General features: G+C 47.0%; 1 protein-coding gene and 1 long non-coding RNA gene across 12 annotated transcripts in view; both read right to left on the reverse strand.

Moving 5' to 3' along the window:
* LOC309659534 overlaps nt 1–6,548 on the reverse strand; it is a 22,037-nt gene extending 15,489 nt beyond the window's left edge. Inside the window, exon 1 of the long non-coding RNA XR_014262870.1 lies at nt 1–6,548. This exon is cut by the window's left edge and continues 4,483 nt beyond it. This is a non-coding gene — a long non-coding RNA (uncharacterized lncRNA).
* A 12,407-nt stretch (nt 6,549–18,955) lies between these two features.
* TMEM44 (transmembrane protein 44) lies at nt 18,956–52,492 on the reverse strand. Of its 11 annotated transcripts, none has more exons than XM_082460689.1 (11): nt 52,073–52,489; nt 49,083–49,209; nt 47,275–47,368; nt 46,043–46,209; nt 45,760–45,846; nt 40,907–41,077; nt 38,161–38,289; nt 36,430–36,534; nt 31,383–31,541; nt 21,973–22,002; nt 18,956–19,365 (listed from the first exon to the last, which is right to left on the reverse strand). In XM_082460689.1, exons 1-11 carry the CDS (start codon nt 52,207–52,209, stop codon nt 19,255–19,257), a joined length of 1,317 nt encoding a protein of 438 aa, XP_082316815.1. In that variant the 5' UTR covers nt 52,210–52,489; the 3' UTR covers nt 18,956–19,254. The 11 variants fall into 11 exon arrangements, with proteins under 11 accessions (XP_082316815.1, XP_082316814.1, XP_082316813.1 ...); XM_082460688.1 differs by having other exon boundaries at nt 21,973–22,005; nt 52,073–52,488; XM_082460687.1 differs by having other exon boundaries at nt 38,149–38,289; nt 52,073–52,488.
* Nucleotides 52,493–60,948: the final 8,456 nt, after the last annotated feature.

A 60,948-nucleotide genomic window follows, 5' to 3' on the forward strand; every position in this document is an offset into this window, starting at 1 on the left:
GATGGGGAAGCCAGACAGGGCAAAGTGCTAAGCAGGGATGGAGGATGGCTAGTGAAATTGGATTTGGTGCTGATCCCTTGAGCATTTGTGACCTCTGCTCTGGCCCATGGGACAGGCCAGTCCAGGCACTCTCCTGGTCACCCAGGAACTGTGGGCAGAGGCCTGAGGGAGTGGGGAGAACGTTTATGATTTCACCAGGAGTCACTTCTCATCTGTGTTGATGTTTCTAACAACCCAGTAAGTAGGGTAGATGTTAATAATCTCATTTTACATCTGCGAAAACTAAGGATCAGGAAACTAATAAACATGTCCAAGGTCACATGACTAGTAAGCAGGGGATGGGTTAATGCAAATTCACTGCTGGATAAAAGTATTCTTAGGGTTGGAAGAGCCCTGGAATACCATCTGATCCATCTCTGGTCAGTGGTGCATCTTCCCGAAACATCTTAGAGGAGGGGTGATGGAGCTGTGTGGGATCACTCTAGTACCAGGGAGCTCCTGGCCACCACTGCAGCTGGGACAGGGCCAAAGGAAAGTTCTCCCTTGCACTGAGTTAAACTCCTTCTCTGTAGCATATACCCACTAGCTCAATCCTCTCCTGAAGACCAGCCTAAGGCTTGCTCCATTTTCACTCTGTCGGCTCTGCTCTACTGCCCCTGAGATGCCAAGGCCCACATCCTGGACTGAGTTGAGTCCCAGATTCCCCTCCCTTGTGGCATTCTGGCCCAGGGCCACCCGTGCTCGCTCAGCTGGGACACTGACTCACTCGGGACAGTGTGGGCGAGTCACTGCTTGCCTATGGGGATCTACTTCCCAGTTAAGGTATAACAAAGGGGTAACATTCGCTGCCACACTCTGCCTATTCAGGAGAAACTAGAGCATCTCAAAGCATCTCCATCCTGCTTCCTCAGAAGTTTGAAAGGTTTTACTCATACAACCTCAGAATAAAAACGTACTCAGAGCCTAAAAGATATTCAGGTGAGTTGGGCCTGAGGAGGGGGAAAGCTACAAAATGAATTGCTTCATGCCTAGGAAGTCATGATAATACTGATATCTCAACAGCCTTTGGGTTGAAAAACCCTTTCATGGTTTGTTTTTAGTTTTTGCAACCCATCAGTAAGGCAGGTAGGAGAGAAGTAGACATTTATTTTGTGAACAAGGAAAACAGAATCAGTCTCAGAGCTGGTGAGTAGTGGGATGAGGACTTGCCCCCAGGTCTTCTGGGTCTGAGGTCACTGACTTTGCCCCTTGTGCGGCAGGCCAGAGCGAGCCCTTGAGAGACCCCCTAGATGCTTGACAACACTAGGCACTCACGTGCTGCAACTCAGGCCCCACGCCAGCTGCTACCGCTGGTGACAGCACTTCTGAGTCTGGTGCTTTATTGCGTACTATCTTATCTCAATAGGAAAAGGCAATTCAAGGGAAGAATTTCCTTGTCATGGTGCTCCCAGCTTTCCATTGTCCAGCTTTCTCAGCCCCGGTTCATCCCCTGGGTCTGACCATTACTCATATCCACGGAGGTGCCTTATCAGGGCTGTCTAAGATACAGGGACTATTTTTTTCTCAGTACCAGACAAACTGGAATCTGTCTACCCTTTGTGGCCAGACATCATCCCACAATTAGCTGGCTCAGAAGCCAGCTGCATGGAGAAGCTACAGTCACCAGTAATCCAGCTGCTTCCTTCACAAAGCCCTAGGATTTCAGGGTCCTCTACCATCAAGGGTGATGGAGAGCGACCTCGTGATGAAGCTGACTGTGAGAGTCTTCACGCCTGTAATTCCTCCCTCAAATTTTACTCTGAAAAACTTCAAACCTACAGAAAAGTTGCAACAATAATACAATGAACGTGCTTATACTATTCACCTGGATTCATCAGTTGATCCCATTTTGTCATGTTTACTTCCTTCTCTCCATATACATAAATACCTGAAACATGTATATTTTTTTTGGTCTGAACATTTAAAAGTTGCCAAATCATGATGCTTCTCTCCTAAATAGTTGGCATATCTATCCTAAGAACAGGGCGTTCTCCTATACAAACATAATACTATTATCATTCTCAAGAAAATGAAATAATAATGTTAGCTAATATACTGTACATATTCCAATGTCCTCAATTGTCCCAATAATCCCATGTAGCTTCCCATCCCCCGCCTTTAGGCTCCTTTAAACCAGTACAGTTCTCTAGTCTTTTTCTTTGTTTTTTATAACATTGACATTAAAAAAAAATCCAAGGTAGTTGCTTTACAGAATGGCCCACAATTTGGATTTGTCTGATTATTTCCTCAAAAATGGATTTCCGATTAAAATATTTGGCAAGAATATTTCACAGGTGATGTTGTATCCTGATCAGGATATTACAACAGGAGGCACATGATGTCAGTTTGTCCCGTCTTGGTAATGTGAACTTGATGACTTGGTTATGGTGATATCCTCATATCACCCCCATGGTGAGATCCAGATTTCCCCATTGTAAACAAACCCATTTCCATTTGTAATTCATAAACTACTCTGCAGGGTGTGATGAAACAAAATTTATCTTTTAAGGCAGATCAAGAAAATTTAAACATAAAATCCTCTCTCTGCGTCCATTTGTGCCTCCTCCTTCTCTCCCTAATGTGCAGTGTGCATCTGCATTACACATTAACCAGAACTTCTCAAAGACGGGAGTGCCTTCACCATAAAGATAACGTTTTTCGGGACTTCCCTGGTGGCACAGTGGTCAAGAAGCCGCCTGCCAATGCAGGGGACATGGGTTCGAGCCCTGGTCCGGGAAGATCCCACATGCCATGGAGCAACTAAGCCCGTGCGCCACAACTACTGAGCCTGCTCTCTAGAGCCCGCGAGCGACAACTACTGAGCCCACGTGCCGCAACTACTGAAGCCGGTGAGCCTAGAGCCTGTGCTCCACAAGAGAAGTCACTGCAATGAGAAGCCCGCGCACCGCAACAAAAAGTAACCCCCGCTCGCCACAACTAGAGAAAGCCCACGCACAGCAACGAAGACCCAATGCAGCCAAAATATAAATAAATAAATAATAAGATTTAACAAATAAATACATAAATCCTGTTTAAAAAAAAACCAAGATAACTTTTTCCCCCTTTCTTCTGACACTAGTAATGTAACTTCTTTGAAGAACAGCATTCTTTCCAAACTCTGCAGGGGGCTGTGCTGACTTGCAGCCCACTTTGTATGTGCTTACCTGGACTAAGTAACCTTGGTGAATCTTATGTAAAATATCATTTGATGTATGATCCTTTGTCTTGAGAATGATATGACTGTGCCTTTGACTTCTAACAGGCAGAACAGTTCTCAGAGCTTTCTGAGAGTCTGTCTCCTGGGTTATAATCCTCAGTTTGGCTCAAATAAAATTCCCTTTTTTTTCTTCTTAGCTTGATTGTTAAATTGAATTTTCATCAACAGGTGGTACATTGAGACCCTGTGAGTATCCTACTCCCAATAACCTTTCACGTGTTTTTAGCAATTATTGAGGTCCTTGTCTGTCAACTATTATTATGGTGGATCACATTGTTTTTAACCTAGAAAAGAAATACTCATTATGGAAAAGGTATAGAATAATGAAAAGTATAATGGAAATATAATTGCTACATACACACAGAGAGCAAGATAAAAATACATTCACAATACACAGTATAGTTACTTATAAACTTCCCCTCTTCTAATGTTTCTGTGAATGTTATTTGGGGGACCATATATGTATTTATAACTTTCTTCAGTTTATTTTGTCTGATTATATAAGAGACCTATACTAATTGAAAAAGTTTATCATATTCTGTAACAACCTACATGGGAAAAGAATCTGAAAAGGAATGGATGGAGATATATATATAAATATACATATATATATATCTGATTCACTTTGCTGTACATCTGAAACGAACACAACATTGTAAGTCAACTATACTCCAATAAAAAAATTTTATAAAAAAAAAATTTTTATAAAGTTTATGAAGCACCAAAAAGTATTAAAAAGCATAACATTCATAAATATATCCATGACAAAGTTACTTATATAATACCTACTTTTTCATATGCCTCTTTTCTTATTCATACTAAGAACTCAAAAAAATTCTGTCTTTTTAATTTTCCTGCCTTGCTTTTAAATGGTAACTAGGTTGTTATATTTTCTCAGGGGCTCTCTCCTGCCTGTTTTCCCTAGTTTGGGAGTCGATGCTATCTGGTCTCCCTTTACCATTCTTTGGTCTTGGGGGATGTGATTGGCAATGAACTGGAACTACAACAGCTTCTTGGGCCAAGTGGTTTCCTTTGGAAACAAAGTTTTATGCTGCAAGCTTGAAAGGAAAGGGAATTTAGGGGGAACTATTTTTTAATTGGGGGATGTATTCAACTGCTTCCACAGTCAGAAACCACTAGTACAAGAATCCACATAATCCCCTGACTATGGAAAGTCTCATAATAAGACTCATCTGATATTGTCAGTACACAGTGTTTTGAAAATAATTGCTGATGGTGGCACACACTCTCTTGGATTCTACTTTATTACATGACATTGTCTTCTGCAGATTTTTCTTACCATGTTAGAACTGGGAATTCATGTTGTGAGAATGAGCAGGCCGCTCAGGCACTGAAGTAGATGATTTCAAGGTAATTCAAGTCTGTTCCTCAGTCTACGGGTCTGTAATCTTTTAGGTTTAATGCCAAAATAGCATTTCTTCATGAAACTATAATGTTTAATCTTTCCGAACAAGTGGAGTTTTCGGGCTTTATCACTTTTTTTCCCCCTATTCTAAATAATTTTATGAGAACATCTCATACAAATAGATCACTTTAAAAGTAACTTCCTGAGGGCAGTGCTCTCAAAGAATCACCTGAGGAGCTTGTCAAAGATTCCCGGACCCTGCCCAGATCTAGGAAACCCTGGGGTGGAGACTAAGAGCCTATATTTGAAGAGATATCACACACATCAGAGCTTTAGGACCTACATATTCCAAAGTGCAATTGCTGGTCAGAGGAAAGGCCTATGGGATAGCTCTTCTCACACGTGGTCAGGCTGCCCTTGGGAAAGATTGTGGCAGCTGCAGTGTATGAGAGCCCTTGTTCCAGCTGTGGGTTTAGAAAATTTCCCAGACTTGCACTGGAGACACCCCAAATACTAGGACACCTGCAGGAAAGACAAAAGGATGAAGGTCAAGGTCCAGTTCAGAGCAGAGGCATGGGACTTGACAGGTTGCTCTGAAAGCACATTCGAGTTGGTGCGGTCTGGACTCAGAAGCTGGAAACTAGCTCAGGGGTAACAGCATGGGGAAGGGGCCCTTGCATGAAGGATTCCACAGCAACCTGCAGGATGTGAAGACAGTTTTGACAAATGTTCTCAATACACTGGTGGTCCTGTCCTAGCTGCGGTGTCTCATTCGCCTGTACTTAATGGAAGTTGGAGGTAATCTACCGAAAACAAACAAACAAAAAAATACAGTATAATCTTAGAACCTTACAACTGGAAAGCATGTTTGATATCAAACCTAAAAGAGAAAACTGCTAGAACAAACAAAACAATTAAAAAACTGGTGGCCTAGGGTGTGACACGTGAACCATGGTTACCACTCTATGCTGCAAGCAGACGGCACGTCAATTAGCCCTGGAAACTGAACTGCCAGGAGAACCACCTGTTTTTTCTTTTTTCTTTGCAAGCCCAGGAAAGTTTATTGGTGTTGTTACCTTTTCAGAACATCGCCAATAATTAGCCTTATTAAATAACTCTCTGCGATATGGACTAGCATTCTGGGAAAGTTCAGAAAATTTCCTCAACGTTGCTGATTTGAAACAGCGTTACATTTAGTCTTCATGTCTCCATAGGCTCCTCTTGGCTGTGACAATTTCTCATATTTCCTCGTTTTTGATGACCTCGACAATGTTGAGGAGTACTGCCCTATTCTAAAGCCTCAGAGTCTTCTGCTTCAGTTGGCAGAAAGGGAAAGAGACAGTGGAGGAGCCACTTCAGATTCATAAAAACCCCAGCTTACAGGAGGTGCCTCTATAAACAAAATCAATGGATTGCTTTGCCCTCTGGCTTTCACTTGGGTTCAGCCAATGACAAGACAAGCAGCAATGAGAGACCAGAGGCAGAAGGCAGATAGATGAAATAAATTCCTCTCAAGAATTAACTCCAGAGAGGGACCTTCAAGATGACGGAGGAATAAGACGTGGAAATCACCTTCCTCCCCACAAATACATCAGAAAGACATCTACACGTGGAACAACTCCTACAGAACACCTATTGAACGCTGGCAGAAGACCTCAGACTCCCCAAAAGGGTGCGTGAGGGAAGGGGATTCAGAGCACCGCCTAGACGAGCTCCAGAGACAGGCGCAAGCCGCGTCTATGAGCAGACCCCAGAGACATGCATGAGACGCTAAGGCTGCTGCTGCTGCCACCAAGAAGCCTGTGTGCAAGCACAGGTCACTATCCACACCTCCCATCCCGGGAGGCTGTGCAGCCTGCCACTGCCAGGGTCCCGTGATCCAGGGACAACTTCCCCGGGAGAACGCATGGTGCGCCTCAGGCTGCTGTAACGTCACACCGGCCTCTGCCGCTGCAGGCTTGCCCGGCATTCCGTACCCCTCCCTCCCCCTGAGCTTGAGTGAGCCAGAGCCCCTGAATCAGCTGCTCCTTTAACCCCCTCCTGTCTGGGCGGGAACAGACGCCCTCAGGTGACCTACACGCAGAGGCGGGTCCAAATCCAAAGCTGAACCCCAGGAGCTGTGCGAACAAAGAAGAGAAAGGGAAATCTCTCCCAGCAGCCTCAGGAGCAGCGGATTAAATCTCCACAGTCAACTTGATGTACCCTGCATCTGTGGAATACCTGAATAGACAACGAATCATTCCAAAATTGAGGCACTGGATTTTGGGAGCAGCTGTAGACTTGGGGTTTGCTTTCTGCATCTAATTTGTTTCTGATTTTATGTTTATCTTAATTTAGTATTTAGAGCTTATTATCACTGGTAGATTTGTTTATTGATGTGGCTGCTCTCTTCGTTTTTTTATATACGTATATATATATATATATATTTTTTTTTTTTTCCTTTTTCTCTTTTTGTGAGTGTGTATGTGTATACTTCTTTGTGTGATTTTGTCTGTATAGCTTTGCTTTTACCATTTGTCCTAAGGATCTGCCTGGTATTTTTTTTGTTTGTATTTTTGTTTGTTTTTTTAGTATAGTTTTTAGCACTTGTTATCATTGGTGGATTTGTTTTTTGGTTTGGTTGCTCTCTTCTTCCTTTCGTTTTAAATTTCTTTACATTACTTTTTAGTTTTTTAATTTTTAATAATTTTTTTATTTTAATAACTTTATTTTATTTTTCTTTCTTTCTTTCTTTTTCTCCCTTTTCTTCTGAGCCGTGTGGCTGGCAGGGTATTGGTGCTCCAGCCGGGTGTCAGGCCTGAGCCTCTGAGGTTGGAGAGCCGAGTTCAGGACATTGGTCCACCAGAGACCTCCCGGCTCCACGTAATATCAAACGGCAAAAGCTCTCCCAGAGATCTCCATCTCAACGCTAAGACCTAGCTCCACTCAACAACCAGCAAGCTACAGTGCTGGACACCCTATGCCAAACAACTAGCAAGACAGGAACACAACCACACCCATTAGCAGAGAGGTTGCCTAATAATAAGGTCACAGACACCCCAAACCACACCACCGGACATGGTCCTGCCCACCAGAAAGACAAGATCCAGCCTCATCCACCAGAACACAGGCACCAGTCCCCTCCACCGGGAAGTCTACTCAACCCACTGAACCAGCCTTAGCCACTGGGGGCAGACACCAAAAACAACAGGAACTTCAAACCTGCAGCCTGCAAAAAGGAGACCCCAAACACAGTAAGTTAAGCAAAATGAGAAGACAGAGAAACACACAGCAGATGAAGGAGCAAGGTAAAAACCCACCAGAACAAACAAATGAAGAGGAAATAGGCAGTCTACCTGAAAAAGAATTCAAAGTAATGAGAGTAAAGATGATCCAAAATCTTGGACATAGAATGGAGAAAATACAAGCAGCATTTAACAAGGACCTAGAAGAGCTAAAGAGCAAACAAAAAATGATGAACAACACAATAAATGAAATTCTAAATTCTCTAGAAGGAATCAATAGCAGAATAACTGAGGCAGAAGAACAGATAAGTGACCTGCAGGATAAAATAGTGGAAATAATTACTGCAGAGCAGAATAAAGAAAAAAGAAAGAAAAGAATTGAGGACAGTCTCAGAGACCTCTGGAACAACATTAAACACACCAACATTTGAATTATAGGGGTCCCAGAAGACGAAGAGATAAAAAAGGGACTGAGAAAATACTTGAAGAGATTATAGTTGAAAACTTCCCTAATATAGGAAAGGAAATAGTCAATCAAGTCCAGGAAGTGCAGAGAGTCCCATACGGGATAAATCCAAGAAGAAACACAGCAAGACACATATTAATCAAATGATTAAAAATTAAGTACAAAGATAAAATATTAAAAGCAGCAAGGGAAAAACAACAAATAACATACAAGGGAATCCCCATAAGGTTAACAGCTGATCTTTCAGCAGAAACTCTGCAAGCCAGAAGAGAGTGGCAGGACATATTTAAAGTGATGAAAGGGAAAAACCTACAACCAAGATTACTCTCCCCAGCAAGGATCTCATTCAGATTCAACGGAGAAATTAAAACCTTTACAGACAAGCAAAAGCTAAGAGAATTCACACCACCAAACCAGCTTTACAACAAATGCTAAAAGAACTTCTCTAGGCAGGAAACACAAGAGGAGGAAAAGACCTACAATAACAAAACCCAAAACAATTAAGAAAATGGTAATAGGAACATACATATCGATAACTACCTCAAATGTAAATGAATTAAATGCTCCAACCAAAAGACATAGACTGGCTGAATGGATACAAAAACAAGACCTGTATATATGCTATCTACAAGAGACCCACTTCAGACCTAGGTACACATACAGACTGAAAGTGAGGGGATGGAAAAAGATATTCCATGTAGATGGAAATCAAAAGAAAGGTGGAATAGCAATTCTCATATCAGACAAAATAGAATTTAAAATAAAGACTATTACAAGAGACAAAGAAGGACACTACATACGAATCAAGGGATCGGTCATACCTGGTGGCGCAATGGTTGAGAATCTGCCTGCCAATGCAGGGGACACGGGTTCGAGCTCTGTCTGGGAAGATCCCACATGCCACAGAGCAGCTGGGCCCATGAGCCACAACTACTGAGCCTGCGCATCTGGAGCCTCTGCCCCACAACAAGAGAGGCTGCGACAGTGGAAGGCCCAAGCACCGCGATGAAGAGTGGCCCCCACTTGCTGCAACTAGAGAAATCCCTCACACAGAAACAAAGACCTAACACAGCCAAAAATAATAAATAAATAAGTAAGTAAGTAAATAAATAAATAAATAAATAAATAAACAAATAAAAGAAGTCTGGTAAGGGGAGAGGTATTTAAAAAAAGAAAAAGAATCGAGGAATCAATCCAAGAAGAAGATATAACAATTGTAAATATTTATGCACCCAAGATAGGAGCACCTCAACACATAAGGCAAATGCTAACAGCCATAAAAGGGGAAATCCACAGTAACACAATCATAGTAGGGGACTTTAACACCCCACTTGCACCAATGGACAGATCATCCAAACAAAATAAACAAGGAAACACAAGCTTTAAATGACACAATAGACCAGATAGATTTAATTGGTATTTATAGAACATTCCACCCAAAAGTGGCAGAATACACTTTTTTCTCAAGTGCACACAGAACATTCTCCAGGATAGATAATATCGTGGATCACACATCAAGCCTCAGAAAAGTTAATAAAATTGAAATCATATCAAGTATCTTTTCTTTTTTTTTTTTTTTTTTTTTTTAAATTTATTTATTTATTTATGGCTGTGTTGGGTGGTCGTTTCTGGGCGAGGGCTTTCTCTAGTTGCGGCAAGTGGGGGCCACTCTTCATCGCGGTGCGCAGGCCTCTCACTACTGTGGCCTCTCTTGTTGAGGAGCACAGGCTCCAAACGCGCAGGCTCAGCAATTGTGGCTCATGGGCCCAGTTGCTCGGCGGCATGTGGGATCTTCCCAGACCAGGGCACGAACCCGTGTCCCCAGCATTGGCAGGCAGATTCTCAACCACTGCGCCACCAGGGAAGCCCTCAAGTATCTTTTCTGACCACAATGCTATGAGACTAGATATGAATTACAGGAAAAAATCTGTAAAAAATACAAACACACGGAGGCTAAACAATACACTACTAAATAACCAAGAGATCACAGAAGAAATCAAAGAGGAAATAAAAAAATACCTAGAAACAAATGACAATAAAAACACAGCAATCCAAAACCTATGGGATGCAACAAAAGCAGTTCTAAGAGGGAAGTTTATAGCAATACAATCCTACCTCAACAAACAAGAAAAATCTCAAATAAACAAACTAAACTTACACCTAAAGCAATTAGAGAAAGAACAACCAAAAACCCCAAAGTTAGCAGAAGGAAAAAAATCAGAAAGCTCAAGTCAGAAATAAATGAAAAAGAAATGAAGGAAAAGATAGCAAAGATCAATAAAACTAAAAGCTGGTTCTTTGAGAAGATTAAAAAAATTGATAAACCATTAGCCAGACTCATCAAGAAAAAAAGGGAGAAGACTCAAATCAATAGAATTAGAAATGAAAAAGGAAAAGTAACAACTTACACTGCAGAAATACAAAGGATCATAAGAGATTACTACATGCAACTATATGCCAATAAAATGGACAACCTGGAAGAAATGGACAAATTCTTAGAAAAGCACAACCTTCTGAGACTGAACCAGGAAGAAACAGAAAATATAAACAGACCAATCACAAGTGCTGAAATTGAAACTGTGATTAAACATCTTCCAACAAACAAATGTACAGGACCAGATGGCTTCACAGACAAATTCTATCAAACATTTAGAGAAGAACTAACATCTATCTTTCTCAAACTCTTCCAAAATATAGCAGAGGGAGGAACACTCCCAAACTCATTCTACGAGGCTACCATCACCCTGATACCAAAACCAGACAAAGATATCACAAAGAAAGAAAACTGCAGGCCAATATCACTGATGAACATAGATGCAAAAATCCTCAACAAAATACTAGCAAACAGAATCCAACAGCACATTAAAAGGATCATACACCATGATCAAGTGGGGTTTATCCCAGGAATGCAAGGATTCTTCAATATATGCAAATCAATCAATGTGATAAACCATATTAACAAACTGAAGGATAAAAACTATATGATCATCTCAATAGATGCACAAAAAGCTTTCGACAAAATTCAGCACCCATTTATGATAAAAACCCTCCAGAAAGTAGGCATAGAGGGAACTTACCTCAACACAATAAAGGCCATATATGACAAACCCACAGCCAACATCGCTCTCAATGGTGAAAAACTGAAACCATTTCCTTTAAGATCAGGAACAAGACAAGGTTGTCCACTCTCACCAATATTATTCAACATAGTTTTGGAAGTTTTAGCCACAGCAATCAGAGAAGAAAAAGAAATAAAAGGAATCCAAATCAGAAAAGAAAAAGTAAAATAGTCACTCTTTGCAAATGACATGATACTATACATAGAGAATCCTAAAGAGGCTACCACAAAATTACTAGAGCTAATCAATGAATTTGGTAAAGTAGCAGGATACAAAATTAATGCACAGAAATCTCTTGCATTCCTCTACACTAATGATGAAAAATCTGAAAGAGAAATTAAGGAAACACTCCCATTTACCAGTGCAACAAAAAGAATAAAATACCTAGGAATAAACCTACCTAAGGAGACAAAAGACCTGTATGCAGAAAACTATAAGACACTGATGAAAGAAATTAAAGATGATACAAACAGATGGAGAGATATACCATGTTCTTGGATTGGAAGAATCAACATTGTGGGGCTTCCCTGGTGGCGCAGTGGTTGAGAATCTGCCTGCTAATGCAGGAGACACGGGTTCGAGCCCTGGTCTGGGAAGATCCCACATGCCGCGGAGCAACTAGGCCCGTGAGCCACAACTACTGAGCCTGCGCGTCTGGAGCCTGTGCTCCGCAACAAGAGATTCCATGACAGTGAAAGGCCCGCGCACCGCGATGAAGAGGGGCCCCCACTTGCCACAACTAGAGAAAGCCCTCGCACAGAAATGAAGACCCAACACAGCCATAAATAAATAAATTAAAAAAAAAAATAGTTCCAAAGAATCTACAAACAAATTATTGGAATTAATAGGTGAGCTGAGTCGGGCTTCTGGATATAAGATTAAAGAACAAAAATTAAAAAAAAAAAAAAAAAAAGAATCAACATTGTGAAAATGACTCTACTACCCAAAGCAATCTACAGATTCAATACAATCCCTACCAAACTACTAATGGCATTTTTCACAGAACTAGAACAAAAAATTTCACAATTTGTATGGAAACACAAAAGACCCTGAATAGCCAAAGCAATCTTGAGAAAGAAAAATGGAGCTGGAGGAATCAGGCTCCCAGACTTCAAACTATACTACAAAGCTACAGTAATCAAGACAGTATGGTACTGGCACAAAAACAGAAATATAGATCAATGGAACAGGATAGAGAGCCCAGAGATAAACCCACGCACATATGGTCAACTTATCTTTGATAAAGGAGGCAAGAATACACCATGCAGAAAAGACAGCCACTTCAATAAGTGGTGCTCGGAAAACTGGACAGCTACATGTAAAAGAATGAAATTAGAACACTCCCTAACACCACACACAAAAATAAACTCAAAATGGATTAAAGACCTAAATATAAGGCCAGACACGGTCAAACTCTTAGAGGGAAACATAGGCAGAACACTCTATGACATAAATCACAGCAAGATCCTTTTTGACCCACCTCCAAGAGAAATGGAAATAAAAACAAAAATAAACAAATGGGACCTCATGAAACTTAAAAGCTTTTGCACAGCAAAGGAAACCATAAACAAGATGAAAAGACAACCCAGAATGGGAGAAAATATTTGCCAACAAAGCAACTGACAAAGGATTAATCTCCCAAATTTACAGGCAGCTCATGCAGCTCAATACCAAAAAAACAAACAACCCAATCCAAAAATGGGCAGAAGACATAAATAGACATTTGTCCAATGAAGATATACAGATTGCCAACAAACACATGAAAGGATGCTCAATATCATTAATCATTAGAGAAATGCAAATGAAAACTACAATGAGGTATCGCCTCACACAGGTCAGAATGGCCATCCTCAAAAAATCTACAAACAATAAATGCTGGAGAGGGTGTGGACAAAAGGGAACCCTCTTGCCTGTTGGTGGGAATGTAAATTGATACAGCCACTATGGAGAACAGTATGGAAGCTCCTTAAAAAACTAAAAATAGAACTGCCATACCACCCAGCAATCCCACTACGGGGCATATACCCTGAGAAAACCATAATTCAAAAAGAGTCATGTACCACAATGTCCATTGCGGCCCTATTTACAATAGCCAGGACATGGAAGCAACCTAAGTGTCCATTGACAGATGAATGGATAAAGAAGATGTGGCACATATATACAATGGAATATCACTCAGCCATAAAAAGAAACAAAACTGAGTTATTTGTAGTGAGGTGGATGGACCTAGAGACTGTCACACAGAGTGAAGTAAGTCAGAAAGAGAAAAACAAACACCGTATGCTAACACATATATATGGAATCTAAAAAAAAAAAAAAAAGGTTCTGATGAACCTAGGGGCAGGACAGGAATAAAAACGCAGATGTAGAGAATGGACTTGAGGACACGGGGAGGGGGAAGGGTAAGCTGGGACGAAGTGAGAGAGTGGCATGGACATATATACACTACCAAATGTAAAATAGCTAGCTAGTGGGAAGCAGCCGCATAGCACAGGGAGATCAGCTCGGTGCTTTGTGACCACCTAGAGGGGTGGGATAGGGAGGGTGGGAGGGAGACGCAAGAAGGAGGAGATATGGGGATATACGTATACATATAGCTAATCCACTTTGTTTTACAGCAGAAAGTAACACACCACTGTAAAGCAATTATACTCCAATGAAGATGTTAAAAAAAAAAAAAGTGGGGCTTCCCTGGTGGCGCAGTGGTTGAGAGTCTGCCTGCTAATGCGGCGGACACGGGTTCGAGCCCTGGTCTGGGAGGATCCCACATGCCGCGGAGCAACTGGGCCCGTGAGCCACAACTACTGAGCCTGTGCATCTGGAGCCTGTGCTCCGCCATAAGAGAGGCCACGACAGTGAAAGGCCTGCGCACCGCGATGAAGAGTGGCCCCCACTTGCCACAACTAGAGAAAGCCCTCGCACAGAAATGAAGACCCAGCACAGCCATAAATAAATAAATTAAAAAAAAATTTTTTTTAAAAAATAAAAAAAAAAAAAAAAAAAAAAAAAAGTGGACGCACGAGAAGCAGGATCTTTGGGGTCGGAGGAGCAGGGCACTGCTGTTTTCCTTCATAAGCCTTTTGTTACAATCTGATTCTCTTTTTAAAAACTGTGTACCTGCACTATATTTCAAAAAACATTTTAAATGTATTTAAAACCAAATAGGATGTTTTACAGTACACCATAAAGGATGCTGAACGCTGTCAATACTTTGGGAACCATAATCTTGTTACCATCCCCTTACAAAACCAGCGGTGTGAAATGCACCGCAGGATCCGCCCTCTGCAGCTCCCCGGAGGCGGCGAAACAGGACCCCGCGCCGGTCTGGGGCCCCGGAGGCGGCGTGGGACGCGCCGGACTCGCGTGAGGCGGAGGCTGCTTAGTGCGCACTCGCTCGCGGGGCCGGGCATTTCTTCTCTTCCCGGAAGTCCCAGGGCAGTGGTTTGAATGGGAAGCAGGCCGCCGGGGTTAGGCCGCTTCTCTGAGGGAGAGGTAGCCAGTAGCAGGTCGGGATTCACTTCTGACGGTGCCAACAGTGGCCTCCTTCGCCGTCGCAGCTTGAGGAGACCACTTACTGCCCCGCCAGGACGGTCGTGGAGGAGCCCAGTGGAGGGTGAAGAGGGGGCGAGCGCCCCTGACCTACGACAGGGACTAAGCCCTCTTGCAAGCACAGCTGCAGGACCCCGAGGACCAGGAAGAGAAGAGCCTGGCCCTCTGCCGCCAATATCGACTGCCCGTGGAAGATTGCCAGTGGAATTGGGAGGGTATGCTGAGTTCTCTAGGCGACAGATTAACTGAGACACTGGAAGTTAACGCGCTGTTCAATGAAGTGTCCAGTCCAGAAGCAGCGGTGCTGGATGCCTGGTGCCTTGTTTGGCTTTCAGAGTTGGGTAAGGAAACAGCAAATCAGATGTGCTCTAAGTCACTTGATTTAGCACCATTCCCTGAACTCTAAGACTGTCTCTCTCACGTGATGATGACCTTTAGAATAATACTGGACAGGCACGTGTAAACTTCTTGAAGAGATGTTCGTCACCATTACACCAAATCTTGGGTTCATTCAAGGTAGAGCCTCCTCTGTCAAAACATCGACTTGAACGTCAGAAAAAAACAATGAAAAGTGGAAGAGAGTAGAGCAATGCCCTCATAGTTGGAAACTGTGGAGGGGGATGATCAAGAAGGGACAGCAAAAGAAGTGGAGAGAATCTTGGAAATGTTGCAAAATTAGTCTTGAAAGACTAAGACACTGCTCTTCTTTTTCTTAATGATCGATACAGAATTCTTTTTCTGTCACTGGAAAATATTATTCATATATCACATTTAAAAATTTTCAGTACTGGAAGGAAACTGCAAAAATTTTAAACATCAGATGCTGTGATCTCTTCTTGTTACAGCAAAGCCTGGGTTCTTCATAAAAGGGGATTTTTATCTTAAATGGATAGTAAAATCCAAACAGAGAGAAGTGTATATTATATAATGAAACCTATCTTTAAAATATATCTGAAATTTCTCTTGATATTGTCTCTTTCTTGAGAGTTTATGAAGATGTCAGTCTTCTGTAGGAAAAAAAAAATTCACTGGCATATTCATAAAAGGTTAAAAAAAAAAAAAAAGGAAAGAAATCTGTCCTTTCATTTTACAGATGAGGAAACTGTGACCAGAAAAGGAAATGACTTAACAAGGATCACATTGAATCAGACCTAGGAACTGGACCCCAGCCATGCTCCTTGGCCCAGTGACTCTCCTTGCTCTGGAGGAGCTCATACCCAATTGTAACAATCAGATGTGAGTGTGGCATCAGATGACTGCTCATAAATCTCTTCATCATACTGAAGTACTGGGGGAGATAAGCGAATTGGTTCTTCAGGATCTAGACAGGGTTTTAAGAAAATCTTAGGGATAGAGCTCTCCCTAAATCACACAGACTTCTTTCCTTGGGAGATTAAAATGGGTGAAATCCTTTTTTTTTTTTTTGAGTAGCTTATGAAGGGGTTGGGTAATCACTTATTGGGGTTGTTGTCAAGGCAATTCAATCCTCTGAAGTCCCTTCCATCTGTGGGTCTGATTCTTTGGTTACCAACTGGCTTGCAGGTCATATGTGGCCAGGAATTATAGGGAGGAAGGAAACTAATCCCTCTTCAGTGTCTACTTTGAGTCACGTAGTGTTATGCATTTCATATACGTTATTTAATCTTCACAACAAGCTTTCTAGATAGGTATGATTCTCAGTCTACCCCAGGAGTTCACAAAGGTTAGGTAACAAACTCCAAGCCATGCAGATAATAGGCAGCACAACTACAACTATTATAACATCTCTCATCTCCAGATGAGTGGGCAGGAGAGGATGACGACACAGTTGGTTCCCCAGCTTCTCCCTAGTGTAGGTGACCCCCTTGCACTGCTCAGTGGGTCTTCAGGGCAAGTAACTCCCGTTATCCTCCTGGTCTGACTAACGGCTAGGGATGAAGCTGCAGTGGAGGCCCAGGGTGGGAACAGTCCTGCTGGGAGGAAGGCATTTGGGTTGGCATCTCTTCCCAAAGGCTCCAGAGTTCCAGAGCTTTGCATAACAGGCAGATTCTCATCGAACAACGAGGCCAAACTTTGCTGCCAAAATTGTCAGTTTAAAAGTTCACTCTGAGGGGCTTCCCTGGTGGCGCAGTGGTTGAGAGTCTGCCTGCCAATGCAGGGGACACGGGTTCGAGCCCTGGTCTTGGAAGATCCCACATGCTGCGGAGCAACTGGGCCCGTGAGCCACAATTACTGAGCCTGCGCGTCTGGAGCCTGTGCTCCGCAACAAGAGAGGCCGCAACAGTGAGAGGCCCGCGCACCGCGATGAAGAGTGGCCCCCGCTCGCCGCAACTAGAAAAAGCCCTCGCACAGAAACGAAGACCCAACACAGCCAAAAATAAAAAAAAAAAAAATAAATTAAAAGTTCACTCTGAGATCCCATTTTGAGACCAGCTTGGACACGATAACAACTGGTTTGTGAAGGAAGAGGCAGGGACGATGGGATCTAGAGAGATGGTTAACATCTGGAGCTCAAGTAGTTCGTGCTGTTCAAAGCCAGTGAGAGCATTTGATGTTCTTGAGTGAATGGCCATTTCCATTAGGATCCAACCAATTTCTGGTGCCCCAGGGACATGAGCCAGCCTCCCGTCGGGAGGGGCGATGTGCTAAAGACAAACTCCAGGGATGTCATCCTATCCCCAGGCCTTCTGCCTTTCCAAAGATGAGCCCTCCTCCTGCCCTGCTGTTACTAATCAAATTCAACATGTTCCCCAAGTTGGTACTGTATCCATGACTGTACATTTCTGCTTCTTGAAAAGTTGTGGCTGCAGGGATGTAAAACTCACCAATCAGCTGGGGCCCACCTGAGGCATGTCAGTCAGCTTCCTACTCTGTATCTTGCAACAGCTACCAGTCAGCCAAAGAATTAAGCACCAACTCCCAGGTTCCTTTCCAGCCTCTTCACCCACCCCCTACACCCATTCTGGCCACATCAGAGTCCTCTTTCCTTAGCTAGATTCCCCCCTTCCCTGCTTCCAATCCTCTGTGTGCTTTCATCTGCTGGAATGTTCTCCCAACCTCCCCCTGTCCCCAGTTAAAAGTTTCATCTTCCCTCAAAGTACAGCTTCAGTGATTAAGATCACAGAGCAAAATTGACTTTAGCAAACTCCATTAAAAGACAACCAGGGTCCAAAGCAGTTGGATAAATAGGGTGGCTTTAGGTTCACTTCTAGTTCAGAGATCATGCAGGGGATTGGAATCTGTGCAGAGACATGTGGAACAACCTGCTTCCCTGAGGCACCCCCTCTTTCATGCTGCTGAGACTTGCACTACCCCTCAGGAGCAACTGGGCAGCTGCAGCTGAGTCACACAGGCTGCCAGGGGCCAGCTAGGAGCAGAGCTGTGTTTCTTGGCATTTCTCCCAGGTCCCCCGGTGGCCAACTTCTGTGGCTGTGCTGGGATTCAGATGTATCTCTGTGCTCCATGGTGAGATACTTCAGTTCACTCAATCAGGATTTATTCATTGCAGCGTTCCTCCCACCTTAGCTCCAAAATAATCCTGAGAGGGGATTTCGGTACCTGAATCGAGCCCCTCCCACCATGCCTCTTACCCTTTGCATGGTTTCAGTTACCTCCTGAAGCAGACGGTCCCCTTCACCTGCAGACCCTAGCCCAGCACACACTGGGCCAGGCTGGAGCAAGTCCTGGTACCTAGAGCACTTTGCTTTGCTCACCCTTGCAATACCAGTGACCTTGCAAACACTTGGTTGATCGAACAGTCCTCTTTCAACTTCTAGCAGAAAACTCAAGTGGGTGACTGGAGGGCAGGAGCCAGGTCCCATCAGAACCTGTGATTGTGTCCCAAACCCCCCAAACGCGGGCCCACCCCTCTCTAGGCTTAGCCAGGTCTTAACGGAGTGGGGCTTTACTGAGATCCAAACATATTAGCTGTTTGTTAGATGAACTCGTTTGTAGCAGATATTCAGAGTAGGGTTGAATCCAAAGGGAAAGGGAAAAGAGAGGCCAAACTATTTTAGACTATATTTCAAAGCAAGATTGGTTTGTGAACTTTGAATTTTCAGAACAAACTCTGGGTGTGTCCAGGTCTGTCCACAGGGCCCAAGGTCTTAGGTCCATTCTGAGCCATGGTGCACACCAGCCGAGCTCCGTGACAGCTCCTGGTTCCTCACTTTCATGGGCGGCCTTGGCAGAAGCTTAAATTCCTGCCATGGCTGTCTCTGCAGGTTGATCCCTGCTCAGTTCCTGACAAAACCTTGACCTTGGGCTCTGAGCTGCTGAGCTGGCTCCAGAAAGTGTTACTTATCAGAGGTCAAGTCCACTGGCTTCATAGACCACCTGTGCACCCGGGGTCTGAATATCTCCATGTTGTCTTTGTTCCCTCCAAGGTTTACGTCTTCAGGATCCCACTGTGGAGAAAAGACACAAGAGGTACCTTGGTGGAATAGGCCCTTCCCATCTTACAATTTCCCCAACAACAGCTCCAATCCTGGTTCTCATGGCCCAGGCACAGACAAGAGCAAACAGGTAAGGACAAGTTAACCAGGCCTGTGTTTCTAGAACCTAACAGGGCAAGTATAACTTTAAATCAAGGAATTAATGGACAGACACCCTGAACAGACCAGCCCTACTTCCCCTCCTACTCTATGTTCCCCTGTCTTCACCAAGTCCTTCTCTAGTGAGACTCAGTCATGTTCCCTTTATCCTGAGAATTCCCACCTCCCTGCCTAACTCATTCCTGGAAAAGACCAGGCAAACTCAACTCATTCTTTATGGCCCAGGTAAGTTCCTCCTCTTCCAAGAAGCCTATCCTGACACCCATTGAGCTCTCCCCCGCTTCTCTACTGCCTGTACCACTGGTTTGCAGCTGAGCGTGGGCAGCCCTGCCCTGGGTGTCCACCTTGTCCTCTCAGGTAGATGACAGAGCTTCTTAGGAGCAGGGCACTGGTCTGCCCTTGCCCCCCACGTGGTGTTTCCTCTAAACTTGAGGTCAGCAGACTTGTCAAAAACAAACATTTAAAACCTAATCCAGAGTGGTGGTCACTGCCAGTGAATATCTCATCACTCTGACTCAGACAAGTATGGGAAATTGAAATGCACAGGGGTTAAAAAAAAAGGTTAAAAGAAAAAAAAAATAGGCGAGCACACAAGCACTGATGAAGCTGTTTGCAAAATCCTCCTATTGTTCTAAAACGACAGATAAAAGGAGAGCTTTTCATGTGGGCCAAGAGCAAGGGCATTGTCTTTAGTGATTCCAGCCACAGAGGCAAGTAGGGGCCGGGCTCAGGTCCTCTTTCTGCCACTAACTTGCTTTCTCTTCTCTGGATCTTGATTTCTCCATGTGTAAATTGGGAGGCTGAATCAGCAACTGGATAATACGATCTCTCATTTCTGAGTTTCTATGACTGGTGATTCTGAGTCATAAGGTTGCATTTGACAGTAGCAAAAGACCCAGGAAACAACAAGCAAAGGCCACATAGGATATGTCAGCCCGGGCCAGACAATCTATCTGGGCAAGAAAATAGAGCCAGGCATGGACATGCACTCCAAGAAAAATGTTCCACCAGCTACTCAAACCTGAGCAGAATCAAACAGTCCAGTCCTTAGAGGGTCAGGACAAGGTCCTCAAGGCTCCCTGAGCCACTGAAAGATAATGCCCACACCCCACTAGATATAAAACACAAATTATAGCTTTGTTTCCAACAAAAAGAGAGTCCCGTTCAATTGCTGATTTACTGCTCATAACTGAACTGAGTTCTACTACTTGGTCATGAAAAACAGCGTCATGTTAAGAAGACCACCTCATCCCCAGTAACCTTGCAGGCCAGGGACTGAGCTGATTTCGTTGGTGCAGCTCAGCCCCTTGTACGTGTCTGGGGCTGTGTCAGGCACGTGTGTGTTAATTTCTCATCTGCCTGTGGAGGTGGACTTGGGGGGGGGCACCTCTAAGCAAATTCCTTCCAGACGTTATCAGAGATCCCAAGTAAAAGAGCTCCCCGGCCCCTCAGCCTCCGAGACCCAGTTGCCTAGTAGTGGAAGTGGGGGCCTGTTCCGTTCTCTGAGAATGGACAGTGTGCTTTTTGATGAATTCTGTTTTCAAGTGGAGACCCACGTTCTGGATCTCAGTTCTGGACCAGTCTCACCAGGAGGGCCCAGGGTTCTCATCAAAAAGACTGATGCTGGGGACCCACCCTAGACCCTATCTGTGGGTTGGGACCTAAGGCTTGGCATTTGAACAAGCTCCTAGGGTGATTCTTAGCCGCCCTGATGTGTCAGAACCACTGCCCCAGCTCCTAATATGTCTTCTTAAGAGTTATCCTTGCTACTCCTGACCAATTCCGCTGCCGGCAAACAGAAACAGCCCACCACTCTGGTCAGGTGCGCTCTTTAAAGCGGGTTAAGCCTTCGAAAACAATTTAAATCTCTTCCTTCTGAATTCCCAGAATAACGTGTTTTAAAATGTCATTTTAAGTAATAAAAACATCGCTGGAATCCAGGCATTCAGAGAATTTGAGCAAAAGATAATCTACTCTTTTATCAGAAAAAAAATCCTGGGAGGTGACAGGCACAGGTGGCTGTCATGAATCATGTGCTTATTTGTCACTTGGAGGCGAGGAGGGCATAGAGACAGCAGCCAGCTGCCCAAGGTCTCACAATGACAACAGAGGGGAATGTTGATCTCAACTCCTGCAGCCACTCCCGGCACCACTACCATTAGTGACCTGCTGGGCTTCCTCTTGTTCAAAAACTTTTGTTCCAAGCACGTTTCTTCCTTGGGTTATGCATCTTCTCTGAGCCCCTACTAGATGGTTTGGACAAAGCAGAAAGAACTCTGAAATGGAGAGCCTGGAAAAAACCCTCGACTTTCAGACTCTCCTCTCATTTTCAAATTCTTTTTTTTCCTAGAGGAATCTGGCACGGGCCCAGCCATCCAAGGGGGGCTCACAAAAACAGGAACTGACATCAAGCCACAGGAAGTCCCTTGCGGAATAAAGAGAGAGCACGATTGTCCATACCTGCTCCGAGTTTAGGGCTTCCCAATACTTCTGCTGCAGAATAAAAAGAGAGATTAAAAAAAAAAGTGTTGACTAGATTTTGCCACCATCACAGAGCAGAGATCAGCGCCAGCCCCTGTCTGCTCAGTGAGCCAGAAGGCAGGCCCTCCGCTGGTCCGGAGGCAAAGGAACAACTGACTTCAGCAAGCAAAAAGGCAGCAGCTACTAGTGGCTACAACTTAGTTAAATGGTCAGTAGGATAATTGTGATAATTATGAAGGGCTAAAGGTCCTTGAAAAAATTACCATCTATGCAGATTTTTAAATTACTATTATTAGAAATTATTATTAGGCATAATCATAATAATAAAGATTCCATTTATTAACCACATGGCTGAGATGAGTCAACTCAAACCCATAAAACTAAGAAAGAGAGATGCAAATAAAATCCTCATCTTGAAACTATGGGGTATTTGCTACCAGCCAAGATTCATATTTAATCAGCCTTTACTGCACGGTTGGTTCCACCCCAAGCCTCAAATATGTCTGGCTCAGCTTCTTGAAGGGTAGCGTCGCTGTCTGCTCTCATTCGTCCAGCACCTCCTGTAGTGCCCAGGACACGTGTGTGTACGTGTGTGTGTGTGTGTGTGTGTGTGTTCATAAGCTATGAATCTGCAAATGTCTGTTATACTGATCTGTGTATGTCTGTTACACTGAACTGCTGCCAATCTGCACAGTACACAGGATTTGGCTTTATTGTCACATTGAAACAAAGCCCCTACTGTTCAATTCTTTTAAAATTTCCATTTTGAACAACTTCTGTTTGTTTGCTTTTGTTTGGTCTTTCTGAACTCCTTGAGGGCTGCAGTTTGACTCAACTTTGAGTCTTCAGGGCTGGCAGGGCTGGCACGGAATGCACTCAGCAAGTCTGTTACGTGAATCTGTATGTGCGTGCGTGTGTGCAGCTGTGTGTCTGTTAAGATTATAAAAACTTTATTGAACACCTCTATTTGTCCGCTGATATCTGTGCTAGCCAAGAGATGGGGCTCTGCTCTGGGGCCTGCACAAGTCCCATTCTGGGTCAGAGCTGGAGTTAGGGGTGGAGTCAGGCAGAGAGGTCTGACCCAGGCTGTGCTGGCAGAGCTGTGCCCCAAGCTCCGTGGCAGGGCACCTGGCAGACTGGAGGCGAAGGGCAGAGGTCCCACCCTGAAACTGAGGAGGGCAGGGAAGGGGCACCAAAGCTGGGTCCTTGGTCAGTGCCCCCCACAAGAGTTCCCTGCTCCCTGCTGGGTAGGATGTGGTGGTCGCTGCAGGAGGGAGGGCAGGATATGGGGGCGTGGGTGGCAGAAATGAAGCTTGACAGTCGTCTCCCCAGTTTCTCCCTCTTCCCTCCCTCTCCCACCCACCCCTTCCAGGTCACATGCTTCCAGCCGGGTACCTATGAACTCCTTCCCCCGTTCCACGGGAGAACAGAATGGACCTAGAAAACTTGAGTCACCACTGACTTCAGCTGTACCATGCCTTTTTCTTTTGAACAACTTTTTAATTATAAGATTTTCAGTCATACACAAAAGCAAAAGAATAATCTAATGAACACCCGTGGACATATACTCTTTCATTTGCTCTAGCTCCCCCAATTTTTTATTTGCTGAAGTATTTTAAAGTAAATAATTTCATCTGTAAATACTTCAGTATGTAACTCATAGATAAGGACTTAAAAAATCCTAAGCACAGTGCCATTAATACCTAACAAAACTGTGATAATTCCATAGCATTCATCTTTTAATGACATCCTGCTGGGGAGAACATAAACTAAAAAAAAGATTAAATGGAGAGCACACAAAATTACTAAAAATGATGTTTCCACACACACTGCAAAAGACGGAAATGTTGATGACAACATGGGTGGAAAAAGTTACATAACTCCTGCAAATGTAATAGAAATAAAAAGAGAGATGAAAGAAAATATGCTAAGAATAAGAACATTAACGGAAAAACTGGTGAAATCCAAATAAAGTCTGTACTTTAGTTAATAGTAATGTACTAATGTTAATTTCCCTGTGTTGACAAATGCAGCATGGTGGTGCAAGATGTTAACATTAGAGGGAATTGGGTGAAGGTATACAGGAACTCTCTGTCCTACCTTTGCAACTTTTCTGTAAATCTAAAATTATTCCAAAAGAAAAAGTGTACTTAAAGACAAGCAAGTAAATAAAGAAGTTTAAGAGTCCTCCAACTGAATTTGAAATGAAACCTTGAAACCTCCTTTCCAAAATCTTCAGCATCACAACAATCTAAAATTTCAGAAGAGTACCCTCTAGTGGAAGTAGTAGCCAGGATTTCTTTTTTAAGTTACTTTCTAAACCAATGATAATGTGCCTAAGGAATACAATTAACCCAAATCTTTGTAACTGGGGTCTCTCTCCACCCCCCACAAAGAAGTAAAAATAAATAAACATTTTTGCAGTCTTTTCCCTGTTTCAAGAGCAAAATTTGTTCATTTTTGTATAGAAATTTTTTCAAAACCCAAAATAAAGATTGCCCAGAATTCTATCCCTAAAAGAGGGCCTCTATGAACAGTTATTGAATAGCCCTCTTAAATACACACACACACACACAGACACACACACACACACCCCAAATTATGCAAATGGCTCTTCTCTCTTAAAATATAGTGAGCATTTCCACATATTCTTAAATTGTCTTTAAGACCACAATTCCATCATCTCCGTGAACCACAGCATGTAGGGTTTCAATTCACCTCATTTCTAAAAGCACACTTTTTCGTGCTTCTGAAACCAAGAGGCAACCTATAGGCCCTGTCCACAGGGCACGTGGTAAGTTCTCCTTTGTTCCTGAAGACTCTGAGATGTGTCTCAGCCACTGAGGAAACAGGGTCACTTTCTAGGACTGGGAGCTGGATGGGCCCTCAGAAACCATTTGTTCAACTCCCTCCTCTTACATCTGGGGAGAAGTGACTTCCCCAAGATGGGGGAGGTGAAATGGTGTTGAACTCAGGACCCATTATAAAGGTTTTCTGTTTTTTCTGATCATAAAGTTTTGACACTTGCCAGATACACACCAGCTACAGTTCCATCTTAGATTTCATCAAGTAGATTTCCTTTTTGATTTTCCTAGTACCTTACAGGCTTTTAAACCTTAACACCATACTCTTCAAAAATCTCATCCTTTCAATTTCTTTAGTTAGTTAATTAAGCAGTTCTATAGCACTTACTCTGGATCAAGCGCAGTTTCACCTCCCATACTTTCTTTCCTCCTCTACCAGCCCAAACTCCCCACTCAGCTCTTCCTTCCCGGGCTGTCGTGAGGAAAATGGGATGTGAGGAAAAATGGATCACAGGCTGTGGAGTGCTGTGTGCAAGGCCCATGGTGAACTGGATCAGTGAGAGAGAAGTTCTGACCCACACTGGGCCGGTTTCCCTTATAAAGATGACAGTTTCACTGCAGGAACATCCCAAGGTTGGGATGAAGGGGAAGCCGAGATGAAGCCCTATGTATTACAACGGTGGGCAGCAAGGGTTGGGAGCGAGCACCTCCGAACTCCACTCACAAGGAGATGCAAATACTGTATTTAGGCCAAACTCCAAGACCACCAGTGGGAAAGGCCTTGGCAACCTTGGCTCCTGTTCCTGATTTTTTTAAAATTATTTTTTCCCATTAAAACAGGAGATATAATTGACATAAAACACCGTATGTTCCTGATTTTTTTGGAAGAAATTTTGCTATTCATATGCTGCTCAGAACCAAAGAAGTGGCCCAGGGAAGGGCGGGAAATGGCCACGATCAAGTTGGATTCAGGAGCAGGGCTCCTGCAGATAAAACACAGGATACGCCGTGAAATCTGAATTTCAGATAACAAATAATGTTTTAGTATAGGTGTGTTTATCTGAAATTCAAATTCACTGGCCTCTTGTATTTTTTGCCTGTTAAGTCTAGCAACCCTACTCAGGAACACAGGGAAGGCTTCCCAGAGGAAGCAGGATTTAGCCAGGGCCTTGAAGGGCAAGAGAAGACAGATGAGCAAAGGAACCCAGAGAAGAGAAAGCTGGCTGGATGTGCAGAGGAAAACCTGGAGAGTTGGCCCAGAACCAGACAATGAAATGTCCTAGAGGTCAGGCCAAGGGGTCTGGACATAAACTGTAACAGAGGGCCTTAGAGCAGGAAGGCCATGGGGCTGATCGAGTGTTGGTAAGATCTTGGGTAGGACAGTCCTGAAAGGAGGGGAGACGGAGGCAGGAGTTCAGTCAGGGGCTCTTCCCTGGATTTCAGGCAGCGCGATGGAAATGCTTCTAGAGACTGTGGAGGACAGAAGAGGTTTTCTGAGCGGTACCCAGGCAGACACAGCAGCCCATTTTGCTGGTGGTTGACCCTGCTGTTTTCCTGATGGAAGCCTTTCCACTTCTAAGAACTGACTCAGTGTAATTAACCTCCGCCTAACTCCCCCAGTACACTTTCTCACTTAAGGTCACTTGCTAAATGGGACCTGAAAGATGGCCCAGCTCAAAGCTCAGCATCTGCGGGAACAGTGCTCTGTCGGAGCCTCACCAGCTCCCTGAGCTCATTATCTCCACTTACAGAGCAAGTCCAGAGGAATGAACGGCGTCGCCTGCCTCAAAGGCTCTCAGGGCCAGCGTAGGTGTCCGAGCCCACTTGCAGCCCGTTGTCCACTGCGCTGCATCTAGCACCATCGGCAGGCTTGCAGGGCCCCAGCAGCACCCCCATTTGATCCTCAGAATCACTCTGTAATGTAAGTAGGGCAGGTCTCCTGATTCCCATTTACAGAGGGAGAAACTAAACCCCAAGAAGTCCAGGGCAGAACCAAGGCCGCCTGGCAGGTCAGCGAGAGCCTGGACAAGCCCGTGTCCACCCGACCCCTGGTCAGCCCTCTCTCTCCTGCTCAGCCCCGTTGCCCTGGGGGGCCCAGTACAGTCTTTCCTTAGCCCCAGGGGAACTAGCTGACTGTCCACACATTTCCGGACGCACCATCTCTCACTGCTGCACAGCACACAGGGGCACACAGATCTGTGCAGGGCAGATACCATGCCCTGAACTTGATTTCTGGTCTTTGGGACCTATTAGAAATTTCTGGCCTCTTTCTTCATACTTATATGTATTTACTTCTAAAATTAGCACTTTTAGAGTCAGTGTGTGTGTGTGTATTCTTTTTATTAACTAATTAATTGTTTTTTCCTTGAAAGAATGATTTGGCTTTAAGACTGACAAACATCCAAGGGACTCTGTCCTGGTCTGCTGGTGCTGGAAGCAGGGTCTGGAGAGGGAACAAGCAGTCCTGGTTGTCAAGAGCCTTAGGCACAGAATTAGCAGGACACGGGGGCCTGGGACGCGAGCCTCTTCAGACAGCAATCTGGTGTCTGGCGTTTGGCTCTGTACACACACACACACCACACACACACACACACACACACACACACACACACACACACTGAGCCAGCTCCAGGTACAGTCATTCTCAACATGCAGACTTTCTTCTGTTGACAGAAACAGCCTCCTTGCAGAATTCCTACAAAGCTTCACTGGCATTGCTAGGAAGCACAGAAGGAAAAAAACGACTAAACACAAAGCTGGACTCAATCTTTTCTGGCATCCCAGAGGCTAGGAGGCCAAAAAAACCTTTAAAAGGCACAGGAGCAGTCTCAAGACTGAGGGAATGTCGACCCTGCGCTCATAAAACAGGTGCTGGCTGCCCTGGCAAGTGAGCGGGCCGCTCCGGAAAGCCCTGCTCCCTCTGGGCCCTGGGCCCTCACCCACAGACCATGAGCCGGTGACCCTTCCTCCACATGTGTTCAGAACGCCCTCCGACGGCTGTGTCAGGAGCCAGGCTGCCTGGTGTCGAGAGGCTGCGTGAGTGAGTGAGTGGGTGCAGTCTCCGTGGAGGGTGCCTTGTCTTGCGGAGACGTCCAGGAATCCGCACAGCCCACGCACATGGCCTGTCTACAGAGTCGTGGGTCACATTCAGGCTCCACTGGCATTCGTCTGGTGCCCTGACCAGCCCGTCCAGTGGGCACTTGAGAAAAGGTGAAAATAACCCAGCTCTCCCTCCACGCAAGCTCCCATGCCTTATCTGTCTCTGCTTCACCTCTTTTCAGGGTGTTCTGCGTTCACTGGCATTCCCTGTAAATCCCAATGTTTTATCCTGTCTATTAGACAGGACCCTGCCTGAGAACACAGGTAGCGCATAGGTGAGTGGAGAGAGTCCTGTGGAGAGAGTTTTCTCATCTGTAAAATGGGAATGATAGATAAGAAACTCGGCCCTGGGTAGTTCCTGCCGAGGCAGTGGGGTTTAGTGGGTAACAACAGGGTTTCAGAGACAGAGAGAGCTGGGTTCAAATCCCCAGGTCTGCTAATTATAATGAAGACGATGATGATGATGATGATGATGATGAAGATGATGTTTTCTTGGGCAGGTTACTTAAACTCACTGAATCCCAGGCTCCTCTTCTGGGAAACAAGAATATGTAAAGGTACTTGCCTCAGGGCTGTTGGGAGGACTATAGCAAACAGTGCTTGTAAAGTATAGAACATACCACGCCTGCCTCATGACACACACGCAGTCACTGTGAGCAATGAATTTAAAGACGCGCAGTGAGCTGAGTGCTGTGGATACAGTGTGTGTCGTGTTGAGGGACCTCTCTTCTCTCCACCTCCCCCAGCACGGCAGGAAGTAGGTCTTCAAACCTGTGGGTATGTGCCCCAAGGACATGGACACAAAAGCACCCTCTGAGAGTTAAGTCACAAAGTTGTAAAGGACCACAGAGGTGACAAGCACAACACCTTAGCGACAGAATGCCTCCCAGGCCTCCAGAGTGGGAGTGTGCAAGCATTCACTTATGGACCCGCGGGTCAAGCAGAAGCCCAGCTGGCTGGCCAAAGACACAGACGACTGTAGCCAGAGAGCACAGACAGATGCCCTGGGTGTCTCAGCCCAGTGTTAGGAAATATCTGAACTGTGCAATCCATCCTGGGAGTAAGAGGAGTTGCAAATCAGAAGAGGTGATGACCTGGGGCCCCGCCTCAGTCCCTTGGGGGTGTGGTCTGGAGGAGCAAGGTCATGATCAGACTGTGACCAATCTACCAAGTACCTCCCACCGCGTGTGGTGGGTCAGGCCAGCCCCCCTGCCCTCATGCATTTTTCTTTCAAATCCCCCCCAAGAACATGTTTGTTGAATGAGTGACCCAGACAGGTGGGTGAAATGCAGTGTCACACTCATCAGCTAAAAGACACCCTCTTGCTCCCCTTCAGCGATCAAGGAGCCAGAACTTTTAAGGAATATTGCTCTGAAAAACTGGGGAGCCCACCCAATCCCACCACCCTGAGGCAGCTGATGGTTGATAGGCTTGTGGCTTAACTTTAATTTTCTTCTTTACATCTTCCAAAATTTCTACAATAAACATGTATTACTTCTAAGCAGAGAATATATAGATTACCAGAAGGCCGGATGGGCCACAAGCCTGACAAGCTACACTGTCCCCTGCTCACATTTCATCAGTGTCTGTGTTTAGTGAGATTCTAAGTAATTTCCGTTTGGGACTCAGTGCTTTGTCATGTGTAGCGTATGGGTGTTTTGGGGAATGAAGTAGGAGGACTGTGCTGGGGGTTCTGGAGGGGGTGGGTGGGGTGGATGAGGGCACCTGAGCTTCTAAAAATATACTCCTTGTTTAACAAGGGCAAAAGCATTCATCTCCATTTGCCTCATGTATGAGTGCGACCCTGTGCCCTTGGAATTTAAAAGGAAAGAGGGAATAGAGGAGAGGGAGAAAAAGGACTGCAAAACACAGAAACGGCCCAAAACAGCCACAAAGACAAATTTCTGAATTTTTCAAGGTCACTGTCCAATCCTTAGCTCAGTTGAGGGTTTCCACTGAGCGAGCTTGCATCCCGTCCTCCCCAAGCCCCCTCCCCCACCTCACCAACTCAACTGTCCCTTCCCCTCACTGAACACTCTCCCTCTCTCCCCTTAGCCTTAGACTCTGCCCGGACTGCTGGCTCCAGGCTGCCAAGCCATGCGCCTTGGGTTGTCCGACACATTCTGAGACCAGATCCAAGAAATAAACAGCACCAAATGAAGGACTCGGGGATACACGGACCCCAAATGGTCCTTGGTCTGGAGCAGAATTTCTCCCTCAAAACCCACCTCTCAATGACCAGCTGTGTGTGTTCCAGGATCAAGAGATAAAGATGAGGGCAGCCCAGGCCCCTCGACCTAAAAGCCTGTGCACAGCCTGGCCGGGGAGACAGGTCCCTGCAGCCCTCAGGCTACACGGCAAACAACAGCAGGGGTGGAAGAGAGGTGTATGCTCTGGGCACCCAAGGGGAGGAGGCTTTAATCTCTGGTGTGTACGTGGAGGGGAGGGGCGTTCACACAGGAGGTGGCATCTGGGTAGGATTCTGCCACACGGCAGTTGGGCCAGAGGAAATCCCAGGAAGAAAGGCCCAGAGCCCTGGGGATGAGGGAAGAGTCCACGGCCAGGGAGGACATGTAGGTGAGGGCGGGGGAGGGGCACGAGGCTGGGGCAGGTGTGCAAGGCCTGAACCCCACACTAAGGGATCTGGACTCTACCCCGCAGATCAGGGGCTCTAAGTCTTTCGGATTTCAGGGTCCACTACGAGTGGGACTGACTCAGGACAGCTGATTGATTACTTTGCCAAATAAGGCCATTAAGACCAACACCAAACCCTCAACACCATCTTAGCACTTCCTATTATCGTCAATTCATAAAAGGGCATTTAAATATCAAAAGAGTGGGAGAACCAACAAACCCAGAAGAAAGGACAGCCCCTCCCCCTCCTGGTACGACCTGGCCACTATGCTGTCCTTGTTCTCACTTGCCACAAAAGGAAGCTTCCTCCTGACCAGGGCTGGGAGCCACAGCTGTGGGGCTGAGAGTAACAGGACCGCAGACCTGAGAGTTAGACCCATTTCCGGTATCCAAAACGTGATGTGTTTTGTTCAAAGATCCAAAAGTTCAAAATGAGGCAAAGCTTATGAAAGTGCCAGGCACGATGCCCATTGAGGGCCCCCGTGTATGACCCTGACAGCACCACAGGGAGAAGCCTGGTGATCCTTGGCGGGGGAAGAAAGCCTTCCATGGTCAAATGGGTTTGGGAAACACCAAGACTCTTTAAAAAGTTTGTTAGTCAGCATTTATTTCTGTAAGACTTGAATGTGCCCCGTGATTCAGCGTGCAGTGTTTCCATGACTCATTTGACTGTGGAAAATCCTCCTCAGCGCAGACAGCATGGGAAAGTCCTTGGGCAGATGCTTATTCACTACTGAGCGGGCATGAGGCTGGCGTGGGCCGAGGAGAACAGAGCAGTGCAGGCACCACAGAGGCACCGGCAAGCACGGGTGAAGGAGGCCCCGTGCACCTGCCGGCGGACACAGCACCTACCTCGAGGTCAGAGTTGATGGAGGAGACCTGGGAGGAGCTACTGGAGGACACGCGCGCCCGGATGACCTGAACCGGAGGGTACGAGGGGGGCTCCTGTGGGGACGTGGCTCCCGTGCTTGTCTGTCCATCTCCAGGCAGCCTGGTGGTACTGCAGCTCGCCTGCAAGGTGTGTGGGGAAGGGCAGGCAGGAGACTTGGTTGGCATCTTTGTTTTTTGCACTGTCAGAGCATTCACGTGATACAGCTTTCAAAAGGCACGAAAGGACGCAGCCGCCGCCACCCTCCTCCTGCGGTCACCCAGCTCCTCCTCAGAGGCAGCTGGCCCTCCTTTGTGTGTCCTTCCCAATAGTCTGTGCACACATGAGCAAATGCATGTACATATTTCCCCCATTTCCACTAATGGTAGTACACTCTATACTCTCTTAGGCATCTTGCTTTATTTCACTTAACAACATGCCTTAGAAACAGTTTTATAGCAGATTTTTTTTTTTGGTAGCGTTGTACAGATGTTCACAATCTATTTAAACCAGTCCCCTGCTGATGGACGTTTAGGATATTCCCAGTCTCTTGCTTTTACAATCAACCCTGGCTGCAGTAAATTATATTGTACATTAAAAATTTCAGGATATAAAGGATAAATTCTTAGAAGTGGAATTGCTGGATCAGAGGGTATGAGCGCTTGTAATTTGGATAGCTCTTGCCAAAAGTGCGCTCCATAGAGGCTTAACCAACGCACCCACCAGCAGCATATGAGAGTGAGTTGGGAAGGGTTAAGGGAGGAAGAAACTTGTGAGATTACCTGTCTGTCTGTCTGTCTGTCCATCTATCTCAGAAGAGAGCTTCCTCCCACAGGCCTCACAGGGGTGTCCCCAGAGATCCTCAAGGCTCTGGGCTAGGCTCTCAGAGCCGGGAAGTCATCCCACTGACACAGCACAGGGGGAATAACCCGCCTTCTGGACCATATCTTCCACCAACTAACCATATGACCTCGGCAAAAAACTTATCCTCCTGAGTCTCAGTTTCCTAATCTGTAGAAGGGGCTGGTAACCCCTGCCTTGCTTCCTTTGAACTGGTGTCACGGGGCTCAGGTTTAGTAAACGTCCTGGACACATGAGAAGAACAGCTGCTCGTACTGGTCCCCAAATCACGCAGGGCTCCAGCCCTGGATGGGTCAAGGGCACACAGTTCCTTGTGAGAGTCTGGCTGGAAGGGAGGAAAGTCCACAAAGGAGACAAAGACAGCTTTCTGGGTGGGGGAGGGGGAGGCAGGGCAGCAGAGGCCTCCCAGGCCACAACAAACGAAAGAATCTATAAATTCCTCAGGTCTGACCACACCGGAGTCAACAGATAAAATGGAGTTTTCAAATGCTGCAAGCTGTTGACTCCTAGGACCCCACGCCCTCGGCCTCCCAGGCTCAGCCTGACCCCAGCTGCACCTCCTGGGAAATCTCTCCTTGACCAGTGCTCAGGAGGGGGTGCTGGCAAAGAGTGAGCACCACTCTGGCTCTTTTGCCCACTTCCTGCTGGTAGTTCAGACAGGACGTGTATCAAGGCACATGGCAACAGGGTACCAATACCACCACGACATGCCCCTCGGGACATTCTCATGAAAAAAAGAAAATAATCTGCTAATGCAGCAGGCCTGAAATGGTGGCATGAAACGGCGGCATAAAAAGCATGTCCTCTCTATAAGAGCTCAGGTGCCAGAGTCAGACAGGATTAGTCTGAAACCTATTTCTGTGATTTTCTAACTATGGGATCTTGGGCAAGTGAGTTAACCCTCCCTGTGCCTCATTTTAAAAGAATAATAAAATGATTAACTATTAGTAAATGACAATAGAAATAATAATAGTATCTACCTCAGGTTGTTATAAGAATCTGCGTTGCTAATAATTGTAAAAAACATTTATCAAGCGCTTACTTGGTGTCAGCCATCATGCCGAGTAAGAAGCAGCATAATAGCATTTTGGGCAAAGGCACAGACTCGGCAGAGACAGGTCTGAATCCTGGTTCTACCACCAACAAACCGTGTGACCTTGAGCAGGTTGCTTAACCTCTCTGGGCCCCATTTTCCTTCTCTGTAAAATGAGCATAATACCTCAAGGGTTGGCTGTTGGATGAAATGAGTTGATCTATGTAAAGCACTTAGACCAGTACTCCAAGCACTGTGACCAGTAAGTACAATAAGCATCATGGAAGTGTTGGCTGTTATTATTTACTCAGAGCCTGGCAGGTAGTTAGCCCGCAGTAAACAGATCACCTAGAGCCCAGTGAAGCAGCTTCTGCCCAGGCTAGAGGGCGGGGCTCCTGGCTCCCTGCTGGGAGCTGTCTTGGAGGCAACTCTCGCCCTCTGGTGGACACAGAAGGAAGAGGCCGAGTGGAAGTATTTGCTCAAAAAGGTGCTGGCCGGCCTCAGTGGAGGAGAACGGAAGAGGAACACAGTCTTCTCTCTAGGAGTCTGCTCTCCAGCGGGCATCCACTCAAGATTCAGGTACTGGAAGGGTTCAAGTGAATGCAACTTTTGCACTATTATTTTTCACAAGTTCCACGGCTTAAAAATTTCTAGTGCAAAGCGTTGGCCAGATGCTGCCAGGGCTCCCTGTGCTTTCCCCAGGGCTTCCCATCACCCACCCACCCACCCACCCTCTTGACAGAAGAAGAGCTTAATGGCCGAAGTGGGCTCTTAATCGTGAAAGCGTGCTCCAAACCTCCCAGAACTCCACTTACGTCACATACAGGTTATTTACACCCACTTTCCAAGGAACAACAACAAAGAGTAAAACCTCTCTCTCAGGCCCAAAGTCGAGTGTCAGCCCGTCCCAGGGGCAGCCCAGCGGGGCGGCTATCACTGCACTCTGCGTTCCAAACACACCTGTACGGAGAGCCCATGACCTGATGCACCAGGGTTTTGGCAAACAAGACAGAAGGAGACAAAGTTTATATCCCGGCAGGAAACAGAAAACAAACACAAGTAAAAGATCACGATAAGTGCTTTGCAGAGCATTTCAAAAGGTAATAAAATAAACAGCAGAGGGGTGGAAGCAACTTTTGAATGAGTGGTGGGGGAAGGAGAAGGTAGCATTTTTACTGAAATTGGAAAGACAAGAAAGAAGCATCCATGCAAAAAATCAGGAGGAAGAGCATGTAGGCAGAGGAACAGAGAGAAATTCTGTGCAGCCAGAGAGAAGTGAAGAGGGGAGAATAGGAGGCAGTGAGGGAGGGGGAAAGAGAGGGGCTGTGTCAGGAGATTAGATTTTATTCTGCGTGAAATGGGAAGCCAGACGAGTCTTTTAAACCAAAGAGGAACAAGATGTCATTTACATTTCTAAGAGACCCTTCTGGTTACTGGTTGTAAATGGAGGGGGTGGGACAAGAATAGCAGTGAGAGGAAAACCAGTTAGGAGGCTCCTGGATCTACTGGTTTTTTTCTTTCTTTATTGAAGTAAAGTTGATATACAATATTGTGTTAGTTTCAGGTGTACAGCAAAGTGATTCATTTCTACATATTTATATGAATATACCTATATTCTTTTTTTCCAGTTCTTTTCTATTACAGCTTATTACAAGATATTGAATATAGTTCCCTGTGCTATTCAGTAAAACCTTACCATTTATCTATTTTATATATGGTTGTGTGCATCTGTTAATCCCATACTTCCAATTTATCCCTCCCCCTACCCTTCCACTTTGGTAACCATAAGTTTTTTTTCTATGTCTGTGAGTCTGTTTCTGCTTTGTAAATAAGTTCATTTGTAATTTTTTGGGGTAATATTTTTTAGATTCCACATATACGTGATATCATATGATATTTGCCTTTCTCTGTCTCACTTCCCTCAGTATGATAATCTCTAGGTTGGATCTACTTTAAAAGAAGTATTTGCAAGACTCACAAATGGGTGACATGGGCACGGGCGTATAGTGAGGGAAAGAGAGGAATCTGAGTTTGACCCACTGCACGGACAGTGGTGTCGCTTACTGACATGAGGAAGGTGGGGAGAGGAGCCGGTCTGGATGTGGAAATCCAGAATTCCGTATTGGACACGGCACATGTGAGATGCCACATGGTGACGATGAAGAGGGAGGATGAAGAGGTAGTGGGGCAGCCAAGACTGGAACTGAAGGAGAGGAAAAGGATGGAGACACAGGCCAGGGAAATCAGCCAGAGCTGGCAGGTAGGGCTATGGGACTGGAAGAGTGTACCCAGAGAAGGGAGCCCTCCTGAGGTGGAGCTGGGGTACTGCAACCTTGAAGTCAGCTCACCAGGAGGAGCCCGCAGAGGTGAGGGTGGCGGAAAAACCAGAACAGGGAGGGGCCCAGAAATCAGAAGAAGCAGGTGGCCAAACGAGTTGAACCTCAACTAGGACAGAAATGACCCCAGGATTTAGCAACTGGAAGGTCGCTGTAGCCTCGACAGGAATGACTTAGTGGGGTGTGGGACATGGAGTGGGCTTCTTGTCGCCTCTTTCCCTCCACCCCTCTTCCTCCTGAAGGCCCCCCCCCGTGCAGGCCAGAACCCTGGGAGTCATCTGGAGCACGCGGTCCTCCTCACCACCACATCCTCGCTGCCCCCACTGCTCTACCTGCCGACTCCACTGCAGCTCTGCTTCTCCATCGGCTGCAGCCTTGGTTCAGGCCACACCATGTCTTTCCTGGACTTACAACTGTCCCTCGCTGACCCCCTTGCTTTTAGTCTCCACTCCCTAGTCTGCCCCCCAACACTGCCTGAGTGACGGCTCTAAAATGCACGTCTGACCCTGAGTCTCCAGTCCTGAAGCCTCCTGGACTCCCGTCACCCTCTGATGATAGTCAGCTTCCGCAGTGTGACGATCTCACCCTTACCTCGCCTCCACCCTTTCATCTCCGAACTCCCCTTCATCTGACCGCCACCGCCCGCCCCCCACCAAGGCCTCCGAGAGTTCCTTCCTCTTTTTACAGGCTTTCCTGCCTCATTCCGCCCCTCCTGCAGCTAAAGTGTCACTTCCTCCAGGAAGCCTTCCAGGACTACCTCCCACCCTTCTGGACACCCGGCTGTGGCCCACAGCCACTTACCTGCTGCACAGGCTCGATGGTCAGCTCCAGGTAGCGGCTGACGGCTGCCATCCTCTTGAGGGGCTTGCAGTACGGTAGCGTGGTGAGAGGCACCCAGTCCGAATTCTTTCAAGCGGGGATGGGGAGACAGAAAGGGGGATTCTTAAAGTCAGGAGACCTTTTCTAAAAATAGGATCCCAGTTTCTTCAAAAGAACCCCTACAGTATTTTTCTTCTGTTCTTTTATGGCACATCTCACTTTCTGCTTCCTGTAAGATGTATCTTATCTGTCTCTTTGAGGTCACAGTAGGAGGGTGGGTCCCAAACTTTGCTACACCATGGAATCACCTGGGCTTCTTAAAAAACCAAACAACTGAAGTTTAGCTCTCACCCCCCCCACCCCGCCCCACACCAGACATTCTGATTTAATTGGTATGGATGTGACTTGCAGAGTTTAAAAGCCCCCCAGATAATTCTAAAGTATGGCAAAGTTTGGGAATCACTGGAGTGGGTGCTAAACAAATGCTTTTGTAAAGCAGTGGTTCTTGAACTTTACTGCATACCAGAAGCACCCAGAGGACTTATAAAAACCCCCTGAGTTTTGGATTTGGTAGAGCTGGGTGGAGCCCTAGAATTTGCATTTCTAACAAGTTTCCAGGCAGTGCTGGTCTGGGGACCACACTTTGAGAACCACTGATGGAAAGACTGCTGAAGAGATTACAAAGGCTCCACTTCCTCTCTTCAAAATACTAAACACACGGGGCCCTCTTTAAATACCTTAGCTCCCCATTGGGATATAATTTTGTAACAGTTTCCAGAATGGAATGAAAATAACTTCCCACTAGAGCCTTCTTGGGAACTTGGATCTTTGGTCTAAGCACCTGTATATCCCCTTTTACCTTGGTCATACCCACACTATCTTCTACTTCATTAACTCAGTCAGATTACACTGTTAAACCTAGAAAATTCGGAGGAGTGGACCCGGTTCACTCACACGGAGCCTCATTTCTACTCTGAAAGAAATGAGGGTAGTGAGGAGCTCAGGTAGTAGGCGAGATTTTTTTTTCCTCAAAAAATGATCTTAGAAAAGAGGGAGCTGCTTTATGTTCAACTCTTTACGAGCTCTCTTATTATTATGAGGCACTTTCTCAATTATTTGCAACCAAGGACTTCTGACAAAGAAAAATTGCCTCAGCTAGCATAGTTCTGCTTACTTAGAGCGGTCACCTGATTAAATCAGCAAAAGACAGAGACAGACACATTTACTGGTATGACATAATTGTAAAGGGTGGATGTTATTTGTAAACAGCACTTTTAAAAATCAGCTTTTTAGTAATACCAACTTTTTAAAAAAGAAGCTGTGTTAGCGGTGGCGATACTGTGGATGTCAGATGCATGCAAAAGTGGGAACTTAAGTTTTTACGAAATGAGGGCAAAAAGCACATTACTTCTAAACTAACGTATTAGTTTATATAGCATGTGAACTTAAATATATATATGTAAATTACCAAATAGCATAATAGCAAACTTAAAAAAAAACATTTTGTACTTGGGAAAACAGAGGATCCTATTTATTCAGGGCACTCAGCATTGCGCGTAACAGTAGTTTTTTAAAGTGACCAACTGGCCAAGCTCGTGGGGACCCCCAGGATTCCCAGGCCCGGCCCCGGTGAGGCTCGCTGCCTCTGCCCATGCTGTGCACAAACACCGGGGGGGCCCCCGTCCAGCTGTGAGACCTTGCCTCGGTCCTTGCCTCCTGGTTTTCTTCCTCCTTCTCTGCACAGGTCAAAAGGGCTTGGGTGTCGGCGTTCTCTCTGGCTTCAGAGGCAAATCCCAAGGCATGCCTCATCTTGCTCTTCATCACCCAGGAAAGGAAAATGATCTGAGAAGTGAAGTTAAGGTCCACGGAGGCGGAGACCTTCAGCCACCGGTGCTGCCTTCACCTCTGCACCCTGAGGGCTCCACCCTGGGCTGGTTCCTTCCCTCCCTGGGATCATCCTGCCGGGTCAGCCCCAGAACAGACCCAGCTCACCGGAGGACAAAGCCAGGTCCGACACTCCCTAGTTCCTGTCCCCCTGAGGGCCCAGCACCCAGCCAGACAACGCCTCTAACAAGCACTCAGTAGATACTTGTTACACAAAAGGATTTTGAAAACCATTTTCCCTGGCTTACAGGAACAGTACACGTAGTGGGTTGAATAGTGTCCTCCCAAAATTCATATCCACTCGGAACCTCAGAATGTGATCTTATTTGGAAACAGGGTCTTTGCTGATATAATTTGTTAAGATGAGGTGGCAGTGGATTAGGGTGGATAAGGTAAGTCCTGTGGCAGGAACCTCACAGGAAGAAGAGAAGTAATGCAGGGATACACAAAGGGAAAAAGGCCAGGTGAAGATGGAGGCAGGAATTAAAATTATGCTGCCAGCTCAATATCAGAAAACAAACAACCCAATCCCAAAATGGACAGGAGACCTAAATAGACACTTCTCCAAAGAAGACATACAGATGGCCAACAAACACATGAAAGGATGCTCAACATCACTAATCATTAGAGAAATGCAAATCAAAACTACAGTGAGGTATCACCTCACACCAGTCAGGATGGCCATCATCAAAATATCTATAAACGATAAATGCTGAAGAGGATGTGGAGAAAAGGGAACCCTCTTGTACTGTTGGTGGGAATGTAAATTGATACAGCCACTATGGAGAACAGTATGGAGGTTCCTTAAAAAACTAAAAATAGAACTACCATATGACCCAGCAATCCCACTACTGGGCATATACCCTGAGAAAACCATAATTCAGAAAGAGACATGTACCACAATGTTCATTGCAGCTCTATTTACAATAGCCAGGACATGGAAGCAACCTAAGTGTCCATCAACAGATGAATGGATAAAGAAGATGTGGCACATATACAATGGAATATTACTCAGCCATAAAAAGAAATGAAATTGAGTTATTTGTAGTGAGGTGGATGGACCTAGAGACTGTCATACAGAGTGAAGTAAGTCAGAAAGAGAAAAACAAATACTGTATGCTAACACAAATATATGGAATCTAAAAAAGAAAAAATTGTTCTGACGAACCTAGGGGCAGGACAGGAATAAAGACGCAGACGTAGAGAATGGACTTGAGGACACGGGGAGGGGGAAGGGTAAGCTGGGACAAAGTGAGAGAGTGGCATGGACATATATACACTACCAAATGTAAAATAGATAGCTAGTGGGAAGCAGCCACATAGCACAGGGAGATCAGCTCGGTGCTTTGTGTCCACCTAGAGGGGTGGGATAGGGAGGGTGGGAGGGAGACGCAAGAGGGAGGGGATATGGGGATATATGTATATGTATAGCTGATTCACTTTGTTATAAAGCAGAAACTAACACACCATTGTAAAGCAATTATACTCCAATAAAGATGTTAAAAAATAAAAAAATATTATGCTGCCAGGAGCCAAGGAACCCCAGGAGCCACCAGAAGTTGGAAGAGTCAGGGAAAGATTCTCCCCTAGAACCTCTGGAGAGAGTATGGCTCTGCCTGGATTTCGGACTTCTGGCTTCCAAAGCTGAGAGAATAAATTCCTGTGGTTTAAGCCATCAAGTTTGTGGTAATGTGTTACGGCAGCCCTCGCAGACTCAAATAGTACGTGATAAAATCCATTTCTGAACTATTTATGCTAAATCCACAGGTTTTCCACCCCTCCCCCGACCCCACCCAGCATCTCCACTCGCCACTGTCTGAGCTTAGCTTGCCCTTGAGGCCCTCACACCAAGGTCACTGGGGTGTCAGCACATCAGGCAACACCCCCTTGGGGATCAGAAAGGGGGTCAGCGATCACTGACAGCTTTTCTCTCTGCTTCCCCACCCCAGGCTCCAGCACCGAAGAGGACAGAAAGCAGATGCTCACCCGTGCAGGGCAGGTCAGCTTGCAAAGCCCTTCCCAGCCTGTGAGAAAGACAAGGCAAAGGCGAGGAAAACAGGTTCACAGAGGGCGGGGACCAATCCAGGTGGGGAGCAGCACCGAGACAGGAGCCAGGCTCTTCTGTGATCCCCAGGCCAGGAAGCTTCATACTCCCCTCTGCTGTTTCACAAAGCTCCAGTCAAGAGATATTTCTTCTTATTTAAAAAAAAAAAAAAAAAAAAGGAGGAGGGACTTCCCTGGTGGCGCAGTGGGTAAGACTCTGCACTCCCAATGCAGGGCGCCCAGGTTCGATCCCTGGTCAGGGAACTAGATCCCACACACATGCCGCAACTAAGAAGCCAGTGAGCTGCAACTAAGGAGCCAGCCTGCCGCAACTAAGACCCGGTGCAACCAAATAAATGAATAAATAATTAAAATAAAAAAAGGACACAAAGCACAAAACACATTGCAATTGTGTGTGCCTCCCCCAGGATTCAAACCACCACCCTGGCTACTGGGAAAGAATTCTTTCTAGCAAGAGGGTAGGAGGGCAGATCAGACACAGCAGCCAAGCCCCCTGGCCTGGGGTGGATACGGCGAGGTCCAGCGCTGCACGGCCGAGGGAGGTCAGGAACCAGGGTGTGGCCCGTAGCAGGTATTCAGGCCGCCGGTCATGGGCCACGATGGCCGAGGCGTAGAGGAGGCCAGCCAGGGCCGACAGGAGCCGGGTCCACAGGTAGATGGAGGGAAATGTCTTACCCCAGCACTGGGCAGAGAGAGAAGGGGGCTGGGCTGGGAGGAACACTGCCACCTCTGTCAGCTCCCTTAAAGCTGATTCTGAGACCCAGGCACCTGGTGATGTAAGAGGTTGGAGGGCAAGCCCTCTGCCCATGGCCAGTCCCCAGAGGTGCCACTTCTGTTGGGCTTCAAGCTGCTTCCAGGAATTCCCTGGCAGTCCAGTGGTTAGAGCCCCTCGCTTCCACTGCAGAGGGCATGGGTTCGATCCCTGGTTGGTGAACTAAGATCCCGCAAGCCGCGTGGCGTGGCCAAAAAAAGGAAAGCTGTTTCCTTTGTCTGGTGAACTCCTATTCATCCCTCAGAACCTGGCTTAAACCCAACTCTGGGAAACCATCCCTTAACACCTCCACCCTAAGGGGAGCAAGTTATTCCCTCTTCAGGGTCCCTCACACCTCTGACGTATCCCTCTATTGGAGTGCCTTTCACCCTGATCATGACTTAGCTCCTTACACATCTGTCGGTCCAACAGACAGAGGGCTCCTGAGAGCAGGGCTGAGGTCCTCACCATCTCGGTGCCCTGAAACCCAGCACTGGGCAGGGGCTCGTGAATGTCAGTGGGGAGAGCAGGACGGAGACTGAATTATGGAGAGCCGAGGGCCCACCCTTCTCGTCTCAGGGCCACCAACTCTGAACCAGGCGAGATGGGAAAGTCAGGAAAATTAGAGATAACATTCTGGAAATTTTGAAGCCAAGGGGATATTTCTGGAGAATGAGCAATGGAAATACTGGTTTTTAAAAAAAGGAAACAAGCAATATTTATATGTAAGTATCCTTTACAGGTATAAAGTCACTTTATATACACATTAAGTATATATACAAATATTATGTATTTCCAATTATATACAATTACATAGGTATTTAAATTAATACATAAATATAAATTATATTTTATATATATATATATATATATATAACTTAATTTGCTCATTAGATGACCGTACTTAGAGACATACAGGCCTTGGTTAAGGAATGGAAAAAATTCAAGAGAAAAAGCATGTTTTAGCCGATTTTCTCCATTTTAATTTTAACCCTCAAAAAGATTCCTGGGACTTCCCTGGTGGCGCAGTGGATAAGAATCTGCCTGCCAATGCAGGGGATATGGGTTTGAGCCCTGGTCCGGGAAGATCCCACATGCCACGGAACAACTAAGCCCATGCGCCACAACTACTGACCCTGCACTCTAGAGCCGACAAGCCACAACTACTGAAGCTCGTGTGCCTAGAGCCCGTGCTCCGCAACAAGAGAAGCCACCCACTGCAATGAGAAGCCCATCCACAGCAACGCAGAGTAGCCCCCGCTTGCCGCAACTAGAGAAAGCCCACGCACAGCAACGAAGACCCAACATAGCCAAAAATAAATTTAAAAAAAAGAAAAGAAAAAAAAGATTCCTGGGAATTCCCCGGCGGTCCAGTGGTTGGGTCTCCACGCTTTCACTGCCAAGGGCCTTGGTTCAATCCCTGGTTGGGGAACTAGTTTCCCACAAGCCGCGCAGCGCGGCCAAGGAAAGGGGAAGAAAAAAAAAAAAGATTCCTCAGGAGTGTTACATCTCCCTCTGCATCTCTTCTAGTTTTGTTCCCGGGCCTCCCTGTTCCTGGCCCGCCACCCCCTGAGCAGACGGCACGCAGCTGGGGACGGTGGCCCCTGGCCCACTGGCCCCAGAGGCTGCGGGTGGAGTGTCACCCCTTCCCATCAGCCCGTCCCACCTCACACGGCCCAGGCAGCACTGCTATGGCGGGAAGACTTTGGGGTCCTCCAGCCCACCCACCCCCACTTTACAGAGGACATTGATGGCCAGAGGGGAAGGTGACTTGCAGAGCCGGGCTGGACCCTGAGCTGGATGAGGCCAAGCTGGGGGGGCCCTCCGCTCTCACTCCCGTGCCAACCCATGCCCAGCGCCCACTGACTCAGAACTCAAGCTCTTCTCAGGGTCGGTGCTAGGGTCTAGAGGGCTCCGCCTGCGGCGCTGAACACACAGCTGTGCTCCAAGCATCACTGCTTGAAGACTGGAAGTGGCTTGGTGACTCGAGATGTGGTATGAATTTCTCCAGCACACACAGGCCTGTCTAGCAGGTCAGGACAGACGGCTGGGAGGATGACCTGCCTGGTGGCTTCCCGGCAAATCCGCGCTGGGGACTGGAAGCGGGCTGTGCCTCAGACACTCTTACAGCAGCAGTGATTCCCGGCGTTGTCAGCACAACGCTTTACTGATCAGTGCGTGTTTCACACCCTTTGTCCTGTTCAAGGACTTGCTCCTGGAAAAATGGGATCTTTTCCCACCAAAGCCACTCAGCCAGGCTGCTCCTCAGCACCCCCTCCAGGGGTAAATTAGAAGCGGCTTCTGGGGGACCCAGGGTCCAAGTCCAGGCTGGCTTGGCTTGGCTTCCCATAGCACTGCAACCCTGCTGGCTTTCTCCCTAATGAGGGAACCCTGGCTCTGGGTTATTCATGGGACCAGAGACACTCAGGGCTGGCAGCCCCTCCGAGATTGCCCAGCTCAGTCCCCTTGCACTCTCCCTCTATCTTCTTGCCAAGGGGCCATCAGGCTTGAATGCCTCCAGTAATGAGGAGCTCACTACCTCCTAAAGCAGGAATAACAATACCAATTGTTCTCAACATGCCAGGCACTGGGCAAAGTGTCTAACCCATGGAATTCCTCCTTTCACCGAATGGGAAGCGGCCCTCCCAGTAACCTCTTGGTTATCGATTCTGGTCTTGGTCCTGTTCTCCGAGACTGAGAAGAACAAGGCTGCTCTTTCTGCCCCCAGACAGCCCTCTGTTTCCTGTATCCATGAGCTTCCTTTTTTCTAGGCCAAATGCAGTGACTCATTAAGAAGTGTCTGCTGGAACATACCCTGGGCAGACCCCAAGCACGTGGAACACAGTGAGAAATAGAACAGACAAGGTCACTGCTCTCACAGGGCTGATGCTCTGCGAGGGGACCAGCAGCAACTTGGTAAATAACTAAAGGAGCTAATTCAGGCTGTGATAAATGCGATGAAGAAAGTGAAGCAGAGGGAGGGACACAGAGGTGGGGCTGGCCTGGGGCTATCTTAGGTGGGATGGTGTTATGGGTTGAATTGTGTCACCCCAAAAAGATGTTGGAGTCCCAACCGCCAGAGGTAGTGAGTGTGGCCTTATCTGGAAATAGGGTTTTTGCAGATGATCAAGGTAAGCTGAGGTTATTACGGTGGGCTCTAATCCAAGATGACTGTGTCTTTGTGAAAAGGGGAAAGTCAGACACAGAAACGTATGGAGGGAAGCCATGTGACCACACACACACACACACACACACACACACACACACACACAGGGAGAACTTCACACACATCCTGGGGTTGTGCTGCCACCAGCCAAGGAACTACCAGAAGCTTAGAGAAAGGCCTGGAACAGATTCCTCTCTAGGGCCTTCAGAAAGAGTGTGGCCCTGCTGGCACTTCGGTATCGGACCTCTGGCTTCCAGGACTTAAAGACAGTACGTTTCTGTTGTTCAGAGTCTGGGATACTTTGTTATGGCAGCAGCAGGAAACTAATACAGGTGGTCAGGGCACTGAAGCGGTTCCTTCAGAGGTCCTCATGTGGCACGGCTTCCCAGCCCTGACCACACCCTGGAGGCCCGTCCCAGCGGCGGCTGAACTGAGCACAGTGCCCCCCATGCCCCCCTCCCTTGCCCTGGAGACAGCATCTTTGCTGGTGAGGCCCTGTGCCCCGGGAGGTTTCAGGCTGCAGCTCCCACGAGTGGTCAACTAAGCACCCACCTCCTCAAATCCTGTTCTCCTGGGATTGCTATTAAACCACAGTGCTCTTGGGCAAGACTAAATGATGGGCCGTCACATTTCTGGTGTCAGGCCCGGCCATTTTCACGCGTCCATGATACGTGGCTCTTTGGCAGGCGCTCTCCCGCCTCGGTGGCCTTTCCCGCACACTCGCCTCTGCCCTGGGCGCCTTCCCTTCGCCTCTGCCTCCTCAGACCCCACCTGGCCTTCGCTGCCCACCTGGGGCCGCGCCAGCACCCAGTGCCTGGCAGTGTGAACAGTTTTCACCCTCGCTCATTTGAATAATGTAGGAGGCTTCTCTCTTTCTTCCAAAACCCCAAACATTTGATTCTTTCTTAGAGCATTCAAACATCCTGCTTTCCATTTCTGTGTCTTCCTTGGGGAGACTGTGAGCTCCCCAAGGGCAAGCAGGGCATCTCAAGGCACGTCCGTTTCCCCCAAGGGACTGGCCATCACAGGGCTTCCCTCATCCCAGATGCCTGGAAAATATCTGCCAACAAGACACTCTCGAATACACAGAGCGCAGGAGCTGCATGATCCTGTTCTCTAAAACCTCACATCTTCTCATTCCTTCATGGGGTGCTTGCCCATCCACACTCAGGGGCTCCTTCCGGAGAGCCTGCCTTTCCCTTGCTACGAGAAATGGAGAGAACACAGGGCCCTCTCCCTGTGAGCCTCAGGACCCCCCGAGGCCTGGGGGCGGCTGTCCGCTGCCCGTACACACGTGTATACATGCACACACACCCACGTACACACCCACACGCGCATGTGAACGGAGACACCACCTCTCCACCCCGGTGACCTGGAGCTGGGAGGATACTCCCAGATGCCCTAAGACCAGACCAGCTGGAACCCACAGTCCCGGCCCCAGACTCACGATTCTGGAGAGTTGGGGGATCCGGGAAGCCCAGGAGCCCAAGGCTGCGATGCCGCCCAGCAGGTAGCCAAGGATTTCAGTATTGTCCTGCGGGAAGAGTGAGACACTCAGCACCCCGAGGAGATGCCCATGCTCCCCAGGCCCGTCCTTTTCTGCTTTTAGGAGGTTCTTCCCAACAAGGCCTAACCCTGACGCCCACCCCCAGGGCATTTGTTGGAACTAGGAGGAGGGGAGGGGCCCGCATTCTCCCCCGTCAGGTTCCCCTGAGCAGGCTCGGCCTCACCTGTACCAGGCTTCCCAGCAGCCTCCGCTGTGGCCCTCGGATGGGGCCTGAAGTCTTCGGGACAGCGGCCCACAGAGCCCAGCCTGGGCCCAGGCTCAGCGGCAGGACCAGGGCAAATATGCTGGCCCTGAGCTGCCGCCTCCTCTTTCTCTCCCGGGAGCCCCGACCTGCAACAGACACCAAGATCCCATAGGGCTCCCGGGATCTGGAACTCGACAGACAGCTGCGTGGGAAGAACTGGTGTCGACCCCAGACCCGAGGCCAGGATGGGCTCCCACACTGTTGCACAGGCCAGCCCCTCACCACCCCCTTCAAGGGCCTGTGGTTGGGTTTTCCCCCCTTCCCCTTATCCCCCCACCACCCATGACTGGCACTCTTCCCCCGCAGTGTGTTATGTTTCAAGGCAGGGCAACGTGATCCGTTATCATATGCGTCTGCGTGCACACAGAGTCGCCCGTCCTAGACTGGAGACCACTGAAGGCAGGCACCGTGCCCGGCCAGTTCTATAATCTGCACGGAGCCCGGCACAGAGTGGAACCGGCACAAGCTTGGTGAATGTACTATGAGTGGGCACACTGGTGCCAAGGCACCAAAGCTGTGAGTAGGATAAGCATCGTCTTTGAAAGTCTCCTTGAAATAGAAGACAGATCCTCCTCTGAACAATTCCAAAAAGAACATTCCTCCTCTGGGCAGCCTCGAGCATCTTACATTACCCCCTGATGCAAGCATTTCCTTTTGGGACACACTGGTGCCCCTTCTCAGGAACGTCCCAGTCCCACATGCTTAAGGCTACTCGTCCCATCTCAGTCACTTCCAGCCCCTGCTCGGCCTGAGGCAGCCCAGGTGCTTCGCTTGGAGCCCCTGGACTTGCACACTGAGTATCGCTGCCCATCCCCAAAGCCCTGCCCGCTCCCCTTCCTGACCTCTGCCCATGCTGCTCTTTCACCTGGAATGCCCCTCCTTGCGGCCCCAGTTCCGACGTCACGTCCTTCTCTGACACCTGCAGCCCCTCCCCTCCTCTGGTTGCCCATTGTGTGCCCACACCCCCTTACTAGCAGCGCTAACTACCTTTTAGGCCCCTGACTCCCCCCTCTGGGTGAAGCCAGGGAGCTCGCCCATTCGTCTGTGCCTGGCAGGGTCCAGGCTCGGGCGTGACAGGGAGAGGCACTCAGCACACTGATGGATGAAATGAGTGGATGGATGAAGACAGGAACAGATGGCAGCACGCTTACCTGAATTGGACTTGACTTTGGAGCTGCAGACTGGGAAGAGAATGGACACAAAGTTCACCAGGTCAACAGCTGCTAGGTAGGCACCAGTGAAGACCTGGGAGCAAAGGAAAGAGGGTCTTGGTGTTCAAACATCTTTCAGCAACTGCAGCACCTCTCATTCTGGATCTCCTCTACCACGTGTGTTCCACTGATGTAGGGCTTCCAGGGACACCTCCAACCCCAGGAAAGGTTGGTTATCACCTCCATTTGACTAACGAGGAGATGGGGTGCTTAAGTAACCATCCCATTATGCAGACGCCCATCAGAGAGATGGGACAAGAACTCAGCCCGCCCCACTTTCCACTGGACAGCATAGTCTCTGCTGTGCAACTATGGCCCAGCCACTGAACTTCCCTGGGCCTCGGTTTCCTCATCTATAAAGCAGGGATAATAACAGTGCCTCCCTCATTGTTAAGTAGATTGTATGGGCCGATTCATGGGAAGTTGCTTAGGCCAGCGACTGGAGGAAAGTAAAATGCACCCACCCATACATGCACTAGCTACTGACAGTACAGTCGACACTTGAACAACTCAGGGGTTGGGGCACCGACTCCTCTGCAGTGGAAATTCCAAGTATAACTTTACAGTCAGCCCTCTGTATCCGAGGTTCTGCATCCGTGGATTCAACCAACTGTGGATCCTGTAGTGCCGTAGTGTGTATTTATTGAAAAAAACTCCACGTATAAGTGGACACACACAGTTCAAACCCATGTTGTTCAAGGGTCCACTGTACTTAGTGCTTAAGAGCACGCGTTCTGGGGTTTGAATCCTGACTCTGTACTTACTAGAGGGTGACTTTAGCAAGGTTATTTAACCTCTCTATGCCTCAGTTTCCACATGTATGAAACAGGGATAATGAGAGCACTCACGCCATAGGCCGATTTGAGGATTCAATGAGTTAATACATGAAAAGCCCTTAATGTCAAGTACATAGTTTAGTATTTAATAAATATCAGCTATTATTATTGGACTTGAGCTAGGCCTCATTATAGTCTATCAGCTAATGAGAATGGGCTCCCAGAATGAAAGGTGATTTGTTTCTGATAGAATGCTGCTCACAGCAGGGTCTAGAACTCTCCAGATCTGTGTCCAACCACTAGGCTCCCCTCCTTCACATCTCCTTGGATGGCAAAAGGCCAGGACCAGCCCCCTGAAGTGGGACCCATAGGTCCTCCTTGGGATATGTGTTTTGGGATAAGCCCCTTCTACACAGATTTGTTTGAGGGTCTAGACTTTGGAAAAACTTGAAACTGCTTCTCACTTGCTCCAAAGCCCACATCACCACCTGGGAAAGGATTCACACACCCCTGCCTGAGCTGCGGCTGGGCCCTGGGCTCTAAAAACAGTAAGAGCAACAATCCCTTTTTATTGGACATCTACTATGCTTCAGCTGCTGTTTTAAGTGATGGGGATATGGTAGCGAATAAAAATTTTTGCCTTTATGGAGCTGACATCCTAGTAGGGGTTAACATACAATAAGCCATAAACATAATGAATAAGTAAAGTCGATGGTATATTAGGGAAAAATAGAGCAAGATGAGGTGGTCTGGAGCACCTGTGGTAGAGGCAGGGCACACTTTTAAACAGGTGATCAGGGAGGGCTTATTGAGAAGGAGATATTTGAGCAAAGACTTAAAGGAGGTGAGCAGTGAGCCACGTGGGTATTGGAGGAGCAGGAAGACCAGCAGGGGCACAAGCCCTGAGGTGAAACTGCCTCGCATGGGGAAGGAACAAGACAGAAACCACTGTCACCTGTGGGCCCAACACACCTGGATGGTGAGCTGTTTGGCCAGAATCGCCCCGATGGTGTCACACAGGCTGGTCAGGAGGCAGCAGGCAGCACACAGCGCCGACTGGTCCCGTCCGGATTTCTTCCCACATCTCAGATAGAGAAGCCTGCGGGGACAGACAGGCGTGTGGGCAGAACACAGAGATGTGAGTTTGGGTTCCCAAAGCAGGTGTCTGAAAAGGGCAATTGTGACTTTATGTACTTCAGAATCACTTTCTTCCCGATATTCAGCAGGTGGTTTTGACCTTAGTTTACAGATGGGAAAAGAAAGGATGGAAAGCTGCCGAGCCTCTGACCAACAAGCCCATGGCAGGAGGTAGACCTCATGAAAGGAGGAAAGAAATTCCTCCTACAAATCTGGCTGCCTCAAGTTCATGACCCACCACTCAGTGCTGACAAATGAGCTGTCAGCTTTTACGTTTTGAAAGGAAACAGGAGTGTTATAAAAGTAACCCAATCATTGCAGTTTAACTGCAGAGCAGAGTTAATTGCCTGGATTAAAAAGGCAACTTGCTTCTTTGAAATTAAAATGAAATCCTTCTAATCCATCTGTGCAGTGAAATGGCCTGGCTTCTGCCAGCTGCATCCAAACTGATTTCATTTTGGGTGCATGTTTTTCACACACTGGGGGAGACTCCTTGAAGTTGCGATGGCACTTTGGGCTGACCTCCCCCTAGGGGCCCACTGCTGGCTTCTCTCCCTTACTGCCTGCTTTCCACCCCCAGGAACAAGCGCAGGAAGGCAGGACAGACTGGAAGGGGCCAGATGTCTCTCTGTCAGCATCATTGATCGGACCTTGGAAATACTTTGTTCTAGATGTTTCCCTGCTCCATTTCTATGGAGAAACTGAGGCATGATTGCAGTTCTGGTTTCATTTCCTTTAACCACAGGGTGGTACTCACTGTACATCATTAGGACCATTTGACTGGTTCTGAGCGTCAGCCCTTGGGACTAATGAATGAGGACAGAAGGCCATTGGGCTCCCAAACATTCCCCGACCGGCCAGCTGAAGCCCAAAGCTCACAGTAGGAACACCAACAGTTAATTTGGGTCCTGAAACTGTTTCAAGGCCCAGGAGTGAAGACTCCTACATTAGAGACTCTCTGAGTTGGACCCAAATTAGAAATAATTCATTTAGGGCTTCCCTGGTGGCGCAGTGGTTAAGAATCCGCCTGCCAATGCAGGGGACACGGGTTCGAGCCCTGGTCCGGGAAGATCCCACATGCCACGGAGCAAATAAGCCCGTTCACCACAACTACTGAGCCAGCACTCTAGATCCCACGAGCCACAACTACTGAGCCTGCGTGCCGCAACTCCTGAGGCCTGCGCGCCTGGAGCCCGTGCTCCGCAACAAAAGAAGCCACTGCCATTAGAAGCCTGCGCACCGCAATGAAGAGTAGCCCCTGCTCACCGCAACCAGAGAAAGCCCATGTGCAGCAACCAAGACCCAACGCAGTCAAAAAAATAAAAGAAACAAATAAATAAATAAATTTATAAAAAAAGAGAAGTAATTCATTTCAACCCTCCCATTTGAGAAAGGAGAAAACTGAGGCCTATGGTGAAAGGTGAGTTAAAGGCAGGCCTTCTGCTTTACGTGGGGCGGCTCTGCGTGTGCCCTGCGGCCCTTCGGCCACTTCCCCAGTTCTCAGGGGTCACAGATCCCGGGCTGACCCTGACCCAGTCCCCACACAGCTGAGGCAAGGCGAAAAGGCAGAGGCTGTGCTCTCAGCCTGGCCACTGGGCATTCTCGAGGCAGCTCCTTAACCTCTCCAAGCCTTAGTTCCTGGAGGGTAAGACATCTAATAATACTGGCTTCAGAGGGCGGCGGTGAGGGACAAGTGAGATAATGCACGAAAAGTGCCTTGTTAGTTCCCATCCTCTCATCTGGGTAGTTTACCTCACAAGCCCGCCCCCTTCTGTAGGTTCTGGGATTTCGGTTCTCCCTATTCACTCAGGCAAGTTAGTTAACCTCTCAGCAGCTCAGGCTTCTCATCTAAGCGGGGTCAATGACAGTCCCTACCCCATGGGGCTGTGGCAGGGATCAGTGAGTTAAGGCAGCACAAGGCCCTCAGTCACTGTTCTAAGTGTCTTCTTATTCATATTCCAGGGACTGGGCAGTGGGGCTGCAGAATCTCTCCACCAGCGTCAAATGCCTGAGGGGAACGTGATTGCCTGTTGAAGGTGAGCCGGTGCCAGCCTCCCTCAGGGGTGGTCCTTCTCCCCTGCCAGGGAATACGTGGGTGGCACCATCCTCCAGAGCTTGGGACAGGGTGGCAGACGATCTGGAGACCATCTTTAGCCAGACTTCACCCTTAGAACCCAGGTTATGGGGACCACTTGGCCAAACCACTCCAGGTGTCAGACAGACCAGGGTAAAATCTGTGGCCAGAGTCGGGTACTAGCCTCCCCTCTTCTCAGCTAAGAGCGCCAGTAAATTGAGGCCCGAAACATTGAGAGACTTGTCCAAGGCCCTTGCCCTCCGCCAAGGGTTGATGGCAGTGTTGGAGCAATAATAATGCTGTTTAATGAGCACTTAGTAAGAGCTTTACCAGCACTATTTGATCCTCCCAGCCGTCCTATGTGCTATCATCCCCATTTACGTGAGGAAAACGAGCCCCAGGGATCTTATAGCTCGCCCAGCTCACATGGCCAGTAAACGGGGAAAGGCTGACACTAGAACCCAGGACTGGCTGCCTCCGGTCCACGGCCCCGTCCACTGCACCACCCAGCCTCCTCCTGCTGGCTCCCAGCCCAGCCTCCTTGTGCGTGGAATCCGGAAAGAAGTATCTGATTTCAGTCTACAGCAAAATGTTCCTCTCGATGCTGCAATTGTGCTGTCTCCTGCATCCTCCTTTTCTGCCCCCTTCCCTCTAGATTTCCAAGCGCGAGTTAGCAGAGGGCAGCGCCCCATTGCCCCCCGCGGCCGCCCCGGTCCCCGCCCCGGCGCCGCCCGGCCCCAGTCCCCATTACAGCGCGTGGACGGCGATCCAGCAGGAAAAGGCGCAGATCCACAGGCCGAAGGAGATGCAGACACGGTGGCGGGCGAAGCAATGGTCCAGGTAGTCCCAGTTCCAGAGCGCGGGCGCGGGGCTGGGCGCCTCCTCCATGGCTGTCTCGGCTCCGCCTGGCCCGGTGCCCGCGCCTCCCTCTGGCCGGGGACTCGCGCGCAGCCTCCCCCCGCTGCCCGCCGCCCCGGGCGCTGCCTCCCCGCGCGTCCCCTTCTCCGAGTCTGTTCCTTCGCGGCGGCCCCAGCCGAGCGCGCCGACCGCCGGCCGGAGATGGGCGCGCCCAGCTCCGCGCTCCCGGGGGCGGGCGGCGGCGGTCAAGACTCGAGGGAAAAGTTTCCGGGAACGCGCGGCTCCCCACCCCTCGCGCTATTGTCGGGGGTCGGCGGGCGGGAGGCCGCCCCCCAGCGGCGGAAGCCGGGAACAGCCTCTGCACAAAGGCTGCGCCCCCCGCCCCCCAGACAGCGCCAGCGCGGCTCCCGCGGACCCCTTCGCTGTCACGCACCCCCAAACCCGGCGGCCAGAGCGGAATACAGTGACCTGCCGGCGCACTGTGAGGCACCTCGTCCGTTCATTAACCCACCATATTTCCTGAGTCAAACAATACATACTTGGCGCCTGGGGAGCTTGCTTGGGCGCTGGGGATCCCGCGATGAGTGGGGCTTGGTCCAGATCGTTAAAATGGCACAATACAAAGGGTGCTGTGGGAGGCCAAGAAGGAGGAATCAAACGCGCCCCTCTGCATCCTCCCTCACTCTTTTCTGAAGCTGGAGCTGCACCCTGTGTCCCTGCTCCGTTGCCCAAGCGGGGCTCTGGAGGCGAAGTCCTCTTACCCGGCGACCCCCGCAGCCAGGGAGCCCCGTGATTTTTGCGATCTGTCCCCTCCCATCCAGCCACACTGCCATCAGTTCAAGTACACAGGGCTATTGTTCTTGAAAACAAGCTATTATTATGATTTAAAATTTTCCTTGTTGATTTTAATAACTTTTCTTAAAGGACATGACTATATCATTTCTTATGTTTTATTTTTAAAAATAGCTTTACTGAGATCCCATTCATATATCATAAAATTCACCCATTTAAAGTGTGCGGTTCAGTGGTTTTTAATATATCCACAGAGTTGTGCAACCACCACCATTATCTAATTTTAGAACATTTTCATTACCTGCCAAAAAACCTAGTACCCACTAGCAGTTACTCTCCAGCCCGGCTCAAGCACTCCCAGCCCTAGGCAACCACACATCTACCTCTGTCTCTATGGAGCTGCCTATGCTGGACATTCCTTATAAATGGAATCATCCAATAGTGACCTTTTTGTGACTGACTTCTTTCACTTAGCATAATGTTTTTAAGCGTCATCCATGTTGTAGCATGTATCCGTATGTTATTTCTTTCTATGGCTGAAAAATAATCCATTGTATGGTTGTACCACATTTTTTTATCCTTTCATCAGTTGATGGACATTTGAGTTGTTTCCACTTTTTGGCTGTTATGAATAATGCTGCTGTGAACATTTGTCTACAAGTTTTTGTGTGGACATAGGTTTTCAGTCCTCTTGGGCACATACCTAGGAGTGGAATTGTTGGGTTCCATGGTAACTCTGTGTTTCAAGTTTCGAGGAACTACTGGACTGTTTTCCAAAGTGGCTACACTATTTTATTGGTTCATTCATTTTTAAAAGTTATGACCACACACGGGAGAAATAAAACACTATCTGTCAGGCATTGTGCTAGGAGCGGGGGACACATTGTTGAGAAAAACAGATGTTTTTCTACCTCAGTGGAATATACAGTCCAGTAGAAAAGAGAGAGATATTAAACAGGCAATCGAGCAAATAAAGATAAAATTAAAATGTTATTAAACAGAAGGGGCCAAAATTCAAATAGTAAAATGATTAAGATGAATTGATATAAAATTCATGCCAACTAAGACAAGATTAAAGGGTTAAATTAAAAGGAAAAATATATGTAACCCAAGTTTCTCATAGTGTATAAACAATAAATGCTCCTAGTCTGAAACCTCTGCCTTCTGATTCTTTTTTTTTTTTCTTCTTCATCTTTTTTTTTTCTTCTTTATTTTTGCCTTCTGGTTCTTTTCGGGCTCTTCCGGTGTTTGTCCTCTGTGCTTACAAATGGTCATCTCTGCCTTGCTCTCCTGTGGGTGCTGACCGGTGACTGCCTAGATCCTGGGTTCCTCTAGTGATGCTGTCTACTTACTGCTCCCAAAGGCAGATCTATCCAAAGACAATCTATTCCACTAATTATCTCACTGAAGTGAGGACACAGCCCACAGTCTTGTGTCACTCTCTCACCAGGCCCTAAGGCCTTATGCTCTCAGTTTTGTTTTGACTTGAAGATACCACTATTTAATTTGATTCAATCTTTGTTCCAGTTTCCTTCTCTCTCAGGTTCAGCATAGACCCTGGGGAGGTGGGCCTAATTTAAAAGTTGCGGGGACTTCCCTGGCTGTCCAGTGGTTAAGGCCCCGTGCTTCCAATGCTGGGGGCACGGGTTCGATCCCTGGTCGGGGAACTGAGATCCCACAAGCTGCATGGTGCGGCCGAAAAAAAAATAAAAAATAAAAGTTGCTTCAGGGAATTCCCTGGTTGTCCAGTGGTTAGAACTCCGCGCTTTCACTGCCATGGCCCCGGTTCGATCCCTGGTCGGGGAACTAAGAACCCTGCTTGGCCAATTCTCCTCACCCACCTTGGACCAGGTTTACACACATTAACGTCTTTTTCTTAAATTAGTAATTCTTAAATTACTTAAATTAGTAAATTTAATTTAGTAAATTTAATTTACTTAAATTAGTAAATTAGTAAATCTTAAATTAGTAATTTCTTAAATTAGTAATTAGTAACGTCTTTTTCTTAAATTAGAAATTCTTCAACTAATTTAAGGATGAAGAAAACCTCATCCCTGAAAAATATGAACTTGTGTGCACACCCACACACAGTTTCTCGTATAATCTTAAGGAATTTATGGAACTCCTGAAATTCAACTATGGATTCCATAGCAGAATAGACCCAGACTAAAAACCCCTAGTTTAAGGGTTTAAGTCCTACAGGTCCCCTGCCTGAGCAGTCGAGGCGGTGTGGCCCACAGATTGTCGGTATCAGAATCACTCTGGCTGCCTGTCAAAAAGCAGACCTACTAAATCCAACTCCCTGGGCATGTGTCCTTGGAGTCTACATGGATTAGTTTCCTGGAGCTGCTGAAACAAATCACCACAAACGCAGTGGTTTAAAGAAGATTTAGAAGATTTGTATTCTTGTGATACAAACAATGGCATTTTATGATTAACACATTTATGGTTCATTTCCTTTGATATACTTTTAAAAAAAGCTTATAGTTAAGCTTTTCTACTTCAAGTGAAACTTTGACTTACCGTTTTGTATCCATATTTATAACGTGCCCCTTATTGTTTCTAGGTATTGATATACTTTAATAAAAATAATAAATTTACTACTTCTCCATTAAAAAAAAAAAGTATTCCCTCAGTTCTGGAGGCCAAAAGTCTGAAATCAGTTTTCACTGGACCAAAATCAAGGTGTTGGCTGGGCCGCCTCTCCATGGCAGCTCTGGGGGAGAAGCTGTTTCTTGCTCTGCCTCTTCCAGCTTCTGGTGGCTGCCCGCGTTCCTTGCCTTATGGCTGCAGCCCTCTGATCGGTCTCTGCCTCCTGCCTCCGTGGCTACATTGCCTTCTCCTCTTCTGTGTGTTAAATCTCCCTCTGCCTTTCTCTTATAAAGACACTGTGATTGCATTTGTGGCCTACTCAGATAATCCACCATAATCTTCTTGTCTCAAGTTCTTTAACTTAATCACGTCTGCAAAGACCCTTTTTCCACATAAGGTAACATTTACAGGTTCCAAGGATTAGGATTTGAAATCTTTGGGGGCCATTATTTAGTCAGCTACACTGCTTTGCACAAGCTTATTAGGAGATTCTTTTTTTTTTTTAATTATTTACTTTATTTATTTATTTTTGGCTGCGTTGGGTCTTCATTGCTGCATGCGGGCTTTCTCTAGTTGTGGCGAGCGGGGGCTACTCTTCGTTGCAGCGTGCAGGCTTCTCACTGCGGTGGCCTCTCTTGTTGCGGAGCACAGGCTCTAGGCATGCAGGCTTCAGTAGTTGTGGCTCGCGGGCTCTAGGGCGTAGGCTCAATAGTTGTGGTGCATGGGCTTAGTTGCTCCGTGGCATGTGGGACCTTCCCGGACCAGGGCTCGAACCCATGTGCCCTGCATTAGCAGGCAGATTCTTAACCACTGTGCCACCAGGGAAGTCCCTTCTTAGGAGATTCTTATGAGACACACTGGGTTATGAGATGGCCCTCAGTGGGGCTGGAGAAGCTGCGGGGAGCTGTTCCCAGTCTCTGGATATCTTGGCTCATTGGATGATGCAGTGGGAAGACGTGGGCTTTGGAGAATCTTGACTGGAATTCTCACTCTGCGTCCTTGCAGGTGTGATTGGGGCGAAGCACTGATTCTCTCTGCACGGGAGTATTTTTACCTGTAAACTGAGAATAGGAGTACCTACCATAGAGTTACTGTGATTATTAGACGTCCTGCAGATAAGGCATCTGGCACATGTCAGCAGTGGCAATTATTATTGTTATTGTCCTTCCTAGGAAGAACCTCAGATCCACTAAAAAAAAAAGGTATAAACAAAATGTGAAAAGGAAGATCAACAATGGAGGGAGACACAGAGCTCAGTTCTGAGCTCTCTTCCCTTTCCCACCACGTGCCAGGAGCATCTGCCTTCTATGCTTGTGCCTCCCGAGTGAGTTATCTGCAGCTCAGAGCTCCCAAACTTTAGACTCACATATGCAACTGCCTATGCGTGACATGTCTTGCTTGTCTTAATTGAGCAAGTCTAAAACCAAACTGGGTGATTTTCCTTCCCAAATCTGCTCCACCAGTGGTCTTCCCTACAAAGGTGATTGGGCGTCCTGGTCCTGAGGGGGTAGGTGCCTGCTCTCCTCCCCTGTTAGGGTGCCTCTCAAGCGCGATGAGTGTTGTCTTTCTACCAGGGGTGAGCACCTTGCAGCCGGGGTTGGTTAGTTCCTACCTGTCTCTCCAGCTCAGTGCCTGGCACATAGTTAGAAAAATATTTACGGAGTGAAAATATTGATTTTTAAACAGGCCAAAGAAATGTGATATGTACTTAAGAACATATTGAAAATGCTTTGGGTAGTATAGTCATTTTCACAATGTTGATTCTTCCAATCCAAAATGGTACTGAAGAACCTAGGGCAGGACAGGAATAAAGATGCAGATGTAGAGAATGGACTTGAGGACATGGGGAGAGAGAAGGGTAGCTGGGATGAAGTGAGAGATTGGCATGGACATATATACACTACCAAATGTAAAACAGATAGCTAGTGGGAAGCAGCCGCCTAGCACAGGGAGATCAGCTCGGTGCTTTGTGACCACCTAGAGGGGTGGGATAGGGAGGGTGGGAGGGAGACTCAAGAAGGAGGGGATATGGGGATATAAGTATACGTATAGCTGATTCACTTTGTTATACAGCAGAAACTAACACACCATTGTAAAGCAATTATACTCCAGTAAAGATGTTAAAAAAGAAAAAAGAAAGAAAATGCTTTGGTGATACCTAACATTGCATGTGTGGGTACATTGAGGAAGGCTTTCAAGAAACGCATGAGCTAGGCTTTGGAGAATGTTTGCTTTTGGTGGCAAGGCCATGGCACCAGTCCTGCAAAGGTGCTCCTGGAAGTGGGAAGAGCTGGCCTATGGGCACGGGAAACAGCAGAGGTTCTGCAGCAAGGGGAGATGGGCGAGAGGGGCAGCTGGTCCTGTCCTCAAGGAGCCAGGACTTCATCCTGTAGGGAACACTTAGGATGATGTATTCTAACCAACTCCCGCCCTGCCATTAGGACCCCTCCCAAATTCTTCCAGTACCTTCCATAGGGCTCTCCACCTGATCCACCCTCAGGAAGTGTCTCAGTTCCTTTACCAGGCTCCTCCGAGGCCCAGAAGAGAATGTTTTTTTGGCCATGGTCCAGAGTTTGCCAGAAAGAAAAACTAACAAGAGGACCGTAACACACGTCCTCCCTCACAGCTTGTAAACTTGTCCTGTTGGTAGAGGCACTGCGCCCATAGGCATTATCCTGACGAAGGAAGGGCTGCAATGGGCTGGGCATTTCTGAGGAATGGGCAGCCAATCAGGCCGTAAATCCCCGCCGCTTGTGGTGGTGGGTGGGACAGGCTAGCAGCTCAACAGCTTTTCTCTTCCGAGGACGCATTGCCTCCTGCCAGTGTTCTTTAAAATGCATTATTGAGAGGAAGGGCTTGGGGCTACTCCTCAAACAACAACATTTAAAGAAAAGTTCTGCATCAGTTTCTTTTACCTGCTATAAATACAGAGAAGTTAATTCTAAGAGAATGCAATACTGACTCTTCCAAATCTTTTTAAAAAATTTTATTAAATAGAGTTGATTTACAACGTTGTGTTAATTTCTGCTGTACAGCAAAGTGATTCAGTTATACATATATATACATCCTTTTTCATATTCTTTTCCATTGTGGTTTATCACAGGATATTGAATATAGTTCCCTGTGCTAGACAGTAGGGCCTTGTTGTTTATCCTGGCCTTTCCAAATCTTAATCAGTCCCGTTGTGGACAAGTTGGAGTGCTGTGATTGCAGCAGGTGGTAGGACTGTTGGGGTCCTGGGTTCTATTTAAAACTCTGTCGTCAACACACTGTAGGATCTTGTGAGGGTTTCTTCACCTTTTTCCCCTCAAGTTCCTTGTAACATCTGATTGCTGAAAGTCACTTCCTGCATGTCACTCAACGGACAGATGTTGAGATGTTACATCAAGGAAAGTCCGCTTTTAAAGGGGCTTTAAAGCAAGGGAACTCACCTTTTTAAAATAATTAATTAATTAATGTATTTATTTTTGGCTGCGCTGGGTCTTCGTTGTTGCAAGGGCTTTCTCTAGTTGCAGCGAGCGGGGCCTATACTTTGTTGCGGTGCGCGGGCTTCTCACTGCAGTGGCTTCTCTTTTTGTGGAACATGGGGTCTAGGGGCGTGGGCTCAGTAGTTGTGGCTTGTGGGCTTAGTTGCTCCGCGGCATGTGGGATCTTCCTGGGCCAGGGCTCGAACCTGTGTCCCCTGCATTGGCAAGTGGCTTCTTAACCACTGTGCCGCGAGGGAAGTCTGGCAACTCACCTCTTAAAGCGAATTCAGTACTTGAATATATGCATTGAGATAATTATTTAAAGGAAATGTAAGTTCTCACTGCCGTTTGCAATTCAGAAAGCAACCAGCATCCTGCTAAGTTCCTACATGCCAGTATGGGAGCTGGATAACCCCCCTGCCTAAAAGCCAGCAAAGGCAAAGAGTAAAGACAGAAGCTCTGCATGTTTCTGTTAATCGTGGTAATTGTTTGATTCTATAGTCTTCTGGTACAATTTTGTCTGCGCTTCTGAATGGCTCCTGAGCCCTTATGGTATTTAACTGTCAACTCTTACAACCCCTCACTCCCCGATTTTTTATTTTGAAAAATTTCGAAACTACAGAAAGTTGAAAGAATACGTACCTAGATTCACCAACTGTTAACATTTTGCCGCATTTGTTTTATCTCTCTGTCTCCACTCGGAACCATTTGAAATTGCAGGTATCATGACATTTTACCCTTAATATGCATCAGCGTGTTTCTCCAAGGATAGTCTCCTCAGAACCACACTTCTATTGCACTGATACAATAATCTTATCTAATATGTAATCTGGGGATGGGGGTGGGGGAGGAGAAGTGGAGGAAGGTGGTCGAAAATTACCAACTTCCAGTTATAAGATAAGTACTAGGGGTGTGATGTACAACATGATGAATATAATGAACACTGCTGTATGTTATATATGAAAATTGTTAAGAGAGTAAATCATAAGAATTCTCATCACAAGGAAAACAATTTTTTCTATTTCTTTAATTTTATACCTCTATGAGGTGGTGGATGTTCACTAAACTTACTGTGAGAACCACTTCATGATGCATGTAAATCAAATCATTATGCTGCACACCTTAAACTTACATAGGGCTGTATGTCAATTATATCTCAATAAAACTGGAAGAAAAAAATGTAATCCATATTAAAATTTGCCCAGTTGTTCCAATAATGTCCAGTAATGTGGTTTTTTTTCAGTTTAGGATTCACTCATTTAGCCGTGTGTCTCTTTAGTCCAGGTCCCTTGTTTTATAGATTGTCCCAAATGTGGAATTCATCTAGTTGTTTCCTCGTGATTATATTGAGGTTAAATGCTTTTGCAAAAGCGGTACAAGGTGATGTCGTGTACTCCCTAATACACCGCATCGGGGGTGCAGAATGCCAGGCTGGCATTCCACGGGTGATGCTGAGTTTGATCACTTGTTTAACGTAGTGGCTGCCAGGTTGCTCCATTGTAGAAAGCACTTTCCCTTTGAATTTAATAAGTAAGGGTGGGTGATACCTAGAGGGGTGTGACCATCCGGTTCCACAACGACCGACCCTTCACTCAGTGCTTTCAGCATCCGTTGGTGATCTTGCCTGAATCCTTGATTTCGTTGATGTTTACAAAATGATGATCCTATCATTCCTTCTACATTTTCTCCCTGGGGTGCTTTTGTAAAAAAAGTTTCCCTTCCTCTCCCTTTTTTGAATATTACTATGGATCCAAAAATCCTTTTTAAAAAAACTCAATGGTTTATAATCCAAAGGATTATAAGTGTTTTAATACTGTGTGTTGCCTACTTTAGAAGTAGACAAGATGTATAAATTATAAATGTGAAATTTACCCCTATTCTCCCCCAACTCTGAAAAAAAGCTCATCATACTGACCTT

Source organism: Balaenoptera physalus, assembly GCF_965194825.1.
Source record: "Balaenoptera physalus genome assembly, chromosome: 4".
Taxonomy (NCBI): domain Eukaryota; kingdom Metazoa; phylum Chordata; class Mammalia; order Artiodactyla; family Balaenopteridae; genus Balaenoptera; species Balaenoptera physalus.

Excerpts from the sequence above, each read along its gene's own strand:
- TMEM44 (XM_082460684.1), bottom strand. The coding sequence starts at position 52,209 with ATGGAGGAGGCGCCCAGCCCCGCGCCCGCGCTCTGGAACTGGGACTAC. Across the intron at positions 38,290-40,906 it reads GTGCAGCGCTGGACCTCGCC|ATCATTTTCCTTTCCTGGGT; the intron begins GTATCCACCCCA and ends TTCACTTCTCAG. Across the intron at positions 31,542-36,429 it reads CCATCGAGCCTGTGCAGCAG|GCGAGCTGCAGTACCACCAG; the intron begins GTAAGTGGCTGT and ends CACACCTTGCAG.